A 72,089-nucleotide genomic window follows, 5' to 3' on the forward strand; every position below is an offset into this window, starting at 1 on the left:
ATTTGGCTCAGTTTATTCAGAAAATCGAAGAGCAGGAGCTGGATATTCAAAAGACAGCTATCATGACAAATCCAAATGCAAAGCAAGATGTCAGTCTGTACTATCGAGGGAACAAGTTTGAGGCCACTCCCAGTCAAAGTCCAAAGATTAGTACTGCATTCAGTGCTGATGGTTCTGCAAGTCCAAATGCAAGTACTACAACTCAAAGTGGTGGATCTACTTCATCATTCTCAAACCTTGATCCTAACAGCAACACACCTAGCCCTCAGAAGCAAAATTCTACAAATCTGCAGTGTAATGTGACCTTGAACATTCAGAATGGTCAACATCTTTCTCCTGAGGTGGCAAAACAACACATGGCATCTCTTGTCGCCATGTTAGAGTCGTATGAAAGTTTGATTGCTGGAAGATTTGGTAATCCAATGCTCACAAAGGAAGATTACGACCAAATCGATGCAGAAGAGCTTGAGCTGATGGATGTGAAGTGGTGCTTAGCTAGTGCGTGCAGGAGAGCTAAAAAGTTTCAACAGATTACTGGCAGAAACGAGTTTCGAGGAATGGCTACCTCTCCTCTTGGTTTTGACAAGTCAAAGGTTAGTTGTTTCCGATGTAAAGGAAAGGGTCACTTTAAACGGGAATGTAAGAACCAAGAGTCAACTGGAAGTCAAGAAAAGAGCAATTATTATCAGAAATCAATCTTTCATCAAATCGATCAACAACCTAAACAAAAGGAACCGCAAACTGCTCATGGAAAATTGATTGAAGAAGCCAATAGGAAAGCTTATTTTGGGATAATAGATCAAAGTGATGAGGTTGTTGCATAGGGGTTTAGCTGGGACAAGTATATACCTAGTGGAACTAGTCCTGATGTGGCACTTGTTACCAGAATTTTGGACCAAAATGAGGATTGTCAGAAAAGGATTTCGATATTTCCAGATCTTTGAAGTGATGTTGATACGGATGATGAGGAAGAGTATCTTAACAAATGTAGAAAAAGCATTGATCCTGACAGTTTTAATTTTTTCTATGCAGATAAAGTTGAGATGCTGAATCAGAAGAAGATTGCTCGATTGCAGAGAGAGCTAGAAGCAGCAAAGCTACTTGCTGATGAAAAGGCGAAGACTGAAGCTGTAGAAACAAAAAATGAAGCAACTGCTGAGATTGAAATAGAGAAGATTGTTGAAGTAGGGAAAGTAGTGGAGAAAATTGTTGAAGTCGAGAAACTCGTGGAAGTTGAGAAAATAGTCGAAGTAGAAAAGATTATCGAAAAGATTGTTGAGGTCGAGAAACTTGTAGAAGTTGAAAAGACTATCGAAGTCGAAAAGATAATTGAGAAGGTGGTTGAAGTCACAAAGCCTTGTGATAAATGTTCGGAATCTTGTAAAGATTGTGAAGGAAAAGACAAGAAGATTGCTGAGTTAGAGAAAATAAAGGAAGATCAACTGTCTGATGTTAAGTATGTGAAAGAGTCATACGATGTATTGAACAGGACAGTTGACAGTTTGAAAAGAACAAATGCAGAATTTGAAAAAGCAAATGACAAGATGAGTGCAACTTTGATGACAAAGCAAAGCGTCATAAATGATTACATTGAAGATTGTGCTAAACTGAAGAAGGAGCTGGAACTTGAGAAAATTGAGAATGAAAGGATTAACCGATTGTTGTTGAGTTATACTACTTGTGACTATCTGATTGATCGTGTTTATCCTACTGTTGCAGGTCTTGAAGCTTTCAAGAAGAAAGAAAAAGAAGAGGATACTGGTAAGAAACCAAGTGTCAAGTATAACAGATGTCCGCCTCCTATCATTGAGAGTTATTCCCCCAGGAAACCAAATGAGGAACGGGTAGATAAAGCTCTAAACATCAAATTAAAGTCTGAAGTCACTGATGAATTACCAGACAATATTGATGTCACATTCACAGCGTCTGACACTGATCATGAGTCCGAGTTAGTTAAGAGAGTTGTCGATCAGGTGTTGGATATGGATGAAGAGTCAAAGTCGGAGTCTAAGTCAGATAGTTCGAATCCGTCTGAGAAAAGTCCGAGTTCGCTGGTTAAGAGGGTTTACAATAAAGAATTTCTGTTATCAAAATCTAATTTGAATGACAAATCAGTCAAAGTAGCATATACGTTCAATGATTCAGACAAATTATATTCTGATGAGGAATTCCCAATAAGAAGTGTTAAAACTGAAATGATCAAAAAGGTTTTCAAATTAACTGAAAGAGTTAATTGCCAAAATCGCCCCTGAGGTTTGAGCACATTTGTCATTTTCGTCCAAAATGACACTTTTGTACCATTTTGCCCCCCACGTTTGTAACTTTTTGCCATTTTCATCCAAACAACTAACTTAGTTTATTTTTTCTGTTAAGTTGAAGGATATTTGAATGAAAATGGCAACTATAAACCACAGGACGAAAATGGCAAATGTGCTCAAACTCTTTTTAATTTCTTTATTTAGTTAATTTTGTCACATTTTTTTTGAAGGGTGACTTTCATTATGTACATGGACCATTAGTCACCAGGTCTCCGTCAAGGACGGTTACCTGTTATCCCAGCATTCTCAGACGTGATGCGATGTTCTATCGGGCCCCGACTGCCGCTCTAACTGACCTTCGCCTGGAAACCATACTGCCTCCACACGAGAGACTCGCTGGGGTAACAGCTGGGTAAAACCGGGTTGTCCTCCGGATCGAACCATGCCTCGGTAGGAAACGATCCATCATTGGGACGACCCCCCCCCCAATATGCCGCAGTCAGGAGTCGAACCAGTGACCTCCAAGGAGGAACCGGCCCAACCAACCACTTGGGAACCAACTGGGCTGGAAGGGGGTTTCAGTTAATTTTGTCACATATATAATAAAAAAGAATATACATGCAATTTTTATATGAAAAAATAATAGTTTTGTCACATATTTTTTTATAAATTTTCATCCAACCACTAACTAAGTTAATTTTTTTCTATTAAGGCGAAAGATGTTTTAAATTTTATAAATTAATACAAAAATATTCATAATTGTATTTAGATTTATTTTGAAATTTCATAAATAAAAGATCCTGTATTAATTTATAAAATTAATTTATAATATTTAAAACATCTTTCGCCTTAATAGAAAAAAATTAACTTAGTTAGTGGATGGATGAAAATTTATAAAAAAATATGTGACAAAACTATTATTTTTTCCATATAAAAATTGCATGTATATTCTTTTTTATTATATATGTGACAAAATTAACTAAATAAAAGAAATTAAAAAGAGTTTTAGCACATTTGCCATTTTCGTCCCTGTGGTTTATATTTGCCATTTTCATCCAAATATCCTTTAACTTAATAGAAAAAATAAACTAAGTTAGTGGTTTGGATGAAAATGGCAAAAAGTTACAAACGTGGGGGGCAAAATGGTACAAAAGTGTCATTTTGGACGAAAATGGCAAATGTGCCCAAACCTCAGGGGGCGATTTTGGTAATTAACTCTAACAGAAATTAATATTTCTGAAATAAAAGATTTAAATCTTCCTGCAAAACCTAAACCTTACACTTCAAGAATTCAACAAAGAGTAAACAAGAAAATGGGTTATGGTTGTGGTTATAGTTTCCAAAAGAAACCAAACCATAATGGTAATCTCAAAAAGAAAGGTCTTGGTTTTAATTCGTCAGAAAATTATAAAAATCAGAAAACTTATAAACCAAAAACAAAATTTGTTTCAGGTGGAAGTTCTGAAGATGAGCAGAAGAAACCTTTCTGGAAACAGTCGAATCAAGAGTTTCTTGCTGAAATGAAGAAGAATGTGAGAAAATCTACTCAAAGAGTTGACAGAAGAACCTGTTTCAAATGTCAAGAGGTTGGTCATATAGCTTGGAATTGTCCCAAGACTAACTACCAAAAACAGGGAGTTTCTTCTAACTCTGTTTTGAGAGAAACTTGTGTTGATAAGAAAGAACAATCTGTAAAAATTGTTAAAAAATTTGAAAATTCTACTTCTGAGAAGGAGAAAGTTCAAAAAGGTTTTACAAAAGAAGAGGTGATATAAGTAAACAAAAATGGGTTGTTAAATCTGAGGGTAATTCTGACAATGAATTTGATTCCATAAAATCAGAGGAGTCATTGGTTGATAAAAGGATTGTGAATTCCGTTCCAGTAGTGAACGATGAGAATTTTCCGTCATTGTCAAAGGAAAATTTGATGAAAAAAGTTGGAAAGGTTGAGATCTCAAATCAATTCTTCGCTGATAAAGGAGAATTTGATGTTGAGAAGGCTTTCAACGGGAAAGTCAAACATATTTTTGGGAAGATGGTTGATAAGAAGGTAAAAGGTGCTAAAGAATTTTATAAATCAAAGTGTTGGTGGGACATATGTGTTCCAAAATCACCCAAGGCTGGTCAGGCTTGGGTGGATGTTATGTTTGATTAAACACCTGACTTGCCGGAGATCCCAAGTTGGTAATCGTGGATCAGGAATCAGCATCTTTCTTGAGGATTTATTTGGTAACGTAAATCATTCAAACGGTAAAAGGTTTGTTTGTGTTTGATTGCTAGTGGTATTTGGTGGTCATAATTACAAGTGGTTAGGAAAGTTGGTTGTGCATTGATTGCATATGGTAAATCAAGGACATTAATTTGTACTTGTTTTTTTCCTACAAGTGATTGAGAGACAAGATGATGAACCACATCCCTGAACCTAGTTTGTTAAACCTACAAGTGGTAAAATCAATCAAACTTATTTTCCGGAAAAAAACATTTTGATTAAAACAAATTTTAGTGTTTTGAAATCTAAATGGGAAAATAGTTTGTTGATAGGGGGAGTTCTGATTGTTTATGCGCTAGTGAATGGCGAATTGATGCAATTCTATCGGTTGTCAAGTTTTGTACAGTTTGTTTTGTGTTCAAGTGTGTCTAGAGCTTAGATATTTTTCAAATTTCTTTAATGTGTTTGCATTTTAGGGGGAGTAAAAAATTTTTAGAAAATCCAAAAACATTAGAAAATTTGAAAAAGCCAAAAACATGATAAAAACTTAAAAATGAGTTCTTGTTGCATAAAAGAGGAAATGATAGTACATCAGTGGGCTATCACAACACGCTAAAGAAATGTAAAGTAAAAATGTGATAAACAATCTTACTGCGGATGTGTCAGTAGGTTTTCGCACACTTAGTAAATTGAAACGAGATATAAACCTAATTCAAACTTGCTTGATTCGTGGGTAACTATTCTTGGATATATGGGTAACCCCCGAAATCTTGTTTGAAATGTCTCATATTCTGAGATACTAGGTCTTTATACTCAGTGATATCTGGGGTATTATCCCGGGACTTCTGCTGTATGGAAGTACTGACCTAGTCCCCGGATAATGCTTTTCACAAAATGCTTGAAACATAGCATCGCCCTCAGCAAGCAGATGAAACAATAAAATTGATAGTCGCTGCTGTTGTAATCAAAAGATCCTCTAAAGGGGACCCACCTAAAGTCGAAGCCGTCATCTCTCTGTGTATACGGAAGTATCGACCTGAGCTCTGACGGCCCTCGCACATAACCCCTTTACAGATATCATTTGTGGTATATTCACCTGTAAGACTGAATATTGGGATTTGGATACAGGAGTATATTCAAGTGGAGTGATACACAATTAAGTTTAAGTGTCTAAAACATTAATATCGTATCTCGAATCGATTGAAATTTGTGTGAAAATTTAAAGTGGACCAATATACTGACAATCTAGGTAAATTGGTTAGAACTGAAAATGTTTAAAGCTTAACGGTGTTAGTGATTTGTCTCAAAACTGATATGATCCTCTGGCACGAACTCGCAAAAATATTGTCTGTAAATAGTTCATTTCGGCATTTACTTTCTTTCAGAAAATCCAAAAAGATTTTTGATGTGTTTTAGCATAAATTTTGAAAAAGTCAAAAAGATTTTTGACGACTGATATTGAAAAGAAGATTTTCAAAATTCTAAGTGCTAAACATGATGAACAGACGGCTTGGGAAAGTGTGTTGTTTTGATGAGAAAAATGTTACAATTCCAAGTGGTACATCATTATCTGATTGATTGATGTGTTTGTGATAGTTTATATGCTTAAACGTTTTTCATAAAACTTATGTTTGTGGTAGAATTTTTGTGCAGAAAAAATCAATATTTGAGGGGGAGTGCATGTTGGAGCTGAGGAACTTAAAAGATGTCAACATCCAAGAAAAGAAGTTTGTTCGTGATAAAAGAGAAGATAGAGAGAGAGAAGCCCAGAGACTGATCAAGACTGAAGGTGCGAAGACTCGACATTGTTGTGACTCGATGGACGACTCTGTCAACATCTGAGGGGGAGTCTGTTGGTGCACTACATCTGTTGACTTCGTCTTGGATCGAGTCTTAGTCTTAGATTGTTAGACCAGGGCACGTTTTACGAGAAAATATGAGATTGTATGAATGTTTGTGATAGGTTTCGCTTATAGGGACATATAGGCAGGTTTCGCTTATGTGTCACTATGTAGTTTCGCTTATACGGCAAGTATTAGTTCCGCTTGAATGTCAGCTGAAGGTTCCGCTTGAATGTCATGTACAAACAAGTGAAACCTTAGCACCTATATATAGTCTTACAAGCGAATCATTTGTAACGAAGTCTTGTAACTCGTACCGAAGTGCTGCCGGATCGAGATTTGATTGTAAATTGTCATTATTCAATACAGAAAGGTGTTTAAAGTGATTTGCTAGCTGTTTCTACGTTGATTACTTGTTTTCCGCACCTGTAAGTGACGAAAACTCCTCTGAACGACTCGTTCGGGTCGATACACGATCCTACAAATAGGACAACTTAATCATATAAAAAGGAGTTATATACTTCCTAGTCCATTCCAATCAGTGGCATTGAAGTGAGGCTAAGCATATTAAGGTTAACGATTTCGGGAAATCAAATAACCATGATGCTTTTAATGATTCATGGGAATCACCTATGTGAGAGACAAGTAGGGTCGCTTCGAATGGCTTTGTGGGGTGCGCAATCCTAGAGCTCTCGCAGAACCAGGCTAGTGTTCCAAGACCATAATAGGACACGACAATGAGGGGTTGGCCAAACTAGGGAGAGTATTGTGTGAAGTGTATTGTCGTTTACACAAATGGGGGTATGTTCAAGGACATCGCGTCTACAAACCGCTAGTAAGCTAAGTATGCTTCACAAAAGAAAGTTCAAAGGTAACAACCTACCTATCTTGCAATACTCAACTGTCGAAGTTTATCGTTGAAAAGTATAAGGAAAAATCGATTTCCATACACGTGGGGGATTGTTGGAAATTATGTGAAAATAGCATTTTTCATGTGGGGGATTGTTGGAAATTTGGTGAAAATAGCATTTTTCACAAATATAGGAAAATGTTTTTTTTTCCTATTTTGGACTAAAAATAAATAAAAGAAATAGAGGTTTCTTTATATATTTATTTGTGGGTTTGTGTTCTATGTTGGAAGAGCTTCGCAACGAACTAAACCACGTCCAAAAAGGAGCTAAGATGAATGAGATATCGATGCTCAAAGTTTGGTGTTTCAAACATTGAATGCTGAAAAAAAAGGGAAAGTGGCACCTTGTCCCACATAGGAGGAGAGATGGAACTTAAATGGGTATTTAAGTGAGAACTCTCCATCCTTATTGTTTCATGGAAGCACACACTAAGTGTACTCGCGAAGGGTGCGGAGCACCCTAACTCGCACTTGCACTCGCACATGCGCGCGCGCGTGGCGTGGGCGATGAGGCGCAATGTAGCGCTTTGATGGCGCACTTTGCACATCGCACACCCGCGCGTGGCGTGGGCGATGAAGCGCAATGTGGCGCCTTGAGAGTTGCCTTTGTATTTTTGACCACGTGCGCGTGGTGGATCACAGGGGCTGCAAGTACCAAGTGGTTGAAGTGGCGTGCGGGTTCAAGGCGCGTGACGTGGCAGTCCACGCGCGAGTACACATGGCATGAAGGTGCGCGGTTGCGCGCATGGAGCATCAGCCCTGATGTGACGTGCGCGGCGCACCAGAGTGAGCCAATACAGCGCGACTGTGTGGTGTGCTCGTATAGGCTCACAGGTGACGTAGCACACACGCGCAGACGCACATGGACCTGAGTCAGTATGGCGCACACGCGCATGAGCGTGCAGACCTGCGCGCGCACCAGTGTGTCTTGCGCGCACGCACGCAGAAGCTTCCAGCATTTAATGATAAAGCAGTTTCAGTTCAGCATTCGAAACTGACGATTCAACGGTTTTAAGTGCGAATTAAATGACGTATTAAATTGCATTGAAGACGTTTAATGCAATTTAAACCTCTCCTTTAATTCCTTTTGACTGTTTCGAATCAGAGGCTGTATAAATACAGCCTCATAGTCACTGCAGAAGGACACCAGCAACACAACAACACATGCAAACAATTCTCTGCTACTTTCTGATCATCTACTTCTTGCTCTCTTCAAGGTAGCCTTCGGGTTGTAGGTCAGCTCCGGCAGTACTGCTGCTCCGGATGTTGTACCCTGGGAAACAAAATGAGTACTCTTGGGAGACTCGGAATTTGTTTTAAGGGAAGCGTGTTGAACACGTGACTCAGCCTTTTTGCATTTATGTTCTTCTCCATTTCTTGTATTTATTTATTTCAGTTGTAAAAGTATTTTATTTCTTCAGCTTTCTTTATTTCTGTATTGTAATCATATAATAAAATTTGTTTATTTAATTTATTTACGCGAACGGTTCCTACATTTTTGCGGTATTATTGCTTCTGAACCATATGCCACGTTGAATGTCGTTTCGTCATTTGTTCTATGTGTATAGAGAACATGCGGTAGCTCATGGACCCAGTAACATTCTTGTTTGCCCATGCGAGCCTTGTTCCCATCAACAACTATATGATTAGCCCATGCCACCTGACCATATATACTTGTGGCGGATGAGTCGCGAACATGAATACATGTTATACCCCGGTTTCATTGCACCAACTTTTGAACGTTTCATTGACAAACTGTTTGCCATGAAACTTGCAATTTCTTGGGGATCCATAAAGGACATATCACATATTCTTGGATGAAGTTCTTCAATTGTTGGTCGGTTATTGTTGCTAACAGTTTAGCCTCAATCCTATTAGTGAAATAGTTTATTGTGACTTAGAAATTTGATTCTTCTTGGTCTTTTCTGCAAAGGTCCTAATATAATTCACTACTAGAAAATTTGGTATTTGCGACCGTATTTTTGGTCGCAAAACAACTGCAATTGTTCTATTGCGACTGTTTTTCGACCGGAAATGTGATCGAAAAACCCGTTCCATTTGCTCTAATGCGACTGGGTTGTGACTGCTACTTCCTTTTGCGACTATAAGAGCAGTCACAAATATTGCGACTGTTTCGGGTTTTGTGGGACTTTATTCGCGACGGTCATGTTGCGACTCTTTTGCGACCTCTAGCCTTTTACAAATTGCGACTGTTTTGCGACCGCTAGCCTCTTACAACCATTTTGCGATTGTTCGCTTTTTACAAACTTGCGACTGTTTTGCGGTCTTAAAATGAATTTTTATTTATTTTTTTAGATTTTTTATTTCATTCTATTTGTACCTGCTTATAATATCACATTTTTTTTTAAAATTTAAGCATTTATAGAATTTTCAAAATTATATAAAGCATTCCACTTAAAACATCAAATACACGAGTTATCCCAACGAAATACGTATCCAAAATAAAGTGCTTATAACCGACCCAATGATTAGATGTTTTGAAACCTAACTTTTAGCGTCGCTTCAACGTTTGTCATCCTTTCGTTCATATCCTCTTTCTCCGCCTTATCTTTTTCTTTTTCCATCACCAACTCCACAATTAATCCGTTCAACCTTCCTTTCTCTTCTTCTTTTTCTTTCACCATCTCTTGTATGATCACATTCAACCTTTCAATCTGAAAAACAAACAATGCAAAGTGTTAAGATTCAATAAGTACACACACAACCTTTAAACAAAAGTCAAATTGTTTTTTTAGATGGATGACCTATTCAATTAAAAATAAATAAATTATCATAAACCCACACACAACCTTTAAACAAAAGTGTTTTGAAATAAACAAGATTCACTAAACTAAATGCCTTTTATACATTGAATTGAAAAATAGATAACAAGTTGCTTAGGCAAAAATACGTGATGCAAAAATACGTGATGTACAACCACACTTAACATTGCATCATGACTCAAACCCGTTTTGACCCGAACACAAATTAATTTATCATATTCAGCATGAATTAAATTAAAATCCGAAACTCTAGTTGTAAGTTTTGTAGACAACAATCCATTCCTAATATCTCAAACTACTATCCCATTGAATTTTATACCGTTCATTTCCATCACTTGGGTCTGCCCTACATTCCGAATAGCCCACCAATGGCTAGATTTATTTTATTGGGCCTGCTTGTAACCTAATACCAACTATTCGCTAAACTACACAATTTATGTCCCTAGGCTTTTCTACACACCCAGATACATGTAGATGGCCGCTTTATATTATTTATGAGCTAAACAATAAAAGATTATTTAAATTTTGTAGTTAAACCTTGAAGTCGCCGCTATGAGTGCATCATTTTATGATCTAAAGTTGTCAAGTTGATCTTCTCAACATCCTCCATGCATAACCAAATATATAATTAACTAGGTTAGAACCCCGTGTATTACACGTATTGAACAATTGTAATTTTATATATTAAATAATAAAAATTTATATCTTTATGAACCTCGGATATTGTACGGGTTAAATAAATGTAATTTATATATCAAATAATATAAAAATTATATCTTTAGAAACTATGTGTATTATACAGATTAAATAAATGTAATTTTCTATACTAAATACTAAAAACTAAAAACGTCGTATCTTAAAAAACCCGTTTATAATCGGGTTGAATAAATCTACCAAATAATAAAAAAAAATTACATTCTCAAAAACCTCGTATGTTACACATGTTGAATAAATCTAAAAGAAGAGTTATATCTTTAAAAACCATGTATATTACACAGATTAAATAAATGTAATTTTGTGTATTAAATACTTAAAACGTCGTATCTTTAAAAAACCTATGTATAGTAAGGTTGAAAAATCTACCAAATAATAAAAAAATTATAACCTTAAAAAACCCCGTGTATTACATGTGTTGAATAAATCTAATTTTGCATAGCAAATGATACAAAGTTATATTTTTAAAAACTTCATGTATTACACGGGTTATATAAATGTATCTTTGAATAGTAAATAATAAAAAAAATATCTAAGGAATGGAAAATCCTTCTCCTGTTCCATGAATCCAATTTGCATTTCATTTAGAAAAGTCATCTTTTTCTCAACAATGCCTTTGTCATTTAATCCAATGAGTTGAATAAATATAATTTTGTATACCAAATAATAAAAAAGTTATATTTTTAATAAATTAGGATAACATTTAATATTAATTTATTATTTATATATTTAATATAAGATAAGTAGGAAAGATGGGTATTTGTTTTAAAAATATATTAAATTAACAATTTAGATTTGAGGCTAATATTTTATTAAAGAATGATAAGATTTAATATTTATTTAGTTAATATAAGATGAGTATAGATTTGAGGATACCTTCAATTAATGACACGTGTACAAAAATTGATTTCTTTTATTATAGTAGATAGATAGATGTCAAATAAGATTAAAAACTAAATATTAATCAAATAATTATGCATGTATGTTGAACAGAATGTTTTAAAAGATTTAATCCATTAGAAATACACTTTGAGCAACATTTGTTCCGTGAACAGTTCGACCCATATCCATTGTAACTAACCTTTTTGTTTGACCAGTTGATGAACAAAAGTGTTACCCATATTAACACATTCACAACATTATCCGGTTAAAATATTATATTATGAAAAATAAAAATATTTTCAACTAATAAAAATTTAAAAATTCTTCCAATAGCAGATCAGTCATATTAATGGTTATGCTACCTGCACATTTCATCATGGAAGAAGCAATGAAGATATAAGGGGATACGGTGTGGGTGAGAGATCCAGGCGGCAAACCCGTTTGCCGCGCGGCAAACACCGCCGCCGACCAAGTTTGGTCGCGGCAAAAGTTGTAAAGCGGCGAGCCATTACCGAAGCGAGAAGAAGAAAGGAAAGAGAGAGGGGGGTATGGGGTGGGGTCCATTCCAATCTCAACCAATCACACCTTTTTCCTTTTTTTTAAAAAAATAGTTTACCACTTCACCAAGTGTTTAAACCATTGCCAACATTTTTCACCAAAGTTTAAACACTTTTGCCTAATTGACATGGCGCGCTCTCATTGGTCGGTTTTTTGGTTTGTCACTTTAAAGTGTTTAACCACTCCTTATACCCTAAATGCACGTCATCTACTTGGTCGATGTTGGCAGGGATGTTGTGACGTGTGCTGAAACTAGCGATTACATTTGAAGTCACAATATCAATTTAGAGTGTTTGATTTATAGTTACGATCTTCTAATTATTTAGCCGAGCCGGCCCTGAGAATTTAGGTGCCTTGTTCAAGCTCATAAAAACATACCCCTTAGGCCTTAACGAAATAGATAATGTAAAGTATTTTCTTGAAACAATGATTAAAGTTATACCAATAAGCATTACCAAAGTGATATAATCATAGTATTCAAATGAGTGAATAATATGCCATAATAGGCTAAATGGCTAATAGCTAACCGATAATTCGTAAAGCTCACTTTAAAGAAGTTAATTTACCGACCACACTGATATGGAACTATAAGCAGTACTCATTTTTTAGTTGCACAATAAAGTGATAAACTGCTAAAAGTTTTTTTTTTTTTTTTAAATTTACCCAGCAAACACATGCTTCATATTTAGTATTTTGATCTTTTGCTTTGTTTGTCATACATATATATTGGAGGGCCTTGCAAACACTTGCTTAATATTTAGTATTTTGATCTTTTGCTTTGTTTGTAATACATATATACTGGAGGGCCTTTTTGTGCTAAAGTCTTGCCATGGGATTTTGGTTTATCTTTTAAAGTTCAAGAAGTATGGCTCTCAATTTTCAATGTAGATCAAATTAGCAAAGATACATTTATTTTATATATCCAAAACAAGCATAAAGGGTAAATGGGTATAATGGAAAGAAAAAAGCCGGACTAATGGTGTCGAACCTGTGCTCTAAACATACACACTAAGTGTTGAAACCAACTGAGCCTCTTAGTGAAACCAACTGAGCCACATCAATATTTTAATATACTTTGGGTTTGATTTTTTTTATATACATCTATATGTAGGAATTCTTTTTAAATGTGCCCCGAGGTAAAAGTGACATGGCTGGTGGTTCTCCCTGCCCACCTCCAGGGCCGGCCGGTCAAATACTCTGGTGCACGCAGGGGCGAAGTATAGAAGGGGCGGGAGGGTGTCACACTCCAATTTTCGGTTTCTACGGAAGCGTGTCGCGAGGTGTGACCAGAGCGGCAATCGTTACATTCAATCAAGTAAACAACATATTTGAACCATGAGAAGATGTTCATCCATACATTCGTTTAAAGTAAATTTACAAGCATACGTTTGTTCGAAAAGTACCATACTTGACATTATTGTACCAAAACACAAGTTTCCAAATACATTATTTCAAACATAAGGACTAAACACAAGGTAACATTTCACAGCTTGACTTGACATTCCCACGGACACACTTTCCCGAGGCCATCCACTAATTTCCTGTAATACATGTTAGTTTTGAAAACGTCAACAAAAGTTGGTAAGTTCATGTTATTAGTTTTCGTATCAAATGAATCTTTAAAACATTTGAAATAGTAACTTCATTTTGTATATGATAATTCGTATCAAATGAATCTTTAAAACATTTGAAATAGTAAATTCGTTTTGTATAGTATAATTCGTGTCAAATGAATTTTTAAAACATTTGAAATAGTAATTTCGTTTTGTATAGTATAATGAAACTTGCACGATCATTAGTGTTTTGCAAGGACACTAATCTGTATGCCAGAATAGGAGGCAACCAAACCTTGACGACTTATTTCGTGTGTGTCAATAACACTAGTTTTAGACACAAAGGCACTCTTAACGATCGCTGTTATCGTTGCCGTTAAGAGTGGGGCTCGCCAAAACCCAATAGATCTATCCGTTTGTTCATCGGTACTTGTTTATTCATTAATGGCCCCTTCATTTAAAACATATATCCGCATGTGATCTAAATAATTTCATTTTTTTTATCGTCATACCAATTGTAACATGTATTCATCCACGAAATTTTAAAACTATAAACATTTAAAATAAAAGGGGAAAACATGAACTCACTAATTTGCGTTCCAAGCAAATCTCGTTTCGATTTCATATTCTTCGTTTGTTTCCCGACCTACAAGTGTCCTAATCTCATTAGACACTTAGGTTTATGTTTTTTTCGTACAAGTATCTCATCTTGAATTTCGTTTTTGGTTCTTGTATTCGTTTGCTTTCTTTATTTGTGTATGCATATATATATATATATATATATATATATATATATATATATATATATATATATCATATATATGTTTTATATCATTTAAGTTTGAATGTGCCTAGCCCATGAGTTATTTATGAATGTCCAATTCAAATGTTTAGTGTATATAGGCCTACCCCAATTAACTTTGTATGTGTGGGCCTAGCCTATTTCATTTAACTATTGTGGGCCTACCCAATTTGTTTTGATTAGTGTGGGTCTAGCCCAAGTAAATTTGTTTAAAGTGAATCAAACCCAATTAGTTTGTAAGAGTGGGCCTAGCCCAAAATAGTTTACAAAAGTGGGCTTAGTCCAATGTGCTCTTATAAAAGTGGGCTTAGCCCAAGAATAGTTTTACAAAAGTGGGCTTAGTCCAATGTGTTCTTATGAAAGTGGGCTCAGCCCAAGAACAGTTTTATAAAAGTGGGCTTAGTCCAGTGTGTTCTTATAAAAGTGGGCTTAGCCCAAGAATAGTTTTACAAAAGTGGGCTTAGCCCAAGAATAGTTTTACAAAAGTGGGCTTAGCCCAAAACAACTTGTAAAAATTGGGCTTGTTCATATTGGTTTACAAAAGTGGGTTTTAGTCCAATTTAACTAAAAGATAAGTTAGCCCAATTTTAGTTATATAAGATGGATTAGCCCATATGGTTATTAAATTTGGGTTGATCCACATATTATTACTTACTAGTAAAAATAATAACTTATAACAATTTAGTTTAATAAAACTAATAAATATATTGTATAAGTTACTAGTAAAAATAAAGTGAGTGTCGGTTTGTTTATTTTCGATTGTTTCCTTCGTGTCGTTTTGGTTCATTCGCGTCGCCCGATTCATTCGTATCGTTCGTCTCGTTTATATTGTATATTTCGTCTGTGCCCCATATTTTATTTTGCCCGATTTGTCCAAAGTGTCTGAATTGTCCGACTGTTTGTTTATGTCCAAGGATGGACATTCCATTTTTATAGTTTTCGTTTTTCAAGTGTTTATATATATTTTTGTAATTTTTGTGGAAGTGTATAGTTTTGTATTTATTCCGACTTGGTCTAAACACATAATATAAGCTTGACACTTGATGAACTTTTAAAGTATATATATTTTTATCTAAAATATATACTTTCCATTAGTAAATCTTTATAGTATGTGAACTTATAAATTCTTGTCCAAAAATTTGTTTAATCGAGTTTAAAGATCCCAAGTTGTTTTCTAGTCAACAAATCTTTCGTTTAACACCTTTTGATTATAATCAACTTTATAAAAATTTTGTCATAGTTTCCTTTAAACTAGGGACTTTTACCAAGTTCAAACAAAATTGTTTTTAAATCATTTTCAACTCAAAACATCATCAAGTATCAAGAATCATCCTATCTTGACAACAAAAGTGTTATGAATATGTTATAGTCTCCATCTTTTCCAAAAAAGGAAACTTTATTTATGATTTTTGCTAATAATTTGTAGATGATAATTATATTTAAAAACCCATATTTTAGATGACATATGAAGTCATTTTAAATATAATCATGTGTTCCAAACTCTTTTATTAACAAGTTTCATGTCCATGATCTTTCCAGAAATGGAAACTTTAATTACCCATTTCAACAAAATTTCTAGTTTATGAGTTTTAAATAATAATCCATATTTTGTATGATACATGTGACCATTTTAAATTAAAAAATTTATGTACATAACATTTTGTTGGTGAATCTTGCTAGATCTAAACATGCATGTGTTTAGATTATACTTTTAAACATGAAGATACAAGATCAACTTTTCTACATAAATACAACTTTAAGATTATCAAGAATCATCAAAAATAACATATGATCATATTAGTTTGTTTAATTTTTGTTAGTGATTCTTGTGTTCTTTAAATAATATTCAAGATGAATACTTGTACATTTGTGTTTAAACATAAATCACAAAAATGTAAGTACAAGATTTGAAGCTTACTACTAGCACTTGGCTAGGGATGAACAAGTAGAAAAGATGATGAAAAGATGAAGATATGAAGATGGTGATGATCCAAGAACTCCAAGACTTGTTAAAATGCTTCAAATGTATTCCCAACCTTCACCAAAGTCTTGAATCATTCATGCTAGCTTGATAATAATGTGTGTTCAATTTGAAAAAGATGAAGATGTTGGGTGGTGTTCTTGACCGATTTTTAGAGAGAGAAGGAAAGGAAAAGTATGTTGATTTTGTTGGAAGAAAATGATAAAGAGGTGGAGTGTTTGAGAATTATTTTGATTAGGATCCTCCACTAATAATTCATGCAAGCTAGCCAACACATTGATCAAGATTTGGTGGGGTCCCCCACATCTTCCAAAACCGTGTGCAAGGGGTGGAGGTGTATGGTTTTGTATTCTTTTTATTTTTTTAACTGATAATATATATAAACTTCATAAACTTTGATAATTCATATAAATTTTTCTGTAAAGTTTCAAGGTCCAACATTTTAAAGTAATGTGACACTAGATAAAACTAACCCATAAAAATTGTTGGTTCGTTGTTCGGTTGAAAAAGTAGGTTCAGATCCTGTACCGAGTTGAATACTAGTATGGTACAAAACTTATACAATATCATAAGAAAATTTGGTTTTGCACATGTTTTACTATTCGATTTATTAATTCAGCATTCCGGACTAAAAATTTTATTATTTCTGACACAGTTCCGGTACCGGCTTGGTTGTCGGGCAGTTTACTGAATTGGTTGTGTAGCTTTATACAGTAGGATTTAAATACGGATTTTGTGTCGTTTAAATACCCATTATATTTTTATGATAAATAATATTTATTTATGGGTTTTTAGACAGTACTGTTTCGTTCTGGGAAATGTTGTACACTTCCGTAGGATTACTGTACTTTTCTGCGGATTTGAACAATTTGGTTTTTAAAAGGATACTTCCAAATAATATAAGGCACATGTTATTTTTAGACGAAGTTTTTATAGAATTTTTGTGTAGACATATCTTTATGTTTCATTTTTGTCGTGTCAGACTGTACCGCGACTAGTACTGACAGGTATTGTCTGCTCGCGTTTCTACTGCCAATCTAGGATATAGTTTCTAACCGTAACGGATTTGTTATCATGATAAGCTATGATTTTATACGATCCTAGACATTTTACGACTTAATTAAATAAATTCAAGTCAGAAAACGCGTAAACATATATTATAATAGTTGTTCAGGTTGTACGGAATTACTCGTATTTTGTCGTGTGTTACATTCTCCCCCTGTTAAAGAAAATTTCGTCCCGAAATTTAAATTGCGATACTCTTTGCTGGGACTTTCTTAAACAGATGAAGGTACTTTCTTTTCAGTTCGTCTTCTTGTTCCCAAGTGAACTCGGGTCCGTGCTTCGAGTTTCATCGGACTTTTATTAATTTGATACGACTCCTCCTTGTTTTCTGAACCTTCGAATCCAAATTTTCTATAGGTTCTTCGATGAACTGGAGTTTGTCGCCTATACGAATTTTGTCCGGGGGAATGATAAGTGTTTCGTCTAAAAGACACTTTTAAGATTTGACACATGGAAAGTGTCATGGACGCTACTAAGGGTTTCTATCAATTTCAACTTATATGCTACAGTTCCAATCTTCTCCAAGATTTCATATGGTCCTGTATATCTCGGGCTAAGCTTTCCTTGTTTTCCTGAATCTAGCTATGTCTTTCCAAGGCGAGACTTTTAACAACACATTGTCTCCAACCTCGAAGGATAATGTTTTGTAGCGTTTATCCGCGTAGCTTTTCTGTCTGTCCCGAGCCGCCTTAATACGGTCTCAAATCTTAAATATCTTATCGGTAGCCTCTTGGACTAATTCGGGTTCTATTAATTGTTAGTCGCCTATTTCCGCCCAACATAGCGGAGATGGACATTTTCGCCCGTATAACGCTTCAAATGGAGAAGCTTAATACTCGTGTGATAACAATTGTTGTGTGAGAACTCTACTAAAGGCAAGTGAGTATCCCAATTTCTGCCAAAATCCATCACACAAGTACGAAACATGTCCTCTAAGGTTTGAATCGTGTGTTCACTTTGGCCATCGGTCTGGGGATGAAAGGCTATACTTAGATCTAAATTCTTGATACGAGTTAACCATCTCGGTCGGGGATTAATGAAATAGGCACTCCGTGCCTTGCCCCACGATTTTCTTTAGATAAAGTTCAGCTAATTTCTCAATCTTGTCTTTCTCGCATATCGATAAGAAGTGGGCTGACTTGGTTAATCGGTCGACAATTACCCAAAAAAATGTCATGACCGCGAGAAGTCCTGGTTAATTTTGTTATGAAATCCACAGAAATTTGTTTCCATTTCCAAGTGGGAATCCCAGGTTGTTGTAACAATCCTAAAGGTTTTTGGTATTCGGCCTTAATTTTTGCACATGTTAGACACTATAAGTTGCAATCTCTCCTTTGATATTAGGTGTCACACCCTAACCGATGGCGGAATCATCGGGGCGCGGCACTGAGCGAAACAGATTGTCCAGAAGTTTTCCACAACAACTATTATATAAATTCAGTTTAAATGACACGTCCCATACCGTGTCCCAAATAAATAACAAGTTATCACAGAAAGCAACAAGACAAGTAATTCCGTTCCGACAACTCAGATTTAATTATTACAGACAAATGTTTATCGTTTCTAGACTCCCTAGCCTTGAATTCATCACCATACACCTAGGCATCCTAGCAGCTTAAACACCTGTCACATACGTTAAAATAAAGTCAATACATAAAATGTAAAGGTGAGCATACAAGTTTGATAATAGCATATAGAGTTTGAATAGTTTACGCATAACCAGCACGTACACAGAGGGCAATGATGCATGTAAATTATCGACATGGACCTATCAATACCAGTGACTGCGGGTTGACTGTCCGAGACAGTTCGCAATACATGATCACCACCGTAAATCATGCAAGTAGATTGTCCTTAACAACCCCCGTGTGAACGGGTGCTGAGTCCAAACTATAGTACTACGTTGCTAAGGCAGGTAGACAGCTTTCCACGTGAAAACATAATAACAAGCATGCATTTAATCACGTAATACATGCAATCGGTTAGCGTTCAAATAGTCTGTATAGTGTGTTCGATTGTGATTTTGATAGGTAACGTATGTAACACCCAAAAGTGCTAAAGTAAAAAGGGTTCGAGTATACTCACAGTGATTGATTGTGGATTGAAGGGAGCGCTAAGAGTAAGATTAGCCTGAATAGTTCGATAGCATAACGATAAGTACGCGGAAAAGTAAACAAGTATGAATGGATCGAATAGGCTGGTCGATCGAATGGCAGGTTCGATCGGACGGCCTGTTTGATCGGCTGGTATATCCGATTGGACAGTCCTGTTCGATCGGCCGGTTGGCTCGATCGGCTGGACCATTCGAGTGGATTGTTTCTTCCTCTGGTGTATTTGCGTTAGAGGATTTGAACTTTTGAAGTTTTTGTTGCAGTATTTGAGAACACTGAAGTGTTCCTACCTTTCAAGTCGTTCGATCGGCTAGCTCACTCGATCGGCTAGCTCACTCGATCGGCTAGGATCTTCAAGTTAGTCCCCAACTGAATGTCACTCGATCGAATAGTCTGTTCGATCGACTGGCATTCTCTACTACGAACAAGTTGTGAAAACAATTAGGAAGCATAGTATCTCATGATCAGAACAGTAATGTTTACCCATCGAGTGACCCATTCGATTGAACATTACTTCGTCAATACTATACTTCAAAAGTTTGGAAGTGTAGGACCATGTGCTAGCCGATCGGCTGGCCCGGTCGATCGGCTGGCATGTCCGATCGGCTGGGCTGTTCGAATAGCCTAGCCGTTCGGCCAGCGTTTCTGACCTGGTCGGCTTTCCGTCTAACACTTGGTTGTTTGTTTATTTGTCATTCTTTCAAGGTAGCTTGACAACGTGTTGAACTACGATAACCTTCGTTCCTATTTGTTCCCTGGCTCGAACAGGAATCACCCAAGTCCAGCCGGTGAATGGTTCGGAATGTCGGTTTAGAGTTTAACCCGAAATCTGTGAACCTTGTTCATAGAACCCGAATCTTGAGCCTTTTAACTATTTGAATGATTAGTTAGCCGGTTCAAGCTCCGTTTCTATCGGTTTGAAAGCATTGAGCGTAAAAGAGTTGAAAGAAAGTTGGAAATCCTCCCTTCAATCTTTCACCTCATGAAAATGTTTAGATCTATGATGGATCTTAACTTGTTTATGTGGAAATCGGTTAGATCTAAGCTAATTATAGTGGAATGAGGCCAAAACATGATATTCTTCAAGAAAGCCATGATGACGTCACCCAATAACACTTAGATCTTGGTGATTTCACGGTTAAAATCCAAGTTTTAAAAGATAGAAAGGTGTAGAATCAAGTGATGATTAAGAACGTACAAGAATTAGAGTGAAAACTTACCGGGATTGAGAGAAATCTGAGAAAAGGTGAGGAATAGGAGCTGGCCGGTCAGAACTTTCCAAAAGTGGAAATGAAGACAAGGACAGCCCTATTTATAGGCTTCCAAAAGAGGAAAGTGTCCGCCGATCGGATGGGAGCTCCGATCGAGTGGGCTGCTCGATCGGCTGGCAAGATGCTAGCCGATCGACTGGCCTGTTCGATCAGGATGCTTCCTGTTCGATCCGCCACACACTTTGAGCATTTTTGCGACGATTTTTGACGTTTCGATTTCGATGGACGATGATACGAATACGATAGAGTTCCTAGTCAAATTTTACTTGTAATCCCAACTACGATATCTAACATACAATCTCTTATAAGTCACGTTTCGATGTCGATTTCGATTGAGTTCGATTGCTTTCCGAGTTTCGATTCGATTTTCGATTGATTCGCTTGAATACCACACCAAACATAAAGTAAACATGCACAAGTAACACATAAGGCACACACACACGTATAACAATACCACAATTTGCATAATTCGAGTCTCGAGTTCGATTGATTGTTAGATCAGTTTGATTACTGATTAGGTTAACTTTATCGCATTGTTACTTCCTACTATTCACAATCGTAGTTCGGTTCGCATTAAAACACGTTCAATTACTTTGATTCTTGATGATTACAAAACTTACTCCACATAATACAACTAAAACACAAAATCGACTATCTACAGTCAAAGAAAGTCAAAGTTGACTTGGACTTTGACTTTGACTTTGACATTCGAAAACACGGGGTGTTACAGCCTCCCCTTGTTTAGGGAATTTCGTCCCGAAATTAGGCTCGAAGGCTACACGACACCGTGATTTACCAATTTGATGCTTCAGATCTATTTATTTAAACAACTGCGGGTACTTGGCCTTCATGTTGCTTTCGAGTTCCCAAGTGAACTCCGCGCCTCGTTTGCCTTCCCACCGGACCTTCACGATCGGGATGCGAGAGCGCCTGAGCTGCTTGGTTTGGCGATCCATGATTTAGACAGGCTTTTCCACGAAGTGTAACGTTTCATTGACCTGAAGATCGTCGAGTGGTACGATTAGATCATGATCAGCAAGGCATTTTCGGAGGTTAGAGACGTGAAAGTCGGGTGGACGTTACTGAGTTCCTCCGGTAATTCGAGTCTGTAGGCGACTTTTCCGATTCTTTCCAGAATCCTAAAAGGCCCAACATATCGAGGCGCGAGTTTCCCTTTCTTGCCGAATCGGACTACACCCTTCCAAGGTGATACCTTTAGGAGTACGTAGTCACCAACTTCAAATTCAAGGGGCTTGCGTCTTTTATCGGCGTAACTTTTCTGTCTGTTCCGAGCTTTTACCAAATTGTCTCTTATCTGGTGGATTTTGTCAGTCGTTTCTTGTAGAATCTCGGGACCGGTTAGTTGCGAGTGACCGATCTCGTGCCACACAATAGGCGATCGACATCTTCTACCATACAAAGCCTCAAAAGGTGCCATTTGAATGCTGGCATGATAGCTGTTATTGTACGAGAATTCCACCAATGCCAGGTGTTTGTTCCAACTACCACTAAAATCTATAACACACGCTCGGAGCATGCCTTCAAGAGTACGGATCGTTCTTTCAGTCTGTCCGTCGGTTTAAGGGTGGAATGCAGTACTCAGATTAAGCGACGTACCAAGGGCCGCTTGAAACGTTTCCACAATCGCGAAGTAAACCGAGCGTCGCGGTCCGAAATGATGTTACGAGGCGTACCATGATTACGAATGATCTCGTCGGTGTAGATTTGGGCTAGTCGTTCCACCTTGTAGTCCTCTCGTATAGGCAAAAAGTGGGCTGACTTCGTTAGACGATCAACTATGACCCAAATACTGTCGTGACCTGATGGCGTGGGCGGGAGCTTCGTTATGAAATCCATAGCTACACTCTCCCACTTCCATATAGGTATCGGCGGTTGTTCGAGTAAGCCAGAAGGTCTTTGATGTTCAGCCTTGACTCTTGCACATGTTAAACAGCTTCCAACGTACAGAGCGATATCCCTTTTCATACTCGGCCACCAGTACTTATAACGCAGGTCCTGGTACATCTTGTCTGCACCGGGATGAATAGAATATCGGGATTTGTGGGCTTCGTTCATGATAATCTTTCGCAAATCGGTCCGCTTAGGGATCCAAATTCAGTCCAGATAATAGAATATCCCATCTGGTTTGCTTACTAACTGAGCTCCATCGTGATAGATCCTTTCTCTCTTCAATGTATGCTCGTTAAAGCAAGCATGTTGAGCTTCTCGGATGAGGGTTTCGAGGTTGTGCTGTGCTTTGATGTTTCGAGTACTGAGCACGTAACTCTTTCTGCTGAGAGCGTCAGCAACCACATTCGCCTTGCCTGGGTGATAACGAATCTCACAGTCGTAATCATTGAGAAGTTCTACCCATCGGCGTTGACGCATATTAAGCTCTCTCTGATTAAAGATGTGTTGTAAACTCCTGTGATCAGTGTAGATTGTACACTTAGTGCCATACAGGTAGTGTCGCCAAATCTTCAATGCAAAGACAACTGCGCCTAGCTCGAGGTCATGGGTTGTATAGTTCTTCTCGTAGATCTTGAGCTGACGAGATGCGTAGGCTATAACCTTGTCTCGCTGCATGAGAACACAGCCGAGACCAAGGTTAGAAGCATCACAGTAGACAATGAAGTTTTCGCTTCCGTCGGGCAGTGTAAGAATCGGTGCGTTGCACAACATATGTTTGAGGGTTTGAAAGGCAGTCTCTTGTGCGTTTCCCCACACAAAAGGCTTGTCCTTATGGGTAATTGCGGTAAGCGGCACAGCGATCTTGGAGAATCCTTCGATGAATCGTCGATAATAGCCCGCTAGTCCGAGAAAAGAACGAACTTCAGACGGGTTCTTAGGCGTAATCCAGCTTTTGACGGCTTCAATCTTCGCAGGATCGACATGGATACCCCGACTATTCACTATGTGACCCAGAAATTGAACTTCCTCCAACCAGAATTCGCACTTGGAGAATTTGGCATAGAGTTGGTTCCCCTGGAGTAACTCGAGAACCAAACGTAGACACTGCGCGTGTTCGGCTTTCAATTTGGAATAAATCAAGACATCGTCGATGAACACGATGACGAAACGGTCAAGGTATGGCTTACACACGCGATTCATCAGATCCATGAAAACCGCGGGTGCGTTGGTTAAACCAAAGGGCATAACAACAAATTCGTAATGGCCATAACGGGTTCGAAAAGCGGTTTTAGGAATGTCTTCCTCCTGAATCCGTAGCTGATGATATCCTGAACGCAGATCGATCTTAGAGAAACATGCTGCACCTTGTAGCTGATCAAACAAATCGTCAATTCGGGGCAAAGGGTATCGGTTCTTGATGGTTAGTTTATTCAATTCCTGATAGTCGATGCACATCCGGAACGACCCGTCCTTCTTTTTGACGAAAAGGACTGGCGCGCCCCAAGGAGAGGTGCTCGGGCGAATAAAGCCTTTTTCGAGTAATTCCTGGAGTTGATTCGAGAGTTCCCGCATTTCGGATGGTGCGAGTCGATAAGGGGCTTTGGCGACAGGGTTAGCTCCCGGAATGAGGTCGATACGAAAGTCGATATCACGACTTGGTGGTAGTCCGGGAAGATCATCAGGGAACACCTGAGGAAATTCACGAACCACTGGAACATCTTTGACTTCAACTTTCTTTTTCTTTCCCTTCTCCGCTACTACGATGTTGGCCAAGAAGGCTCGGTATTCCTTGCAGAGATACTTGCTGGCTTGAATACATGACATAAGCTTGAGACCTTTCGACGTTGTTTCACCGTACACGCACAGAAGATCACCATTTGCGAGCGAGAATCTAATCATCTTTTCAAAGCACACAACTTCAGCATGGTTTTCACGAAGAAAGTCCATGCCTATTATGATGTCAAAACTTCCAAGTTGCATCGGAATAAGGTCGATTGGGAAGATGTGATTGTTGAGTTCGAGAGTACAATCACGGAGTACTGAATTGACGGCAATGGTTCTCCCTGTAGCAACTTCGACTTCGAATGACGAGGATAGATAAGAGCGCTTACGACTAAGGAGCTTCTCGAATTCAAATGACACAAAGCAGTTATCGGCTACAGTATCAAACAAACATGATGCATAAATACCATTCACAAGGAACGTACCATTAACCACGTTGTTATCCGCCTGAGCCTGGCGGGCATTGATGTTGAAGGTTCGGGCATGGGCTGCTTGCTGCTGCTGCTGAGGCTGCTGTTGTTGTTGTTGCTGCTGGGGCTCTTCCTTGACTACCCTGTTCGGGCATCGGTTGGCAAAGTGGTTAGGGTCACCACATGCAAAGCAGACTCGAGCATTGACTGCTGGTGCTGGAGCTGCTGGTTGGCCTTGAGGAGCAGGGAGTAGAGCTTGGTTGACAGTAGCTTGAGCTGGGGTTTGACGGGGACCATAACGGCAGTTCGCAGTGAAATGACCGTAGAGGTTGCAGTGAGCACAAAATCGACAAGCTAGACCCAATGGATGATGGTACGAACATGTCGGGCAGAGTGGGTGAGGGCCTGTGTATGCACGCTTTGCTGGCGGTGCATTGATCACTGGAGCTGAACGCTGGTGCTGCTGCTGTTGAGCTGGTACGGATTGTAAGGGAGCAGCGGTGGTTGCGGCAGCACAGCTCTTGTTGCTGAAGCTGTTGTTGTTGTTCTTCTTCTTCCTTCTTGAAGACTTGGAGGATTGAGCAGATGAGTCGGTGGGTGTTGCAGTGGCTTGATGCAGAGACTTGGTTTGCTTATCCCAAAAACCTGACTTGACTCGCTTATCGTTGATCTTAGCGGCGAGTAGGTAGGTTTCCTCGATTGTTGCTGGCTTGGCGGCGTGAACGAAGTCGGCTACACAGTCGGGTAGCGCTCGGATGTACTTCTTGATGGCTTGATCTGAGGTCTTGACTTGATCAGGACAGATAATGCTAAGCTGCTTAAAGCGAGCAGTGAGAGCAGCGTTGTCTCCATCCTTCTGCTTGATTCCCCAAAACTCGTCCTCCAGCTTTTGGCGCTCATGAGGAGGGCAAAATTCTTCAATCATAATTGCTTTCAACTCCTTCCATGATAGCCCGTAAGCTGCATCATTTCCGCGCTTGTTTCGTTCGGCCGTCCACTAGTCTTGAGCACGGGACTGGAAGACGCCTGTTGCATTGAGTGTACGGAGATGCTTAGGACATCCGCTCTGGCGCAGAGTGACTTCGACCGAGTCGAACCAGTGAAACATGGCTGTCGGACCATCTTCGCCAGTAAACTCCTTTGGCCCGCATGCTTTGAACTGCTTGAAGCTGAAAGCAGCCTTGCTTGAGTCCTTAGGGATTTCAGCTCGTGATTCTTCAGATGACTTACTGGCGTTCTCATACACCTCACTCACAGCTTTCGCCACAGTTTTGGAGATGATAGCAGCGAGACGTCTGTCCCTCTTTTCCTGACGGGTAAGTAGGGCTCGGGGTCGGGATCCAGACGACGACATGGTCTACATTAGACATCGTCACGAGTCTCAACACAACGAAATCGAATCTCACCTCACACGTCTACTACTATCTAAAGCTTAGAATCACGTCGAAACACATATCACGTAAACACATATGCACAAACCACAAATGCATGTAAGCACAGAAGCACATAAACACAGAGGCACATAGACACGAAAACACGTAATCATTTATTCACAGAGCAGTCAGAAAACAGAAACCTATCCTTCAAAGTTCGAGTGTCGTTCGAATATTGTATCGAATTACCTAACTTAGTCGTATAGCACAGTATGATATCGTCTAGATTCGCGATAGCTGGGTGTCGATTAGGGATAGTATAATAGTACGAGTCGCGTGTGTCGATTGGAATTTAGTAGCAGAATCGAATAACATCCCGAAATATAAACACAAATAGAGAAGGCAAATATAAAACACATACAAAACACAAAACAGAGAAACACATAAAAATCAACGAGTCATCAGAGTACGCGGTTACGGTTCTCAGAATCGAATCACATAAATTCGAGAGGTAGATTGTCTGCGGCTACTAGACATCGACTACCCAAGGCAATTCGACTATTCGCAGTAGACTTGTTGTCACTTTCGACTGTAAAGGTCGTGTTTCTGCCTCGATTCTCGGGCATTCCACACGCGTTCCCTAGGTCATACTTGTGAGTTCAGGTCGTTGGAGTCCGTCGAATGCCTTGGTGAGATAAATAAGTACAAAACAAACTGCCAAGGTCAGGGTTTCACCCCTTGGCTTAGCAATTTCTTCCTTGTTTCTAATAAAAATAGAGGAAATTATGCATCAAAATATGGATTTCACTCCTGATTTGGTATAATCTCCCTTGTTTGTTGGTAAAAATAATGAGATGAGCATAAATAAACGAACAGAATCGGCATAAGTCAAGCAGCTTGGTCAGGAGTTTTGCGGCTTTCACACCTATTCCCAACCAAATCTACTGACTTTATTTGAAAATCCGAGTGCAGTGATAGGGAAGAATTACAGAACAAGGCACATAAACTGGGTCTAATGGTTCCTAACTATAGTCTAGGTCTCTAAGACAGCGACCCGGACTAGGTCGTGTCTGCCTAATTCCCTATAGTTATGGCTCTGATACCAATCTGTCACACCTCAACCGATGGCGGAATCATCGGGGCGCGGCACTGAGCGAAACAGATTGTCCAGAAGTTTTCCACAACAACTATTATATAAATTCAGTTTAAATGACATGCCCATACCGTGTCCCAAATAAATAACAAGTTATCACAGAAAGCAACAAGACAAGTAATTCCGTTCCGACAACTCAGATTTAATTATTACAGATAAATGTTTATTGTTTCTAGACACCCTAGCCTTGAATTCATCACCATACACCTAGGCATCCTAGCAGCTTAACACCTGTCACATACGTTAAAATAAAGTCAATACATAAAATGTAAAGGTGAGCATACAAGTTTGATAATAGCATATAGAGTTTGAGTAGTTTACGCATAACCAGCACGTACACAGAGGGAAATGATGCATATAAATTATCGACATGGACCTATCAATACCAGTGACTGCGGGTTGACTGTCCGAGACAGTTCACAATACATGATCACCACCGTAAATCATGCAAGTAGATTGTCCTTAACAACCCCCGTATGAACGGGTGCTGAGTCCAAACTATAGTACTACGTTGCTAAGGCAGGTAGACAGCTTTCCACGTGAAAACATAATAACAAGCATACATTTAATCATGTAATACATGCAATCGGTTAGCGTTCAAATAGTCTGTATAGTGTGTTCGATTGTGATTTTGATAGGTAACGTATGTAACACCCAAAAGTGCTAAAGTAAAAAGGGTTCGAGTATACTCACAGTGATTGATTGTGGATTGAAGGGAGCGCTGAGAGTAAGATTAGCCTGAATAGTTCGATAACATAATGATAAGTACGCGGAAAAGTAAACAAGTATGAATGGATCAAATAGGCTGGTCGATCGAACGGCAGGTTCGATCGGACGGCCTGTTCGATCAGCTGGTATATCCGATTGGACAGTCCTGTTCGATCGGCCGGTTGGCTCGATCGGCTGGACCATTCGAGTGGATTGTTTCTTCCTCTGGTGTGTTTGCGTTAGAGGATTTGAACTTTTGAAGTTTTTGTTGCAGTATTTGAGAACACTGAAGTGTTCCTACCTTTCAAGTCGTTCGATCGAACGGTTCGTTCGATCGGCTAGCTCACTCGATCGGCTAGCTCACTCGATCGGCTAGGATCTTCAAGTTAGTCCCCAACTGAATGTCACTCGATCGAATAGTCTGTTCGATCGGCTGGCATTCTCTACTACGAACAAGTTGTGAAAACAATTAGGAAGCATAGTATCTCATGATCCGAACAGTATTGTTTACCCATTGAGTGACCCATTCGATTGAACATTACTTCGTCAATACTATACTTCAAAAGTTTGGAAGTGTAGGACCATGTGCTAGCCGATCGGCTGGCTCGGTCGATCGGCTAGCATGTCCGATCGGCTGGGCTGTTCGAACAGCCTAGCCGTTCGGCCAGCGTTTCTGACCTGGTCGGCTTTCCGTCTAACACTTGGTTGTTTGTTTATTTGTCATTCTTTCAAGGTAGCTTGACAACGTGTTGAACTACGATAACCTTCGTTCCCTGGCTCGAACAGGAATCACCCAAGTCCGGCCGGTGAACGGTTCAGAATGTCGGTTTAGAGTTTAACCCGAAATCTGTGAACCTTGTTCATAGAACTCGAATCTTGAGCCTTTTAACTATTTGAATGATTAGTTAGCCGGTTCAAGCTCTGTTTCTATCGGTTTGAAAGCATTGAGCGTAAAAGAGTTGAAAGAAAGTTGGAAATCCTCCCTTCAATCTTTCACCTCATGAAAATGTTTAGATCTATGATGGATCTTAACTTGTTTATGTGGAAATCGGTTAGATCTAAGCTAATCATAGTAGAATGAGGCCAAAACATGATATTCTTCAAGAACACCATGATGACGTCACCCAAGAACACTTAGATCTTGGTGATTTCACGGTTAAAATCCAAGTTTTAAAAGATAGAAAGGTGTAGAATCAAGTGATGATTAAGAACGTACAAGAATTAGAGTGAAAACTTACCGGGATTGAGAGAAATCTGAGAAAAGGTGAAGAATAGGAGCTGGCCGATCAGAACTTTCCAAAAGTGGAAATGAAGACAAGGACAACCCTATTTATAGGCTTCCAAAAGAGGAAAGTGGCCGCCGATCGGCTGGGAGCTCCGATCGAGTGGGCTGCTCGATCGGCTGGCAAGATGCTAGCCGATCGGCAGGCCTGTTCGATCAGGATGCTTCCTGTTCGATCCGCCACACACTTTGAGCATTTTTGCGACGATTTTCAACGTTTCGATTTCGATGGACGATGATACGAATACGATAGAGTTCCTAGTCAAATTACTTTTAATCCCAACTACTATATCTAACATACAATCTCTTATAAGTCACGTTTCGATGTCGATTTCGATTGAGTTCGATTGCTTTCCGAGTTTCGATTCGATTTTTGATTGATTCGCTTGAATACCACACCAAACATAAAGTAAACATGCACAAGTAACACATAAGGCAGACACACACGTATAACAATACCACAATTCGCATAATTCGAGTCTCGAGTTCGATTGATTGTTAGATCGGTTTGATTACTGATTAGGTTAACTTTATCGCATTGTTACTTCCTACTATTCACAATCGTAGTTCGGTTCGCATTAAAACACGTTCGATTACTTTGATTCTTGATGATTACAACACTTACTCTACATAATACAACTAAAACACAAAATCGACTATCTACAGTCAAAGAAAGTCAAAGTTGACTTGGACTTTGACTTTGACTTTGACATTCGAAAACACGGGGTGTTACATTAGGCCACCCATAGAATTCTTTAAGATCATGATACATCTTATCTGCTCTGGAATGTATCGAGTATTTGGGTTTATAAGCCTCATTTGGAATTAGCTCTCGAAGACTACCAAAATGAGGAACCCAAATTCTACTAATGAAATACAAGGTTCCATTATCCTTTGGCTCTAATGTTTCTCCATGCCTCTAAGCATTTTTGCTTTAAGGTTTCCTTCCTTTAACGCTTCTCGTTGAGCGTCAAGAATTTTAGAAGTGAGGTTTTTGTGAATAGTGAGTCCTAATGAACGTACACTAAAAGATTTCACTCATTCCTTTCGACTCAAAGCATCCGCGACAACGTTCGCCTTGCCCAGATGGTATTTGATTTCACAATAATAGTCATTCAACAACTAAAGCCAACGTCTTTGGCGCATATTTAACTCTTTCTAGTTAAATATATGTTGAAGACTTTTATGATCGGTAAAGATTGTGCATTTAGTGCCCTACAGTTAATGATGCCAAATTTTTGACGCGATTACCAGTGCACCTAGCTCTAGGTCACGTGTGGTTTAATTTCTCATGAACTTTCAACTGGCGGGATGCGTATGAGATAACCTTCTCTCGTTGCATCAATACACAACCTAAACCTTGATGTGATGCATCGCAATAGATTACAGAATCGTCATTGCCGTCCGGAAGGGATAAGATCGGTGCATTACAAAGAATCGTCTCTTGCTTTTCTCCCCAATCGAACTTCTTATCTTTCTGAGTGAGGGGGTTTAATGATTGAGCATTTTGAAAACTTTTCAATGAATCTCTGATAGTAACCTGCCAATCCTAGAAATTGGCGTACTTCGGTGGGGTCCTTTGGTGCGTTCCAATTCTTAAATGGCTTCTATTTTAGATGGATCGACATGTATGACTTTCTTGTTGACTACATATCCGAGAAATTGGACTTGGCGAAGCCAGAATTCGCATTTGGAGAACTTTGCGTATAGTTTCTCCTTCTTTAACAGCTCAAGAGTGGTTCGAAGGTGGTGTTCGTGATCCTTCTTATGTCGTGAATATATTAGTATGTCATCGATGAATACTATCACGAATTTATCGAGGTACGGATTGCACACATGGTTCACAAAGTCCGTGAACACCGTCGGTGCATTTGTTAATCCAAACGGCATATCAAGGAACTCGTAATGACCGAAATGAGTTTGGAATGCTGTTTTTGGGATACTTACTTCGTGGACTCTAAAATGATGGTATCCTGACCTTAAATTGATCTTTGAATAAAAACTTGATTCTTGAAGTTGATCAAACAGGTCATCGATCCTTGGTATGGATACCGATTTTTGATCGTGAGTTTGTTTAGTTCTCGGTAGTCTATACATATTCTGAAGCTTGCACCCTTCTTCTTAACAAATAGAACTAGAGTTTCCCCAAGGTGAGAAGCTTGGTCTAATGAAACCTTTGTCCAACAACTCTTGAAGTTGTGTGGACAACTCTTGCATTTCCGAAGGAACTAATCGGTAAGGAGATTTTTGCTATGGGTGCAGCTCCCGGAATCAGGTCTATGTGGAATTCGACTTGTCCTTGTAGTGGTATTCCAGGCAAGTCTTCTGGAAAGACTTCAGGGAATTACCTTACAATAGGGATCTCCTCAAGCTTCAGCTCCTTGGATTTCTTGTCAACGACGTGTGCTAAGAACGCCACGCATTCTTTCCGCAAACACTTTTGGGCTTTCATACAAGAAATAATTCGTAAGGGCATTTCGTTTTTCTCACCGTGAACAAGAAGCGTTTCTTTATTAAGAAGGGGAATTCGAATGATTTTGTCGTAACACACAACTTCGGCTTGGTTGTTGGATAGGTAATCCATTTAAATTCCAGTATCAAAACTGCCTAATTGAACGGGCATCAGGTCGATTTTCAACTTTCGTTTGCCAAGCTCCAAAGAGCATCCTCTAATAATCTCACCAGACTCGATTACTTTTCCATTCACTAGTTCAATAGTGAATGGAATGTCTAATTTATTTGAATTTAGTCTAAGCACATCTTTTAAGCTCTAAAGATATAGAACTATAGTCTGTGCCAGTATCAAATAAAATAGGCGCAAAGTGATCGTTGATAGGGAACGTACTCGTGATCACATTAGAATCTTGTCGTGTCTCTTGGGCTCTTATTACAAAGGCTTGTCCATGGCCTTTGTTCTCCTTGGGACAGTCCTTCCTAAAGTGTCCCATTTCACTACAGCTATAACAACCTTGGTTCCTTCCTCGTCCGTTTCCATTACCATTGCCTCCATTTTTCTTGCCTTTGTTTTTATTCCCTTTGTTATTACCCCAACATATTTTCGTGCGGTGACTCATCTTCCCGCATTTATCACACTTGGTGGTTCGGCATCCACCATAGTGGTGATATCCACACTTATTACACTTAGGTGCATTTCCATTATATTACTTACCACTCATTTCAGTTGTGGCAACGAATGCCTTGGTTTCTTAGTCGCGGGGCTTTTCTTATGTTTGTTGTTCGATATAGAACCTTTCTTGAAATACGAATACTTTCTCTTATTGTTAATCGAAGAAAACTCCACATGTGTCTCCTTTTTCACCGCACCTTTATTCAGTTTTCCCATCCTTACTACGTCCTCAGTAAGACTTAAGGCAAGAGTTATAGCTTGAGCAATTCTCAATATGGTTCCTCTAGTTCTGCCATTGTTTGCTTCGTGTTGTACGATTGCTTCTGTGACTTGCTGGTTCAGTAGAGCATCAAGCTTAGCTCGTGTTATAGGTAAGGGTTCCGTTTGGGCTTAAAAAGTGTTACTTCATTCTGGTGCCATGATCTTCATATATATATAAAATATATCGAAGAGATTAGACATGAACGAAAATGAAAACACATCGTTATGCACTACGAGCATAAGGGCAAGATAGATCATAATGATTCTTATGCAAATCTTTCACACCATATTCATCACATCCTTACAGGGATGTAAAATAAATTACAACAATGTGTCAATAAGAAAATACCAACTTATATATATACCATGTCACCTTGTTACAATTATTTTTGTGAAGAAAACAAAATAATCTCGGAGTTACATCACTCCGGTCGATACAAGACATATAGTAATATATAAAATAAGGTGAGGTCTTTTCTTGACATTGTTCCTTGCTTGCTATTCAAGTCTCCAGGTCTTCAAGAGTCTTTGTCTTTCACAAAATCGGGTATACTTCCCAAAAGATAGTAATTGAACATAACTACCGTGGTGTGGGATGTGAAAGTGAAGACATATAAATTAGACCGTGAAGGCACGTAATCTCCTCCTCAAGACCAAAAATGTGCCTAATGGCGGCAGTAGAGTGGTTCTCAAGGGTATGAATGCGTTCCTCAAATGATGAAGGTGCATTGGGAATGGAGAGTGTGGAGGTATGGATGGGGGAAAATGATGGTAATGGGGTGTTAGGAAACTTTATTTGTAAGTATTGAAGAAAATCAGATTCAACTGGATCTATGAAGAAGACAACAGTCCTGAAGATCACAACAAGAAGAAGAAGACCGGATAGGACAACTGAAATGAACAACATCTACTTCAAAGAATCACAAGTTGATCAAGAGCTAAAGAAGATTATCAGATAAGGTCATTTCTGATGGATCTGATGATATTTCTGATGAAATATCATCAGTTTCTGACGATTCTGATCATCAGATTTTTTGATGATTTGTTCACCAGAATTTCTGATGAAGTGGTTTATTAGAAACTCTGATGAATACCCCACTTGTCTAAAAATAAGCTCTATCCTGCCACAATAACCGAAGCAACTTGACATTATTGGATATCATGATTACAAAGGCAACTTGACTGTTGGATTCAATGAATATGTCAGATGGCTACTTTATGCAGGACTTATTGCATGAATAAACAAATGTTTATTCATGTACCCAGCCTTCTATAAATAGAAGGCTCACCAAGCAGAAGACAATTGAGTTAAGCTTAGCATTCAATACATACTACAAAACTCCATTGCCCTCTCACCCACATAATTTAAGATTCATTTGTATTAGATAATAATCTTACAATCACCTTGTAAACTATTTTGTTTCAAAGTGATATAAACTTGATAATTCTGTAGGTCTTGTTTCTTGAAAGTCTGATTTCCATTTTCGCACAACTTTTTCACATTTACTGAAATCACTTGCCATATTACGTGAAAAGAAGTTTTTAAGCCCAAACTGGGTCTAACAATTTGTATCAGAGCAGATTGAATAAATTATTTTCAAACGAAATCGCTCATCTTCTTTTCTCTAAATATGGCCAGCTTTCAATTATGGAATAATGCCTTTAACATTGGTTCTATGTCTAAACCTCCGACTCTGGTCAGAGAGGAATACCCCCAATAGAAAATCAGGATGGTCAATTTCCTCAACGGTCATGGCCGAGCTCTGTTTCAATCCATTGAAAGGGGTCCACATATACCAATAACTGAAATACCAGCTATTCCAGCAACTGACCAATCACCTGCTATCCTTGCCTCCCGAGCTCCCAAAAGTGAAATACTTTGGAGTGAGGAGGACAAGGAAAAGGTGGTTGAGGATGAAAGGGAAAAGTCACTTTTAATAATGGCCATCCCCAATGACATATTTTCACAAGTTGATGCATGTGCATCAGCTAAGGAAATATGGGATCAGTTGGAAAATCTTTGTGAAGGAGGATAAAGGATTAGAAGAAACAAGAGAACAAACAATGTTTCCTCATATGAAAGGTTCAAAAGTTTACCAAATGAAAGATTAAATGATACATATCAAAGATTTACAAAACTTTTGAACGAGCTAAAGAAATTTGGTATTACAAAATCAAATGATGAAAGAAACATAAAATTTCTAGATGCTTTACCTAGAGAATGGAGAAGTCTAACCATGACTTTGTCCTCAACCTTAGAACTAGGAAATATGAGCCTTCACGACTTATACAGCATCTTGATCCCCAGAGAGGAAGAAATATTTGAAGAAACCATTCAAAGAGGGGGATCTTTAGCTCTTATCTCAAACTCACAATGAACACCACCTACCAATGACCCACAACCTTCAAACAGTCAAAATCTTGAAATTTCTGATACATCATCAGATTTTTCAGCTTTTGCTAAAGCAAAAGCACTGCTCACCAAAACATTTAAGCAGAGGTTGAGGGGAGGAGGCCAGAGATACCAGAGAAGTGACAGAGGGAGGATGGATGGAAGAGCTAAGGAAGAAGGTAGATTTAAGGATAAGGGGAAGGTTGAAGTTGTGTGTTACAAGTGCAAGCAGAGAGGTCACTATGCATCAGAATGCAAGACCAAGAAACTGAAAGATGTTGCTTACTATGAGAAAAAGCTGAAAGAAGCTAAGAAGCAGCACCAAGTCAGTTTAATTGCAGGGACAGATACATGGCTATCTGATGATTTTTCTGATGAAGAAGAAGAAATGGCTAATCTCTGCCTCATGGCACTTTCTGATGACATACCAGAAACATCAGGACAAAAGGTAAATTTAGACAATCTTGATCTTGAACACAAGCTAAACAAGCTCATGTTAGATTTTCTAAATCCACAAGGTAAGCAGAAATCAGATAGTAAAAAGTCTGATGAGTTGCAAAAGACCATGAATAAAATCATACTTGAAAACCAATTACTAATAGAAGAAAATTTAGACCACAGAGCTAAAATTGAGTTCTATGAAAATGAAAGAAAAGATCTTTACAAGAAAATTAATGATAAAGAAATTAATGTAAGACGTTTTCAACAAGCCAAAGATTTCATAAATTTCATTGAGTCCACACCAAAGAACAAAGGAGAGGGTTTAGGATATGTAAAAACAAGAGAAAGTAAACCCACTGTCTTTGTAAAAGCAACCCATCAGATTTCTAATAAATTTTCATCAGAATCTGATTCTGAATCTTGCAAGTCAACCTGTTCTGAATACTCTTTTGAAAAACCCAACTTCAAACCAAAAAGAAGTGAATGCAAACAAGAATCTTTAAAGACTCCAGAAGCAGTTCACTCATCTTTTCAAAATTATCCACTCATTCCATCATAAGAAAGAATATCAGAAAATTTTGATAAATCTTGTATGTGTGTTGACATACTGAAGCTTGTTCAACACCATCTCCAAAAGAAAAATGAAAAATCTGTTTATGGCTCAGCATATAATAGATATTCTGATGAAAGGCCATCGAGAGAAAATAATCTGATTAAAATCTCATCAGAAAGAGTACCCAAGCAGGCCTGGGTACCAAAAACCCTCTAATTTTTCCATTTCAGGACCATCATGTGCAGCAGATCTGGTACTGCGATTTAGGAAGCTCCAAGCACATGACAGGGGACAGGAGCTTACTTAGCAACTTTGTTTCAAAGCTGGGTAAATTGGTAAATTTTGGAAATGGAGTAATAGGGAGGATCATGGGATATAGATGCATAAGGTATGGATGTTTGACCATAGAGAAAGTAGCCTATGTTGAAGGCTTAAAGTATAATCTGCTAAGTTGTGGTCAATTCTGTGACAAAGGTTTTCAAGTAACCTTTTTACCAGAAAAATGCTTGCTAATAGGTATGGATGAAAATAAAATTTATCTAAGTGGAAAAAGAATAAGACAATCAATATACTATTTTGATTTCAAAGAAGAAAATGAACATCCAAAATTATGTTTATTTTCAAAAATCAACAAGGGTAGTAGTTGGTTGTGGCATAAGAGGTTAGCCCACTTAAATTTCAAAAACCTAAGCAAATTAGCAAGCAAGGGTCTGTTAAAAGGATTACCTTTTATATCCTCAAAGAAGGATAAAATTTGTGAAACTTGTGAGATGGGAAAATCCAAAAGAAGCTCACACAAATCAATTTCTGAGTCTTCTATTACACAAAATTAGGAACTTTTACATATGGATTTGTGTGGACCCATAAGTACAAAAAGCTTTTCTGGAAAGAAATACATACTAGTAATAGTAGATGATTTTTCCAGATACACATGGGTCGAATTTTTTAGGAAGAAAAGTGAAACTCCTGATCTGATCATTAATTTTATCGGAAAAATTGAAAATCTGTTAAAACTAATAGTCAGAAGGATATCAGACAATGGGACAGAGTTTAAGAATTCAAAAATTGAGAGCTTTCTTGTAAGTAAAGGAATCTCTCATGATTTTTCTGCTCCCAGAACACCTCAACAGAATGGGGTAGTTGAAAGAAAAAATAGAACCTTAGTAGAAGCTGCCAAAACAATGCTTGCTTATGCTAAAATGTCCACTCATTTTTGGGCAGAAGCAATAGTAAATGCATGTTTCACCTAAAACAGAACCCTAATCAACAAAAGGCTAAACAAAACACCATACAACATTATCAATGGAAGAATTCCAAGTGTAAAATTCTTACATACATTTGGTTGTAGATGTTTTGTTTTCAGTGACTTTAAAAGCCTTGAAAAATTTGACAGAAAAGCAGAAAAAGGTATTTTTCTTGGTTATTCTTTGTCCTCAAAAGCTTATAGAATCTTTATTCTAAACACAAGGACAATCAGAGAAAGTCTGTATGTTTCTTTTGACGACTCATCAGAAACAGAGGTTTCTGATGAATACATGAAAGAAATAAATTTTTCTGATAAACAGGAAAATTGTGAACATCTCTTTGAAATGATAACAGAAGATTTCTTAGAACATGATAAATCTCTCATAAACAAATCAGTAGATATTTCATGTGCTAACCCTGCAGAACAAATAAATAGTGCATCAGAAATCTTGAATCAGAACAATGAAAATGTGTCTGATAATCAAAATTCTGGTACATTACATGCAATTGAGGCAAATGTTCAGGGGGAAACTTCAAATCCATCAGAACCAACAACTTTTCACAACAGGTTGAGATGGATCAAAGGACATGTTCATTCTGACATCATTGGCAATCCAGCAGATGGTGTGAGAACAAGATCTGCAACAGCACATGAGTGTGCATTTGCTGGGTTCTTAAGCAAGATAGAACCCAAGTCTGTCAAAGAAGCTCTAAATGACTCAGACTGGATTCAAGCTATGCAAGAAGAGCTGGACCAGTTCGAAAAGAGCAAGGTATGGGATCTGGTGCCAAAGCCAAATGACAAATCTGTCATAGGCTCAAAATGGGTATTCAGAAATAAATCTGATGAAAATGGCATAATCACCAGGAATAAAGCAAGGTTAGTGGTAAAAGGTTACTGTCAACAAGAAGGTATTGATTATGATGAAACTTTTGCACCAGTAGCTAGATTAGAAGCTGTAAGAATTTGTCTTGCTTATGCTGCATCCAGAGATTTCAAAGTTTATCAAATGGATGTAAAATCAGCTTTCCTGAATGGTAAAATTGAGGAAGAAGTTTATGTGCAGCAACCAGAAGGCTTTGTTGATCCAAAATTTCAAAATCATGTTTACAGATTAAACAAAGCCTTGTATGGTTTGAAGCAAGCTCCTAGAGCCTGGTATGAAACACTATCAAACTTCTTACTCAATTATGGGTTTACTAAAGGTACTATTGACACAACACTCTTCCTCAAAACACATAAAGGTCATACTTTGTTGGTCCAGATATATGTTGATGACATTATATTTGGATCAACAAATGAAAAATTTTGTAAAAAGTTTCAAAAGTTAATGACCAGCCACTTTGAAATGAGTATGATGGGTGAGTTAACCTTTTTCTTGGGGTTACAAGTAAAACAAAGAATTGATGGAATATTTTTGAGTCAATCAAAATATGTGAAAACAATTCTACAAAAATACTCACTTGAAGACTGCTTTGTTTCAAAAACTCCCATGGCAACAGGGAACAAATTAGATTATGATAAAGATGGAATAAGTGTAGATATTAAAATCTATAGGGGGATGATAGGATCATTGCTATATTTAACTGCAAGCAGACCAGATATTATGTTTGCAACATGCTTTCTGGCCAGATATCAATGTGATCCTAAAGAATCCCACCTAAAAGTTGTAAAAAGGGTTTTCAAATATCTAAAAGGCATATCAGAACTTAGTCTCTGGTATCCTAAGGATACAAAGCTTGAGCTAATTGCATATACAGATGCAAACTATGTAGGGTGCAAGATTGACAGAAAAAGCACATCTGGTGCATGTCAAATCTTGGGAGAAAAATTGGTATGTTGGGCAAGCAAGAAACAAAACTGTGTTGCCACATCAACAGCAGAATCAGAATATTTAGCAGCAGCAAGTTGCTGTTCACAAGTGATGTGGATGCAAACTCAGCTGAGAGATTATGGAGTAAATCTGACAAAAATACCAATCCTATGTGATTCAAAGAGAGCAATTGCAATAACAGAAAATCCAGTTCATCACTCAACAACCAAACACATAGATGTCAGATATCACTTCATAAAGGATCATGTGGAGAAAGGTAACATAGAAATGTATTTTGTTCCAACTTAAAACCAAATTGCTGATATCTTTACAAAGCCTCTTGATGAAAAGAGACACAATTTTTTAATCAGCAAACTTGGCATGGTTAATATAAAAGATGAAGATTTTTCAGAAAACAAAATGACACAAATTGAAAACCAAATTGATGAACATCAAAATTCTGATAAGCAAACAGTAATTAAACATGTTTCTAACAAAGAAATCCATTGATCTGATGGAACATCAGAAGATCTGATAAATCATCAATGAATGTGATGATTTATCAGAAAATCTGAAGAAGTACCAGAAAATATGATAAAATCATCAGAAATTCTGGTACAACGTCAGAAACTTTGTTTAAACATCAGAATGATCACTGATCATCAAAAATTTCCATCTTCATGCATATCCCACATATGGATAAATTCATAACTGTGTAGTGTCTGTTTTTGTATTTTTTTCTCTGCCTCTTATTTAAATTAAAAAAAAAACAAAAAGGGGGAAAGTAACATGCATTAAGATAAAATTCAATACAGCAGAGAAAATCAACCGTCACAAGAAAATTTTTGCAGAAAATTGAATTATTCTTACACTACCAATGCATGCAACGTCATTTTTTCATAAGAAGTTTAAGAGACACGTAGGCACTAAAATGATTAGGAGCTATGAAAGTAGCCACCTAGCTATTCAATGCTTACTCACACATGGGGCTTAGTAGACTGTCATATTCTCATTGCAACAGATATATCGTCTTAAATGAAGAGATTGAAATAAAAAGGAAAATCTTTGGCTGTTAATAAAATTTATGGTATAACTATCGCTTTCATCTATAAATATTAACAACCTAAAAAAGACTTTTTTCACATCAAACAAATCTTCTCTTCAAAAGCTCTTCATTGGAAAATTCTTATTTTAGAATGGGTCACCCAAAAATGATGAGAGAAACACAATTCCCTCTCCCTCTTCACAAACATCATAATCTTAGACTTAGGTCTAACTTGGAAGGACCTGCATGGGAGGACTGCAGGTATGTGTATAACATCATCATGCGAAGTCCCTTGGGCTTTGCTGTATCTACACATGTCACTATCCATCCAAAATTTCTTCAAGAATTCTGGTGGAATGCTGAAATCATCTTCAGTGGCACTTCCATGTGGATAGAGAGTAAGGTTATGGGGGTCAAAATCACCCTAAAGGAGGAAGCTCTTAGAGATGTCCTCCAGCTGGGTGATGATCAAGAAAACACCTTTCTGGATAAGGCAGATGTGCAACAGACCTTGACGGAAATGGGCTATCATACATACAACGTGTCAAGGCAGGTTAGCAAATCTGGTTTTATACCACCTTTCCAGTATTTGGTGACACAGCTCAGTGTCTGTTTCTCTAAGAATATTGGACACTTCAACGAGCTGTCCCATAGGATGATGGAGGTGATTCATGCAGTTGTACAGGAAAAACCTTACAACTTTTCTAAGTTTCTCATGAGAGACCTAGAAGCAAACATTCACGACCGTCAACCTTTTCTGATCTACCCTCGATTCGTAACCAAGGTGATTACCAGTCAGCTGGACTTCGGAGGAGTAAGAAGCTGGTATCCAAGGGTCGAGTTGGCACTTCAAGAGAACATAAGCGATCCTACCCTGGTCCCATCAACGAATCACACGGGTCGATTAACCAGTCTCTGGTTGTATGTGAAGTGCATGTTCAACGTGCTGGAGGAGGAGTAGTTGTTGTTTGCTTGTTTTATTTGTTTTTTTTGTGTTTAATGATATTTTCTTATCTTTATATATTTAGTTTGCTTTACTTTTTCTTTTAACTTAAAAAACACAACAAAAACATAACAATAGATCTAGGGGGAACTAAAACAACATGTCTGATAAAAACAAGGAAGATCTGGTGAAACTCAAATGAAATCTGATAGATTTAGTGAAACTCAGAAAATCTGATGATCAATCAGAAAATCTGATAATTTTTCTGAAAACCCAATCAATCATCAGAATCTGTTCATACATCAGAAAATTCTCTAAATAACTAGAAAATCTGATAAAACATCAGAAAATAAGTTTATTTCAAAATCATTTGACAACCAGGAAACATTGCCAGATTCAAAGAAACTTATATCCAACTAACTTTTTTTAAATAAGTTTCTTTCAAAATATTTTTTTTTCTGAGGATTGGAACAAGCTGTATAACAAAAACCTTCCTGAAAATCAGAGCAATGATGTGGAGTTCAGAATTGCAATGTAAGTGAAAATCTCAAAACTCTTCTTATTCCCTTTCATCTTAAAAAAATGTTGATTCAATCTCAATATATGAATCAAATACATTCTGATGAAATATGAATAAAATCCAAATCACAAAGTTTTATTCAAAGATTTTCTGATATATATCATCAAAATGAAAACTTGGGAAGATACACAATCTCAGAAAAGGTTTTTATTGGATCTTTTTGAAACAAAAAGGGTCCCACATGGAGAAAAGGTACAAGTTGGACATTAGTGTTTATATGCTAAAATCCTTGGAATCTCTGATTTTCATTAAAAAGATTTACATTAAATTAGAGATAATCTAAAGGATTTTCAAAAATGGTTATTTCCTAAACGGATTTAAACATCATTAAGGTGTCATTAACCACCTTGAATACAAACAACCCACAAAAAACACTCAAAGATCTCTGTCTCGATACACTATAAATATCTCATTCAAAAACAGAGACTTCCATCTTTAACCTTCAAACTCAAAACCCTAAAAACCCTTTTCCGAAACAAAAACCCCAATTCTCAATGGCTGCTATCAACATCAATATGCCACCAGTTGAACACTCTGTTCCTTTCATCACCGAAGCTGAATTTCTTCCATTAAAGAGCAACAATGAAGCGATGAATGACAATATTGAAGAATATGATATAAAGTGTCAAATCCTAAATGAATTTCTGATCAGATGCCCGATAGCTCAAGCTTTCACAAAGACCAGAGAGGTACCAGAAAAAACTCATACAACAAGCTGTAAAAACTCTCAAAGTCTCAAATCAAATCGAGCTAACAGCACATGTGTGGGGAGATATCTTCATTACAATCTCACCGGAGAAGATAAGGGAATGTTTGTAACTACCCTTAAGCCAAAGCTATGAAGAAGCACCAGAAAAAGAAGATATGTTTTCACTACTTGATGCTGTAATAGGTTACAAGACAAAGATTCCAAAAATCAGTGAATTCAAGAGGAATAAGCTACCTGCCTTCTGGCAAGTGTTAATGGAGATTCTGAACAAGTGTTTATCATCAAAAATTGGAGGTACAGATCAGATAAATATGAATGTTCTGACAATCATGTTCAGTCTCATTAGTGGGTTGAATATTGATTTTGGAACAGAAATATTTAATCTGATCAGAAGATCAATTCTGACTAATGCTGGAAGGATAGATTCACATATACCTTTTCCCGGATTTCTATCAATCATAATTTCTGATGCATTTTCTAAAAGGAACCTAGAAATTCCAGCATCAGAAAATATGTGGAAAACAGAAATCATGAGACCTTGGACTGTTGTAGGGTCTTGGAAGTCAGATTATGATGTGCCTGTTCTGTAAGAAAGAATGATGAATCTGCTACCAGAAGATTCATCATACAGAGCAGAATATCTAAGGATGCTAAGCAAGAAGCCAGTGAACAAAGAAGTTTTTGAGAGTGTGTCCCCTATGGAGAATGATGCACAAGAGTCAAGAACACCAAGAATGGAGCAGCAGGGTGAATCAGATCTTCATCCAGCTGATGAACATGAGTCCTGTGGCAGAAGAACATCATGCTGAAATCTAACATATGGGAGAAACAGGTGCACAACACTCTAAACTTAATGTAGTTCATAATTCTGAGAGTGATTCTGATGATTCAATTCAAGGAAATTATGAAATTTCACAAAAAGGCACTGTTTCTGTAAGACAAGATGTGAGTGGAACCAAAGACCCATTTTCTGAATCAGATTCTGAGGAGGAATATGAGGTGACAACAGGTGGAGATCTGTCTACTGATCAAGGAAACCTGGATGAGAAAACTAAGAGTTTCTCAACAACTCATGGAGAACCTGAAAAGATTCAAGGATATGAGGAAAACCAGAACTTGAATGTGTTTCAATTTTCTGGTGAGGGTATAGAGAATATGGAATATTTCTGTAACACCTCGAAAATTCGTGTTAAATAAAATAACGACACGTGTCGTGTAAGACGAAAAGCGTTATAAACTCGGATTTATTAAAAATGGGTAAGTGTCATCATGTTAACTTTTGCACCTCTGAACGACCTCGTTATAAATCACAGGACTCGAAACATATTAAAAACATCTAGTGTATGTCCAAATTCAGCGAATTATAGCAATGAATGATTCATGAATCAATTGGTGGACTCCCACGAAGAAATTTCTACGGTAACCCTTAGTTTTCGGTACTTTTACAAAGGATCCAAGCAAGCATACAAATGGTAGGATATGTTACTGTATTAAGCACTTTTGGAGGTCCCTAATTGATAAAAAGAAGTCCCAAATTCGAAACGAGTGGTTGCCCGTTTGAAACACCAAGGAACAACAGATTTTTGTGCCTGATGACAGGCTTACGGACCGCAAGGTAGGGCTTACGGTCCGTAAGCTAGTGCCCAGCGACCAGAAACCGGCTGTTGGCTGTTTTGAGCGTGAATTTCGACCTTTAACCGGTTTTCCATATGTCCCTTGGCCCCTAAACAACCCCTAAACATGTAGGACACCTGTGGAAATGTTGTGGTTAGTCCTAGACTTAATTGTCAACATGTTGTGGTGTCTTGGATCACTATATAAGGCTCTCAAAGTGCAACACTTTGATCAATCCATTCCTCAACATCTTCTGATCAATTGTGGAGCACAAGAGCACTCTCCAGGCCTTCCTAATCAACAATTAGACCCTTGTAAGTTGTCTTAACCTTTCTAAAGTGATTTTAGCTTAGTTATTTAGCTAAAAGTCAAACCGTCGTAATTACGGTTTGACTTCGAGATTAGTCAACAATGGCTCAGTCATATCTCGAATTAAAAGTAGTTATAAGTTGGTATTTATGTGGGTAATAAACCCTTAAGAGGGTTCCCCCTGATCACCACTCTAACTAGGTCAAAAGTCGGGTCAAACGTATATTAAAAAGTCAACAGAAAGTTTAAAATGCGATTTATGCATGATTAACAATGCAGAACACTTATAACCTGTTTTATCATTAATATAACTTGTTAATTAGTGTAAGGACATGTCTAAACATGTTCAACCCGACAATTTCCTATTTAGACCCGGTTCGGAACCGAAAGTCGCACAGTTTGACTTATACTTTGACTTTCAGTTCTGACCCGTTATGGAATGTTTTGGAAATGCCTTAGAGCTTTATTTGGACCAGGTTACATGCTAGTATAACCCTCTGTGATTATACACCTCGGATCATTAGTTATCCAATTAATATGCATGATTCCGTTAATTGCTCATATGTTGACCATTATGCCCTTTCCGCTTTAAAACGTGAAATTTGGAAATGTAAAAGAGTAGAAACTTCACTTACTAATATATAAACTTGTATGAAAAATTTGACATCAGTTTGATTTGTAGATTAAGAGTTATGCTCATTATCGAAAAATGAAAGCTTTATGTTAATTATAAATGGCGTGATTAGCGTATAGCCTAGTTAAGCCTACTTTTTGACATCCAAATCTTTACCCACTGATGTAATATATTATTTTGGGAATTTTAAAGATTTTTAATTAATTTTAGGCTGAGCATAACTCATAGTCGTAGGCTTAATTCGGTAAATGTCGGTTTTGCCCTTACAGGCCATAAAATGAGTTTTACATATCAAAACGACCCCAAACCTTTTGATACTGATTAGTTATGATAAATAAATTAGTTTAGACCTTTTGGAATAATAAAAATATCAGCTTTAAGTATTGAAACCGTAAACGGCTCCTAATCGCCTTATTTAGCGTTTTTAGCGCATAGTATGTATAATACTATTTTTGAACATACAAGGGTGATACCTACTGATGTTTTAGTCAAATTATAACATTCTAACAGTAAGCAAAAGTTGGTTATCTCCAGACTTCAGTTTTAAGCTTTTCGGCTTATGTGAAATTACCAAAATACCCCTATGGGGCATAGTTTGGTTATAATGTATAAATTTCACATATCTAAAATACCTTACTGTTATAAATCAGTAAACTAAGTATTTTTGCTGATTACATCATACCTGTAACTCAGTTAATTATTTAAACTCTCTTATAAACTTTAAAATGACCAAACTACCCCTACGGGGCCTAGTTTGTGTCTAAACACGTTCGGGCGTAATGAAAGACATCTTACTGATGTCGCAACATATTTGAGGCATAAATAACTTAGGAAACCTGTATATAGCTCTCACGAATACCCGTCACGCTTATTACGCGTACGGTTCGGTTTATGTAACAAGTTTACATAAATTAGCCGAAACGGGTCAAAACTTAATGGTTTTATCTCAAAATTCAGAATGTGAATAATAAACCCATATTAAGCAAGTCTCTGAACTTGTCGGGTCTAAATCACATTCTATCCGGTCTTCGCTTAATCGTGCGTACGAACCGTATCCTTGAAACTAGTCGGTCTAAGCGTAAGCTTAATTAAAGACCTGTTAGGATTCTAATAGGTTATTATAAACCTTCGTTCCAGATTAGGAGGACCAGTAAAAGCTACTTGCGTTTGCTTATTGTGATTTATACATTGCTCAGGTAAATACTTTTAACTTATTTTCCCTATACGGGCTTGGGTTACGGTATATAGCATACCGCTTGATCGAGCATCAAATCTCCACAGTTAAGTGGGTAGTTGAATAATTTGATCGGCTCATTTAAACAGTCTTGATTACTTAAAGTCTTTGGGGGGTTAATGACCATGTCCCGGATATCCTTGGCATCATCTTACGAGATGGCCACGACCTGAGCACGGGGTGTAGGCGTACACCTGTCAGCGTATAACTCTATGATGTGGTGTGTCTATTAATCTTTAACCCGGACAAGATCCGGGCTACTGAACGCACAAGTAACATGTAATTCGTTCACAAGATTATAATTTTAAATAATTCTCCCAAGTTAAATAAAATGTTTATGCCACGTGCATCCAAACAAATTTTCAATCATTTTCCAAAATGAGTCAGTTGAATGTATTTACCAGTGTAAACTGACGTATTTTCCCAAAAAGATTAAATACAGGTACTAAGCGAAATTGGCTGGGATTTCTCCTTAGCATCATTAGAAGTCTCGCAAGCTTAAGATGCCTGAAGTCTGTTGAACTATTGTCTCATATTTTATTTCGATCCGTCTGTGGATAAACAATCGAACGTTGTGATACTTGATATTACAATAATTAAATTCGGTTGTATTACATCTTTTAAACTGCTTCCGCTGTGCATATTAAATATTGTGTTGTTTGACTATTATGTTGCCAACCACGTCACGATATTCCCCCACCGGGCCCACCAGTGACACGTGGAAATCGGGGTGTGACAGGTTGGTATCAGAGCCAACACTGAGTGAATTAAACACTAGCCTTTTGTGTTTAATCTCAGTTACACAATTGCACTTTAATTGTATTGACCTTTTATTTTTGCCTATATTCTGTTTTGTTATCTCATGCCGTATTGACAGGAATTAACAAAATGCCGCCAAGATTCTTCAGGAGAAGAGGAAGAGGCAAGGGGCCAATCACCGCCCCCAATGATAATGAAGCTGGACCTTCAAATGCGCGAGCTCCATCTACCACGGAGAGTGACGATCCCCAGCAGAACCGGAGGAACCTCTTTGAACCGGCTAGATGGTCGGTCTCACACAGTTCAACACCTCCTAACCTTTATGGGCCACAACCGGATTATGAGCCCAACAACCCTCAACCTTCATACATACCATTACAGCGATCCCTATCGCATAACTCTTTTGGTGACCCTACACCAGTTTTTAGGGGCCAGTTTAACCCGGCAAACTTCCTACAAGAACCAGTGGGTTTTAACCCATTGGGTCCAGAAGATCATTTCTCGGGAGAGCATGCGGATGACATGGACGAGGATACGGACCCCGTCGAGCCTGCCAGTGGTACACCAAACCACCCGATAGAGATCTCTGATGGATCTTCCTTCCACGGATCACCCTATGTTGGTCCAGATAGCTTTCAAGCTATGTTTACCAGGCACGAATGGTACTTTACACCTCCTCACCACTCATCGCCTCAGCAGCAGCAACAGCAGCAACAAGATCCCTCTGGGGATCCAAGGTTTGTGGCAGTCACACCACCACCTCCGCTGCCACCAGTTCAACCGGCACCCCCGCAACCGCCAAGACATAGGAGAACCGGAGCACGTATGTCTACGCGAACAGGAGACTTTCATTTTAGTTCTCCACGCCAATCAAGTGGCAGCCACTACCCGCCACATCAAGAAGATCCACAAATGGGTGGGCCTTCGCACCCAGTTGCACCACAACCACCGCCTATGGGTTTTGATAACCCAATTCCGGCATACACGGGTTTCACGGCGTATAACCCGTTTGAGCAGCCAGTGCACACCAACTACAACTACGCCGAAGCCGATCCGTACGTGGTAGCGGCTAACTATAACACCCAAGGACCCTATGGAGATCCATGGGGAGTAGGGTACCCAACTCATGGGTACCAGATACCTGCAAGACCTATTATACGGATGCAATCGCAACCACCAAGGTTCTCTCCACCAGAGCTGAAGAAATTGTGCAAAGGTTGGACTATGTAGAGCGAGAATTTCACAGGGAACGAAGAGAGCGACAAACGTTTTTCCAAGGATTGACAAGCTTGATCAAGGGGAAGGGCAAGAAGGACCACTGAATCCTTCCTAGTAATAATTGAGCCCTGCGTGGGCATGTATGTTTATTTTGAACCCTGCACGGGTCTATCTTTCTGTCAACCCCTACGAGGGTATTTTATTTGTGTAAGTCCCTGCGCGGACTATTATGTTATTAGGCCCTTGCGTGGGCATGTTTTGCTATTAAGCCCCTGTGTGGGTATGTGTGTTATTAAGCCCCTGCGAGGGTAAGTACTTGTTTAAACCCCTGCGTGGGTAGGTTTGCTATTTGAAAAGACCCGTTTAGGGCAGCATGTAACGTTGTAATAAACTAATGGAATATTTGTTTTATAAATTTCATGTTGCTATTATATGCATAACTATTACATATGAAATAAATGAATCAAAAATCATCCCTTTTAAGTAAATGTCTGCCTATGTAAAATTTTTCTTAAAGTGTGAAACCTAGCCTTCGGGTCATTATAAGGCCAGGCCAAGATGGTAAGACCTGTTAGAAAGATTCAAATCCCTGTTAAACATCTGAAAACGGGTTAACACTCCTGGCAGATGTGATTCATTTGAATCACACGCGTTATTTTATTATAAGGGGATCTTTCAAAGATTCCAAACTCAATTAAATGATCTCTGAATCATGGGGTAAATCATCAATTAAGATGACTATACTTTTACCCTACGTGGTAATACGTGCCTGTGGGCCCTGCTCATTACCACATGAGCCAAATGGTAACAATGACTCCCTGTCAAATAAGGGTAATGAACTAGGTACAAACCTCAGATGCTTTGATCCTCTGAAATCCTAGCATACGATTTATAAATGTCCTTGTGACTAGGCCTATTGTGCTGGTATACCTTCATGATTGATTCTCTGAAATCATAACCCATAAAATAAATTGTCCATGTGACTAGGCCTTTTGTGCAACAAATAAAACTGTTATTGTTTTATAACTAGGATAAATTATTATAGAAATACTAAATAGATATGATTAATAAATTAACCAAATATGGTCTCTGTGACCATGGTTAATGAATTACCCAAAGGGGAAATTCCATAATAAACTCCCACATAAACTATTGTCCTTGTTTTCTGTAACAGTTCAATTGAAATGGCTAACTCAGTCGAGATAAATAGCCATCCAACAGAGAATATTGACAACGCCCGGGTTACCTTAACGGGTGCTGAATTAAAAGCGTTGGTCGACGATGCGGTTACAAAGGCTTTGGAAAGACAGTACGAAGAGTATAGTGGGACTCGTAGTAGGACCCTATCTACACAGCCTTCAAAGCCACCGTCCAAGAAGGATGACCCGAAGAAAGACGATGATCGACACCCCTCAAACCACAGTGCTCCATCACAGCAGGTTATACTGAACAGAGGACCCCGTGAGAAAGGTTGTTCTTATAAATATTTTGTTTCATGTAAGCCCCGGGACTTCACTGGGGAGAAAGGAGCTATTAACTGTATGACATGGCTGGATGAGATGGATACAGTTGTTGATATCAGCGGATGCGCTGAGAGAGACGTGGTCAAGTTTGTGTCGCAGTCTTTTAAGGGCGAAGCTTTAGCATGGTGGAGATCTCTGATTCAAGCCACCGGGAAAATCCCATTGTACAGCATGTCATGGGATCAATTTGTTGCCCTTATCAGGGAAAATTACTGCCCTCAGCATGAGGTGGAGAAGATAGAGTCTGATTTTCTATCATTGGTGATGACAAACCTTGCTGTCAAGCTTACCTAACGAGCTTCAACACTATGTCCCGGTTGGTTCCCTATCTGGTAACCCCGAAACCAAAAAGAATCGCTCGTTTTATCAGTGGTTTAGCCCCCGAGATCAAGGCAAGCGTGAAGGCTTCTCGGCCAACTACTTTTAGATCAGTAGCGGACATTTCCTTATCCCTCACTCTGGATGCGGTCAGGCAGAGATCGCTGAGGAATAAGGAGGCCGAGAAAAGAAAGCGTGAAGATGATAGTTCACGTAGGTCGAACAAGAAACACCATGGGAACGGTGACACCAAGAAAGGATATGAGTCAAAGAAAGATGGGCATCATTCGGGTGAGAAGCCCAAATGCAAGATTTGCAAGAAGCAGCACTTCAGAAAGTGCAGACTTGAGTCGAACTCACAGACCCAACCAAAAACCTATGCTTGTGGTATATGCAAGTCCACGGATCACAAAACCTTAGATTGCAAGAAAATGAAAGACGCAACGTGCTACCGTTGCAATGAGAAGGGGCACATTAAGACCAACTGCCCTAAATACAACAAGAAGCCTGAAGAGGCCAAGAAGACCAATGCGAGAGTCTTCAGAATGGACGCGAAAGAGGCCGTGCAAGACGAAAATGTCATAACAGGTACTTTCCTTGTAAATGATGTCTTTGCAAGAGTACTTTTTGATTCAGGCGTAGATAAGTCTTTCGTAGATAACAAGTTTTGTAAATTGTTGAATTTACCTGTCAAAACCCTAAGCGTAAACTATGAGGTAAAGTTAGCAGATGGTACCATAGAAACCGTCTCAACTGTGTTAGATGGATGTTTTATATCCATTAAGAACCATTCATTTCCTCTGACTCTACTTCCCTTTAAGTTGGCCGGTTTTGACATAGTTCAGGGTATGGACTGGTTATCTCACAACCAAGCCCAAATCGTCTGCTATAAGAAACAAGTGGTGATACGGACCCCGTCTGGTGAATCACTTACCATTCGGGGAGACACCCAGTATGGACTGCCTAAGCAAGTGACTATGCTCAAGGCTTCAAAATGTCTAAACAATGGTTGTGTCATCTACATGGCACAAGTGATTATTGATGAGCCTAAACCAAAGATAGAAGACATCCCCGTTATTTCTGAATTCCCAGAAGTTTTTCCAGAAGAACTACCTAGTTGCCACCAGATAGGCAAGTGGAATTCAGGATTGATATCATCCCCGGAGCAGCACCAATTGCCAGGGCACCCTATAGGTTGGCTCCAACGGAGATGAAAGAATTGAGGATGCAGCTAGACGAATTGCTAGCCAAGGGCTTCATCAAACCTAGTTCGTCTCCTTGGGGAGCACCAGTTCTATTCGTAAAGAAGAAGGATAGGTCGATGCGTCTGTGCATCGACTATCGTGAGCTTAATAAGGTCACGATCAAGAATAGATATCCTTTACCCAGGATCGATGATTTGTTCGATCAATTGCAAGGGGCAAGTTATTTTTCGAAGATTGATTTGAGGTCAGGCTACCATCAACTGAAGGTTAGAAATGAAGACGTGCATAAAACTGCATTTAGAACCCGTTATGGCCATTACGAGTTCCTAGTGATGCCTTTTGGACTCACTAATGCACCTGCCGCGTTCATGGATCTCATGAATCGCGTTTGCAAGCCATACTTGGATAAATTCGTCATCGTCTTCATCGATGATATCCTTATTTACTCAAAGAACCAAACTGATCATGAGAAACATCTTCGATGTATTCTCAAACTTTTACATCACGAGAGGCTCTATGCCAAATTCTCTAAGTGTGAATTTTGGCTTCGAGAAGTCCAATTCCTTGGACATGTGGTTAGTGAGCGTGGTATCCAAGTGGATCCCGCTAAAGTAGAAGCTGTTATGAATTGGCAGGAGCCAAAGACGCCTTCGGAGATTCGTAGCTTCCTAGGGTTGGCAGGATATTACCGGCGTTTCATTGAAAATTTTTCAAGGATTGCTGCACCCCTAACCTCCTTAACTAAGAAGAAGGTAAAGTTCGTTTGGGGCCCTAAGCAGCAAGAATCCTTCGATATCTTAAAAAAAAAGTTGAGCAACGCACCTGTGCTGGCATTACCTGAAGGCACTGAAGAATTCATAGTTTACTGCGATGCTTCACACACCGGCATGGGGTGTGTGCTTATGCAGAAAGGCAAGGTTATTGCCTATGAATCACGACAGTTAAAGGTGCATGAAAAGAATTACACCACCCATGATTTGGAATTGGGTGCCGTTGTGTTCGCACTGAAATTGTGGAGGCATTATCTTTATGGAATCAAGTTTGTGATCTATTCTGATCACAAGAGCCTCCAGCATCTGTTTAATCAGAAAGAATTAAACATGAGGCAACGCCGTTGGATGGAGACCTTGAATGATTATGATTGTGAAATCAGATACCATCCCGGCAAGGCGAATGTAGTCGCCGATGCCTTGAGTCGTAAGGAAAGGGTGAAACCCATCCGAATCAATGCCAAGAGCATTGAAGTAAGGAACAATTTGATGGAAAGGTTGTTAGCTGCACAGAAAGAAGCTGTGTTGGAAGCTAACTATCCAAATGAAAAGTTAGGAGTAACTGAGGAGCAGTTAACTCTTAGCAAAGACGGAATTTTAAGATTAAACGGATGAATATGGGTTCCAGTTCATGGAGGACTACGAGATGTTATCCTCCAGGAAGCCCATAGTTCCAAATATTCCGTTCACCCTGGAGCTGATAAGATGTACCAAGATCTAAAGGCAAATTATTGGTGGATAGGCTTGAAAAAGTCAGTAGCCGCCCATGTAGCCAAATGCTTGACTTGTGCGCAAGTCAAAGCTGAGCATCAAAAGCCGTCAGGCTTGCTACAACAGCCTGAACTTCCCGAGTGGAAGTGGGAATGTGTAACTATGGATTTTATTACCAACTTACCCAAGACGAGGAAAGGAAATGATACAATATGGGTAATAGTGGACAGACTGACTAAGTCAGCACATTTCTTACCCATCAAAGAGACTTATAGCTCCGATATGTTAGCCCAGCTGTACGTTGATAAGATTGTAGCCTTGCATGGCATACCTGTATCTATTATCTCTGACAGAGATACTAGATACACATCGCATTTTTGGAAAAGTTTCCAACAATCTTTGGGCACACGTTTAAATTTTAGTACGGCTTATCATCCTCAGACTGACGGTCAGAGTGAGCGTACTATTCAAACATTGGAAGACATGCTACGTGCATGTGCGATCGATTTGGGTGATAGTTGGGATAAGAACCTACCATTAATCGAATTCTCCTACAACAATAGCTACCATACCAGCATTAAGGCTGCACCCTTCGAGGCATTATACGGTAGAAAGTGTAGATCACCCATCTGTTGGGCGGAAGTTGGAGATGTCCAATTATCGGGACCAGAGATAGTCTTTGAAACGACGGACAAAATTGTCCAGATTCGTGGCCGTCTCAAAGCTGCCCGAGATAGGCAGAAGAGCTACGCAGATCCGAAGCGTAAGGCTTTTCACTTCGAAGTAGGTGATAAAGTGTTGCTCAAAGTATCACCCTGGAAAGGAGTGATGCGATTTGGTAAGAAAGGCAAACTAAGCCCAAGATACATAGGACCTTTCGAGGTTATCGAACGTGTCGGGTCAGTTGCCTATAAGTTAAACTTACCTGAAGAGCTCAGTGGAATTCACAATGTGTTCCACATCTACAACCTGAAGAAGTGCGTCGCTGATGAATCACTGGTTATACCACACGCAGATGTGCATATAGACGAGAGCTTGAAATTTGTTGAAAAACCTTTGTCGATTGAAGATCGACAGGTAAAGAAGCTTCGTAGGAAGCAAGTACCTATTGTAAAGGTCAAATGGGATGCCCGAAGAGGTCCCGAGTATACGTGGGAAGTTGAATCCACCATGAAAGAAAAGTACCCTTATTTATTTCAGTAAATCTCGGGTCGAGATTTATTTTAAGAGGGTGAGGATGTAACACCTCGAAAGTTCGTGTTAAATAAAATAACGACACGTGTCGTGTAAGACGAAAAGCGTTATAAACTCGGATTTATTAAAAATGGGTAAGTGTCGTCATGTTAACTTTTGCACCTCTGAACGACCTCGTTATAAATCCCAGGACTCAAAACATATTAAAAACATCTAGTGTATGTCCAAATTCAGCGAATTATAGCAATGAATGATTCATGAATCAATTGGTGGACTCCCACGAAGAAATTTCTACGGTAACCCTTAGTTTTCGGTACTTTTACAAAGGATCCAAGCAAGCATACCAAAATGGTAGGGTATGTTACTGTATTAAGCACTTTTGGAGGTCCCTAATTGATAAAAAGAAGTCCCAAATTCGAAACAAGTGGTTGCCCCTTTGAAACACCAAGGAACAACAGATTTTTGTGCCTGATGACAGGCTTACGGACCGCAAGGTAGGGCTTACGGTCCGTAAGCTAGTGCCCAGCGACCAGAAACCGGCTGTTGGCTGTTTTGAGCGCGAATTTCGACCTTTAACCGGTTTTCCATATGTCCCTTGGCCCCTAAACAACCCCTAAACATGTAGGACACCTGTGGAAATGTTGTGGTTAGTCCTAGACTTAATTGTCAACATGTTGTGGTGTCTTGGATCACTATATAAGGCTCTCAAAGTGCAACACTTTGATCAATCCATTCCTCAACATCTTCTGATCAATTGTGGAGCACAAGAGCACTCTCCAGGCCTTCCTAATCAACAATTAGACCCTTGTAAGTTGTCTTAACCTTTCTAAAGTGATTTTAGCTTAGTTATTTAGCTAAAAGTCAAACCGTCGTAATTACGGTTTGACTTCGAGATTAGTCAACAATGGCTCAGTCATATCTCGAATTAAAAGTAGTTATAAGTTGGTATTTATGTGGGTAATAAACCCTTAAGAGGGTTCCCCCTGATCACCACTCTAACTAGGTCAAAAGTCGGGTCAAACGTATATTAAAAAGTCAACAGAAAGTTTAAAATGCGATTTATGCATGATTAACAATGCAGAACACTTATAACCTGTTTTATCATTAATATAACTTGGTAATTAGTGTAAGGACATGTCTAAACATGTTCAACCCGACAATTTCCTGTTTAGACCCGGTTCGGAACCGAAACTCGCACAGTTTGACTTATACTTTGACTTTCAGTTCTGACCCGTTATGGAATGTTTTGGAAATGCCTTAGAGCTTTATTTGGACCAGGTTACATGCTAGTATAACCCTCTGTGATTATACACCTCGGATCATTAGTTATCCAATTAATATGCATGATTCCGTTAATTGCTCATATGTTGACCATTATGCCCTTTCCGCTTTAAAACGTGAAATTTGGAAATGTAAAAGAGTAGAAACTTCACTTACTAATATATAAACTTATATGCAAAATTTGACATCAGTTTGATTTGTAGATTAAGAGTTATGCTCATTATCGAAAAATGAAAGCTTTATGTTAATTAAATGGCGTGATTAGCGTATAGCCTAGTTAAGCCTACTTTTTGACATCCAAATCTTTACCCACTGATGTAATATATTATTTTGGGAATTTTAAAGATTTTTAATTAATTTTAGGCTGAGCATAACTCATAGTCGTAGGCTTAATTCGGCAAATGTCGGTTTTGCCCTTACAGGCCATAAAATGAGTTTTACATATCAAAACGACCCCAAACCTTTTGATACTGATTAGTTATGATAAATAAATTAGTTTAGACCTTTTGGAATAATAAAAATATCAGCTTTAAGTATTGAAACCGTAAACGGCTCCTAATCGCCTTATTTAGCGTTTTTAGCGCATAGTATGTATTAATAGTATTTTTGAACATACAAGGGTGATACCTACTGATGTTTTAGTCAAATTATAACATTCTAACAGTAAGCAAAAGTTGGTTATCTCAGACTTCAGTTTTAAGCTTTTCAGCTTATGTGAAATTACCAAAATACCCCTATGGGGCATAGTTTGGTTATAATTGATAAATTTCACATATCTAAAATACCTTACTGTTATAAATCAGTAAACTAAGTATTTTTGCTGATTACATCATACCTTTAACTCAGTTAAACATTTAAACTCTCTTATAAACTTTAAAATGACCAAACTACCCCTACGGGGCCTAGTTTGTGTCTAAACACGTTCGGGCGTAATGAAAGACATCTTACTGATGTCGCAACATATTTGAGGCATAATTAACTTAGGAAACCTGTATATAGCTCTCACGAATACCCGTCACGCTTATTACGCGTACGGTTCGGTTTATGTAACAAGTTTACATAAATTAGCCGAAACGGGTCCAAACTTAATGGTTTTATCTCAAAATTCAGAATGTGAATAATAAACCCATATTAAGCAAGTCTCTGAACTTGTCGGGTCTAAATCACATTCTATCCGGTCTTCGCTTAATCGTGCGTACGAACCGTATCCTTGAAACTAGCCGGTCTAAGCGTAAGCTTAATTAAAGACCTGTTAGGATTCTAATAGGTTATTATAAACCTTCATTCCAGATTAGGAGGACCAGTAAAAGCTACTTGCGTTTGCTTATTGTGATCTATACATTGCTCAGGTAAATACTTTTAACTTATTTTCCCTATACGGGCTTGGGTTACGGTATATAGCATACCGCTTGATCGAGCATCAAATCTCCACAGTTAAGTGGGTAGTTGAATAAGTTGATCGGCTCGTTTAAACGGTCTTGATTACTTAAAGTCTTTGGGGGGTTAATGACCATGTCCCGGATATCCTTGGCATCATCTTACGAGATGGCCACGATCTGAGCACGGGGTGTAGGCGTACACCTGTCAGTGTATAACTCTATGATGTGGTGTGTCTATTAATCTTTAACCCGGACAAGATCCGGGCTACTGAACGCACAACAAGATTATAATATTAAATAATTCTCCCAAGTTAAATAAAATGTTTATGCCACGTGCATCTAAACAAATTTTCAATCATTTTCCAAAATGAGTCAGTTGAATGTATTTACTAGTGTAAACTGACGTATTTTCCCAAAAAGATTAAATGCAGGTACTAAGCGAAATTGGCTGGGATTTCTCCTTAGCATCATTAGAAGTCTCGCAAGCTTAAGATGCCTGAAGTCTGTTGAACTATTGTCTCATATTTTATTTCGATCCGTCTGTGGATAAACAATCGAACGTTGTGATACTTGATATTACAATAATTAAATTCGATTGTATTACATCTTTTAAACTGCTTCCGCTGTGCATATTAAATATTGTGTTGTTTGACTATTATGTTGCCAACCACGTCACGATATTCCCCTACCGGGCCCACCGGTGACACGTGGAAATCGGGGTGTGACAATTTCAATCCTCTTACCCTCAGAATAGCAGAGAATGTGTTTTCTGCTGGTGTTAGAGGTGGAACATCTGTTGTTCCTCCTATTTACCAAGGACATCAATCTATGTTAGCTGAACAACTAAACAAGGAACTTGATGACACAACTGCTATTTGTACTGAGAAAACAACCATAGAAGAAAAACTTGATCTGATACTACAAGAGATCAGAAATCAAAAGTCAGATATCAAAGTTTTATCAGAAACTGTCAAAGCTGTGAAGAAGCAAACAGAAGACAACACTGCAGCCCTCAACAAACTGCAAGAGTCATCAGAAAACAGAGAGAGCTCATCAGAATTCAAGAAAGCTCTCAAAGAACTGCAAGATATCAAGAAACAGATGGCTGAGGTTGCAACTGCAGGGGAAAGCTCAAGTTCAGGAATAATTCTTGAAGAAATACAGTTCCTCAGAGCCAACAACAGCAGCATGGCTGAGGCTTTTGAGAAGCTGATGGTGGAATTGACTGCACAGAAAAATCAAGAAAATCTGGAGTTTTAGAGAATGATGAAACAAGAAGAAACAAATACTCAAACTCTTGCTAATGTTCATTTGTTAGTAAAGAGATTGCAGTATAATGTTGCCAGATTGTCAAAAATTGATCTTCATGAACTGAAAGCCCCAATTTCACAAGAAAAACAAGCAGGAGAGTCAGAAACTCCTCAATAACAACCAGAAACCATTCAACAAGATCAAACCAAACAAACAAACAAAAACTCCAACAACTCAAAAATAGCAGCAGCCCATGGGTTCTCCTCCTAATAAACCAAAGTTACTCATGGGTCCTCCACCAAACATCCCAAAGCCAGATACTTAAAGGGTCCAACAGAAAGAACCTGTTCCAGTTCAGTCATCTTCCACAACTCTCACAGGAGAAAAAGAATTCAGCATAAAGATGGATACAAAAGAGAAGAGAAGAATGGAACATGAAGTAACCTCCTCGAAAAGGCCAAGAAAAGTGATTAGAGAAGATTCAGATGGAAACTTCAAAGAAATAGAAGTGCTGAAAGGTGATTTACACACAATCATGTACCCTGAAGAACACCTAAAGCATTATTACTGGAAAGGTAAAGAAGACAACCCAGAAAGGCAACTCTCTCCAATAAGCAAAAATATTGTTCAAGTCAGGAATAATGGGAGCTGGGAAATTCTGCACAAACCAATGATCAATCCAATAGTATCTATTGAAAGAATCAACATTTTAACCACTGGAGGAGGTATCTTAGGTAATGAAGGACAAAACAAGTACACCTTGATCAGAAAAGATAACAGTGAACAAAAGGTTACTGATGGAAATCTGGCTGATGATATTCACCCAATGGGCATAGTCAAAATGAAGAATATCGTTGACAAAGAGAAAAGTGGTTCAGTTGTAATCAGAAGAGCCCTTGACAGCATCAAAAATGCAGGAGCAAAGTTATATAAAAGGGTTGCATTGGCAGACTTTGATCTGTGTATCAATTTTGAGTATAGCAACAAGGTGCTAATACCTCCTCCTAACAATACAATTCCAGCTGAAATTCCTTCGAAACTAGTGAGAACTGGAGCAATCTTTGACAAACCAGAAATGTGTGTAGTCTTCAAAGATGCTCATGATGAGAAAGCTCTGTTCAGAATCAGTGAAATATGCAGGTATTCAAATCAAACTCTGAAATATATAAAGAACTGCATGAATGAGAAACAAGAGCAGCTCAAAAAGAATGGAAAGAATAATGAACAACTGAGAAAAACAATTGAAGATTGCATTGAAAAATGGATGGAATCCTGAGGATGGTACAAAGAACTTTACAAGGAAACTCAAAAGGCAATTGATCACAAGAAAAAGCTGAAACCAGTAGACAAATACAGAAGTGGAGTGAAGATCAATTAATGAATTGATAAGATTAAATTTCTATTTTTGAGAACAATATTTTAGTTTTGTCTGTTTTGAACAATGGTTGGTTGGATTATGTTTTATGTTTCTGAACTTAGTTGTTTGAACTTTTCTTTCAAGGACTAGTTGAAAGTTGTTTATGTTGATAGAGATAGTTCATTTTCTTACAATACTTAGGGGGAAACTGTTAGGAAACTTTATTTGTAAGCATTGAAGAAAATCAGATTCAACTGGATCTATGAAGAAGACAACAGTCCTGAAGATCATAAAAAGAAGAAGAAGATCGGATAGGACAACTGAAAGGAACAACATCTACTTCAAAGAATCACAAGTTGATCAAGAGCTGAAGAAGATTATCAGATAAGGTCATTTCTGATGGATCTGATGATATTTCTGATGAAATATCATCAGTTTCTGATGATTCTGATCATCAGATTTTCTGATGATTTGTTCACCAGAATTTCTGATGAAGTGGTTTATCAGAAATTTCGATGAATACCCCACTTATCTAAAAATCATCTCTATCCTGCTACAATAACCGAAGCAACTTGACATTATTGGATATCATGATTACAAAGGCAACTTGACTGTTGGATTCAATGAATATGTCAAATGGCTACTTTATGCAAGACTTATTGCATGAATAAACAAATGTTTCTTCATGTACCCAGCCATCTATAAATAGAAGGCTCACCAAGCAGAAGACAATTGAATTAAGCTTAGCATTCAATACATACTACAAAACTCCATTGCCCTCTCACCCACAAAATTCAAGATTCATTTGTGTTGGTGCATCCGTCTGTCGTCTTCGTCTTGTATCGAGTCTTGTATAGAGTTAGTTAGATCAGGGCACGAAAAACAAGATAATAGAATTAGTGAAGATTCCGCTTGAAATGACATCTAGACATTTCAAGCGAAATCACAAGTTTCTGATTTCGCTCCAGATGATTAGTTCAGATTTCTCTTGAAACAAGTGTATTGATTTCGCTTGAGATGTGTTCAAGCGAAATCACATTTCCTATATATAGGGGCAGTTGGAGCGAAATCACATATCAATCATTCCGGTTTTGCCACGAAGTGCTGCCGAAGTGTCGTCACGCTGTAAAAGTCATTTTATCAATCAAATCGACAGTTTAAAGTGATTTGTGTGCTGAATTGACCTCAGTTTGTCTGTTTCCGCCGTTCAAACTGAGATAAACTCTTCTGATCGACTCATTTGGGTCTAAAAACGATCCTACAAGTGGTATCAGAGCTTAGGAAGAAGAGTTCTTACCAATTCAGCTGCGAATTCTGTTTTTCTACACCTTCTTCTTCAAATTTTCTAACTTTTCACGGTCAAAATGTTCTGATTTTCACACATTATGCTCGGAATTGTCATTTAACAAAACCTTGAAAGTTTCAGGCTAAAATTCGATCTAAAACTGGTTATTTTTGTTATTCCGCTTGAAATTCAGCGAAATGATGATGACATCAGCAACATTTCAGGCTTGATTCCGCTTGGAATCGGTATTTCGCTTGAGATTTTAAGTTGATTCCGCTTGGACTTGATATTCCGCTTGAAATACTTTGTTGATTTCGCTCGAAACTTGGTTCTGCTTGAAAATTCAGTGTGATTCCGCTTCAAACCGTATTTCGTTTCAACAAGTGTTGTCTGATTCCTCTTGAATAAGAGGTTTCGCTTGAATCAGAGGTTTCGTTTGAAAAAGGGGTTTCGCTTGAAGTGTGTTACTTTGCTTGAACGGACTATTTAAGAATTAAAAAAAAAAAAAAACAAATCATGGACGAGGATTTTTATAATGCCTTTGCTACCCCGATCACATTTGCTCAGCAGACGATGTTGGAAAACGAAACAGGGACTATGCAAAAATCGCCCAAACTTATGAACATCGAGGAGTATAAGAGTTGGGAAGAACGTTTTGAGAACTGGGTGCAAGCAAACTATCTAGATGCTTGGGAATGTATTGAAACGAAATACGTTGGACCAATAAATGATGATGATGATGAGTTGGTTGCTATCAAAGATCTTAGTCCCGATGAGAAAAAGAAATACAAAAACGAAAAGATGATGATTAGCTTACTGCAACAGGCAGTCAAAGAGGATATCATGGTTTTACTGCAACACACTGGGAGTGCATGTTCGATTTGGAAAGCATTGCGGTCTAAGTTTGTTGGAAGCCAAGAAATGATCAAAAACAAGAAATCACTTCTGAAAAAAGAGTTTGATTTATTTCGTGGTTTGAAAAGCGAAAGCACAAAGCAGATAATTGAATGATACTGCAATTTATTGGTGAACATGAAGAGGGCTAGCATCACCAAAGAGAATGAAGAGTTAATTGAAAAACTGGTTGATGCATTACCACATGAGACTTGGGGTACATACTTGATGATGCTAAGAAACCAAAAAGGTTTCAACAATCTAACACTGAGCAAGTTTATTGAGAAGCTTGAAGCACAAGAAATGGAACAGATAAAAATTTCAAGAATGAAAGTGTTTGATAGTGAACAAGACATTAGTTTGTATTACAAAGCAGGGTTGAATGATAAAACAACCAACATGTCACCAAAAGTTGAAACTGCATTCAATGCAAAGGGTTCATCAAGTGGTTCATCTAAAGGATCAAACAGCAACACAAGTTTCTCAGCATTTTCATCATTTGATCCGAACATTTCAGCAACAAAGAATGGAAGAAAACTACAGTGCAATATTGTATTAAATCTTGAGAATGATCAGGATTATTCAGAGGAAGTTGCTAAAAATCACATGTCATTGTTAGGAATTGTGTTAGAATCTTATAGCAGTTTTGTTGCAGGTTGAATCGGAAATCCAATGCTGACTAAGGAGGATTACGACCAGATCGATGCTGAAGAGATGGAGCTAATGGATATAAAAAGGTGTTTGGCTAGTGTGTTGAGGAGAGCTGAGAAATTCAAGCAGATCACAGGAAGAGATGATCTTCGTGAGGCTAATGTTTCTACTTTAGGATTTGACAAATCTAAAGTCACTTGTTTTCGGTGCAGGGAAAAAGGACACTTCAAGAGGGAGTGCACTAATCGTGAAGCAAGTGGAGCTCAAAATCTGTTCAACAACAATGATTATTACCGGAAGGCCATCTACCATCAAGTTGCTCAACAACCAAATCAACATCAGGCACAAACAGCACATGGAAGAAATGTGATTGAAGATTCTTCAAAGAGAGCTTGTGTAGTGAATCAAGATGAAAAGAAGCCATCAACAGGATTCAACTGGGATAAATATATTCCATTTGAAGCTAAAGCATGTGTGATTGATCAAGATGACGAAAAGTTACCTGAAGGTTTTAGCTGGGAGAACTTTAATTGGGATGATTATGATCCTAACAAAGCTCCAGTTCACATAGCTTTTGTTGCCCGAATTGAAGTAGATAGTGATGATGATACTGAATACTATGCTAAAAAGATGAGAGATCATTTGAAAATGATGGCCGAAAGCGACAGTGAAGATGAAAAATCTAAGCAGAAAAAGAAAAAGATCAAAACAGCAGTGAGCAGTGATGATGAAGCTCCGGTGGTCAGAAGAAAAGTGAAAGAAGTTCCGAAGTTCAAAATTAGTGAAGAGGTTATTGCCAAAGAGATTCCTGTGAATTGTGAAACCTGTGAGATCATGAAGAAGAAAACCAGTGAGTTGATCAACAACATGAACAGGTTGAAGGAATCTTACGATGTGTTGAACAAAGCAATGAACATGTACAATGATACAAGTGAAGAACAGGCAACAGCAATGAAGACTCTTCAAGGAGCATTGATGACGAAGCAAAAAGTTGTGAATAATTACATTGAGAAGTGTGCTGTTCTTGAACAAAAATTAGAACTTCAAAGAAACAAAACTGAAAGAGTAAATCGTTTATTGAAAAGTTACTCATGTACTTCTTATGTCATTGACAGGATTTATCCAACTGTTGAAGGCATGAAGGCATTTGAAGATGATGAAGTAACTGAAGAACAAAAAATTTCTGAAGAAAAGACTCCTGAGAAAAAGACTGACAAGAAGAATGACACAAAGAAAAAGACTGACAAGAAGAATTCTGGTAAGAAACAAGGTGTCAGTTACAACAAGTGTCCACCCCCGCTAGATAATGGATATTTGCCCAGAAATCCAAATGCTGAAAGAGTCAAAAAGGCAACAAATTTGCAGTGGGAGTCAGAGTCGTCAGTAAATTTGCCAGAAAGTATTGATGTCACGTTTACATCGCCTGACACTGAGCAACAATCTCAATTGATGAAGAAAGTGGTGGATCATGTGTTAGATAACGATGAAACTGAGGAGTCACAGTCGGAGTCTTTGTCAGAGTCAGCGTCTGAGTCAAGTAGTCCGGGTCAAAATGAAAAACAGGGCAAAAGAGTTTATGATAAAGAATTCCTGTTATCAAAATCTAATTTGAATGATGAAACATTTAAGGTGGCATATACTTTGAATGATTCAGACAAATTATATTCTGATGAGGAATTTCCAATAAGAGGTGTCAAAACTGAGATGATAAAAAAGGTTTTCAAACTAACAGAAATCAATATTTCTGAAATAAAAGATTTAAATCTTAATGAAAAACCTAATCCTTACACCTCAAGAGTTAGACAAAGATTAAACAAGAAAAAGGGTTACAATTCTGGTTCTGGTTTTCAAAAGAAACCAAACATAAGGGTAATTTCAAAAAGAAAGGTCTTGGTTTTACTCCTACAGAAAAACAGAAAAATGAAAAATATGTTCGAGATTTTAAATCAAAGATGACATTTGTTTCAGGTACGTCAGCTGACGAAGAAGAAAAGAAGCAAGAAGAAATGCAGACTGTGGATCAGAAGAAGAAAACTCGAACCTGTTTCAAATGTGGTAGAATTGGACATCTTGCGGTGAACTGTTCTCAAGCAATTCAAACCAAACAGGGAGTTTCTAAACTCAAAAAGAAAGTGTTTGAGTTTGAACCACCAATTGACAGAACTAAATTGTTCAAAAATTCAAAATTTGAAATTGGTGAATGTTCAAACAGGTTTTACAAGAAGAGAGCTAAATCTGACAACCAGAAATGGGTGGTTAAGAAGGTGTTGATAGTTCTAGCGATGATTCTAATAGGTCGAAATCAGAGGAGCTATCTTCTGGCGATGAATCTGATTCCACAAAATCAGAGGAGCGACATATTGAGGAAAATGGTGAAAAATCAGTTCCGACTGTGGATAATGATAATTTTCCACCACTTCGGGCTGAAAATTTTAAAAAGAAAATTGGTAAAGTTGAGATTTCAAACCAATTTTATTCTGATAAAAAGGATTTTGATGTTGAAAAGGCCATTAACCCCAAAGCGAAACACATCTTTGGAAAAATGATTGACCGAAAAGTCAAAGGGGTTAAAGAGTTCTATGAGAAGAAAATGGGAGGTAAGAAACCGAGTGTTGGTAGCTCGGTAACACCCAAGGCTGGTCAGGCATGGGTGGATATTTTCTTTGAATAGAAAAACCTGACTTGCCGGAGTTCCTAGGTTGGTAAGAGTGGAACATGAATCAGCATCATTCTTTGTATTTAATTGTTTTTACGTACAAGTGGTAAGAGGTTGGTTCTTACAAAGTGATTAATCAAGGTCATTAATTTGAACTTGATGTAATCCTCATTACAAGTGGTTGAAAAACAATGTGATGATCCCCTAACCTACAAGTGGTAAAATCAACAAAACTTATTTTCCGGAAAAACCATTTTGATTAAAACAAACTTAAGTGTTTTGAAATCTAAATGGGAAAATAGTTTGTTGAAAGGGGGAGTTCTGATTGTTTATGCCAAGTAAATGGCGATTTAGGGTGATTCAATATCAGTTGTCAGTTTATTGTACAGTTTGTTTTCAATTTTTGTTAAATGTGTTTGCATTTTAGGGGGAGTAAAAATTTCAGAAAATCCAAAAACATTAGAAAATTTGAAAAAGCCAAAAACATGATAAATTTCAAAAACGAGTTTTGTTGTGAAAAAGAGGAAATGATAGTACATCAGTGGACTATCACAACATGCTAAAGAATTGGAAAGTTAAAAATGTGATAAACAATCTCACTACGGATATGCCAGTAGGTTTTCGCACATTTAGTAGATTGTGACGAGATATAAACCTAAAATTTCAAACTTGCTTATCTCGTGGGTAACATTTCTTGGATATATGGGTAACCCCCAAAATCTTGTTTGAAAGGTCCCTCTTTCTGAGATATTAGGTCTTTATACTCAGTGATATCTGGGGTATTATCCCGGGACTTCTGCTGAATGGAAATTCTGACCTAGTCCCCGTATAATACTTTGTAAATTGCTTGAAATATAGCCTACCCTCAGCAAAAATGACGAAACAATAAAATTGATAATCATTGATGTTGAAGAAAAGATCCTCTAAAGGGGACACACCTAAAGTCGAGCCGTCATCTCTCTGCTGAACGGAAGTTCTGACCTGAGCTCTCACGGTTTCGCAATTTAACCCCTTTACAAATATCATCTGTGGTATACTCACCTGTAAGACTGAATATTGGGATCTGGATACAGGAGTATATTCAAGTGATGGGACACGCAATCAAGTTTAAGTGCTTAAGACATTAATACCGTATCTCGAAGCAGTTGAACTTTGTGTGAAAATTTAAAAGGACCAGTATATTGACAATCTAGGTGAATTGTTTAGAACTTAAAATGAAATGAAGCTTAACGGTGTTGGTGATTTGTCTCAGAAACTGATATGATCCTCTTGCACAAACTCACAAAAAGATTGTCTGTAAATATTTCTTTACTGTATTTACTTATCAAAAATTCCAAAAAGATTTTAAGTGTGTTTTAGCATAAAATTTTGAAAAATCAAAAAAAAAAAAAAAGATTTTCGACAACTGGTGTTGAAGAGCTGATTTTCAAAATCTCAAGTGCTAAACATGACGAACAGGTTTGGGAAGTTTGTGTTTATAAAGTTTTAACAATCTATCTTACAAGTGGTCATCAGAAGTTTTGAAAAAGATATTCCTGCAAGTGATTTATCAGAATGTGAAGTTGTTTTTACAAGTGGTCATCAAAAAAATTATTTATGGGTAGAGTTTTTGTGCAGGATAAGAGCTAGGTGATCTTGGGATAAAAGATTGAGAGCTGGGTTAATCGATCCTGAAAAGCTCGTGATTGTAAAGAGCCAGGTTTCGATTCTGAGAAAAGTATGGGCCAGGCATCAATCTTGAACCTGTGAAAGCCAGACTACGATTCCAGCTTACTGAGAGGGGGAGTCTAAAGAACAAAGAGTTAGGTTCTGATCCTGAGATTGCTGTTGCTGATAAACTTAAAGATTCAACATTCGAGGAGAAATATTTGTTTGAATAGAGTTTGTTGGTGATGATAGAGAAAAGAAGATAGAGATTGAGGATACTTACTACGTCTGATACTTCAAAGAGAAGCCCAAAGGCTGATAAAGATTGAAGATGTGAAGACTCGACACTGAAGACTCCGTTAATATCCGAGGGGGAGTTTGTTGGTGCATCCGTCTGTCGTCTTCGTCTTGTATCGAGTCTTGTATAGAGTTAGTTAGACCAGGGCACGAAAAACGAGATAATAGAATTAGTGAAGATTCCGCTTGAAATGACATCTGGACATTTCAAGCGAAATCACAAGTTTCTGATTTCGCTCCAGGTGATTAGTTCAGATTTCGCTTGAAACAAGTGTATTGATTTCGCTTGAGATGTGTTCAAGCGAAATCACATTGCCTATATATAGGGGCAGTTGGAGCGAAATCACATATCAATCATTCCGGTTTTGCCATGAAGTGCTGCCGAAGTGTCGTCACGCTGTAAAAGTCATTTTATCAATCAAATCGACAGTTAAAGTGATTTGTGTGCTGAATTGACCTCAGTTTCCTGTTTCCACCGTTCAAACTGAGATAAACTCTTCTGATCGGCTCATTTGGGTCCAAAAACGATCCTACAATTTGTATTAGATAATAATCTTACAATCACCTTGTAAACTGTTAGGATCTGAGGCTCTCATAATAGTGCTTGTTTACATAATTTAAATTAAGTGCAGCAGAAATGAACACAAACTTTGTAAGCACAATTCAGAAAGAAGATAGTTTTGATAAACACATGCTTTTCATAGAGTCGAATGATTACAATACAAATCGAAAGATTTACAGAGCATGCTTACAAACTAAACTCCCCCTCAACCTGATGCTCCAAGGTTGATTGCACAAGATGAAAGGATTGGACTAGAGGAGAAGAACCCACTCAGTCAATCAAATGTAACAGTACAGGGTACTGTTACATTTATAGGCAAACCAAACCACTGAGGCATCTCAGCTGACGTCACCATGAAAGCGACATCAAACCAACTAACAAACTCTATCTACTGTTCAATAACTACTGACCATACAGACACTGATTACATTCTAATCACTGATGTATAAACACTGATTCTTCATTCCACTGATGTAGTCAACCACTGTTGTTTGAGCATTAGTGCTTTCTTCAAAGGGTGATCAGACCTTGAATGGGCAGTGCTTTAATTCTTCAGCAGTGCTTGGATTCCGATAGTAGATTGAGCTTCAGCCTTTAAACTTCATCAGTTCTTCAGTAGCAGTTGTTCTATTGAGCAGTACTTTGAAGTCTATCAGATGCTAGATGACCACTGTCAAGGGGAAAGCTTAATGTAAACAGCTGCTTATGACTAATCCACTGTAGTGATCCGGTTTTGGCTTTCATTATTTGTTCCTCTGGTAGGGTTCAATCCCAACATAAACTATTTTGTTTCAAAGTGATATAAACTTGATAATTCTGTAGGTCTTGTTTCTTGAAAGTCTGATTTCCATTTCCACGCTACTTTTTCACATCTACTGAAATCACTTGCCATATTACATGAAAAGAAGTTTTTAAGCCCAAACTGGGTCCAACATGCGGCATTCCGGGGGAGGTCGAGTAGCAGAAATCAAAGTCTCAAGATCATGGACTCGTCGGAAGGGAATACTAAGCTGAATCTTGGAAGATAAAACTCTATAATTAATAGTAGTAAGTGGAATATGACATAGACGATATGGATTAGATGGACTCATGTCCGGTAGTGGAGGTTGAGGATGTGTATCGGAATAGTAAGGTGGAGAGTAGTGGGTGATAGGATGTATGTGTTGTCCATGTGCCTAAGTGGAATAACCATCTGTTCAGGAGGGGAAAACCAAGCGGTCAACTCTATCCTTTCAGTATGTATTCAATACTCCATGGACCTTGGTCGTCCAAAGTAAGGACAATCCTTCGTCGCATTAACTTATGTGACGAATACATTGGTATTGTTTGAGCTCAACGAGTTCCACGAAGATTGTTATGATTTCCATAGATGTCGAATGGAATACGGTAAAAGAATTGCGCCATGGCTCGTGCCATATTACCCTTTGAGACAAAACGAATGTCAAATGATGGATTTTATCGCAACAACTCCAATGAATAAGATAAGGTGTTATAGGCACCGTGAGATTAACCCAAATGTTGGAATTCTAGAATGTTTAAGGAAAATCCTTCCTGGATGGTTATCCTAATTTGTTTGCTTAGATGACTAGTCTCAACTAACTTATGATATAGATCGGATGCTAGGAACCAAATCAATATGTGTAGTTTTTAATGTATTGTGGGGAGTTATAGTAATCACCTTAGTTAGCGTTCTAAGAAATGGAAAAACAATTGAATCTCAAGTAACAACTCAAGAATTTTGAACAGGTAGTGATCATTAGTCTGACCCGCAGAGCCCACTAGGATTCCCATCCACTGCAAGTTATTATTACGTGGGCCCCCGTAATAATAAATTGCCTTGTATGGTCACCCTAGCGTTCCCTCGTTCAAAACAGACGATCAGTCGGAGAGGGGGACATGACTGTCTATTTACCTTTAATATAGAATGGACCTTCGTGATGGTCCACGCGTTAATTCTTGTAGCCATCGCTCGCGGAATGGCACGATGTTAAGAAATAGAAGTAAAGAGGATTCATAACAATAATAGTTGGATGGGCACCTTCCAGATGATTGTTTCATCTACCTTGTCTTGACAAGAATGTCACCAATCATGATTAATATGAACCATAGGGACCTCGTTCCTACTAATAGAGTGTTCGTCCAAGGCTACCACCTCCGCCTCATTGTCATCATCGAAGTCAGGCATTTTCCGCATACGAGGGAAAACAACCATCTTTTATGGAATGTCAAACTTAGGGTTTCACTTAGGGACTACGCCCTACCATAAGCTCATCAACAGATCTGAGGCAAATACGCTTGTTATTAAAATCCAGAATAATAGTAGAGTTTGAATACTAAGATATTATGTTCGTGGCAAAATAATCCGTACAACGTATATATGTGAACAACTTATAAATAATAATTTTTGGGCAATTGTACTTTGTTTTTATTGTAGGTTATATCATATATCGTTTCAAGTTCAACCTATTGTTATCATGTCTAACCCTCAATGACTAATTCACATAGCATCCTTGCATTATCGTTTGGTACTAGTGGAGGATCTTTATATCCGTGCCGTGGGAATAACTCTTGTTACAATTTAATAAACGACTCACAATTGACTTTTTATAAAAAGACCATTTTGAAATTGTAGACTAGACGCCAAAAGAATCTTAGTTCACTACAATTGAAGCTCTGATACTAGGTCTGTCACACCCTGATTTTCGGTTTCCACAGAAGCGTGTCACGAGGTGTGGCCAGAGCAGCAATCGTTACATTCAATCAAGTAAACAACATATTTGGAACCATGAGAATATGTTCATCCATACATTCATTTAAAGCAAATTTACAACCATATGTTTGTTCGAAAAGTACCATACTTGGCATTATTGTACCAAAACACAAGTTTCCAAATACATTGTTTTAAACATAAGGATTAAACACAAGGTAACATTTCACAGCTTGACTTGACATTCTCACAGACACACTTTCCCAAGGCCATCCACTAATTTCCTGTAATACATGTTAGTTTTGAAAACGTTAACAAAAGTTGGTAAGTTCATGTTATTAGTTTTCGTATCAAATGAATCTTTAAAACATTTGAAATAGTAAATTCATTTTGTATAGTATGATTCGTATCAAATGAATCTTTAAAACAATTGAAATAGTAAATTCATTTTGTATAGTATAATTCGTATCAAATGAATTTTTACAACATTTGAAATAGGAATTTCGTTTTGTATAGTATAATGAAACTTGCGCTATCATTAGTGTTTTACAAGGACACTAATCTGTATGGCAGAATAGGAGGCAACCAAACCTTGACAATTTATTTCGTGTGTGTCACTGACACTAGTTTTAGACACAAAGGCACTCTTAACGATCGTTGTTATCGTTGTCGTTAAGAGTGGGGCTCGCCAAAACCCAATAGATCTATCCGTTTGTTCCTCGGTACTTGTTTATTCATTAATGGCCCCTTCATTTAAAACACCTATCCGCATGTGATCTAAATAATTTCATTTTTTTTATCGTCATACCAATTATAACATGTATTCATCCCCGAAAGTTTAAAACTATAAACATTTAAAATAAAAGGGGAAAACATGAACTCACTAATTTGCGTTCCAAGCAAATCTCGTTTCGATTTCAGATTCTTCGTTTGTTTCCCGACCTACAAGTGTTCTAATCTCATTAGACACTTAGGTTTATGTTTGTTTTTCGTACAAGTATCTCATCTTGAATTTCGTTTTTGGTTCTTGTATTCGTTTGCTTTCTTTATTTGTGTAAGCATATATATCTATCATATATATGTTTTATATCATTTAAGTTTGAATGTGCCTAGCCCATGAGTTAGTTATGAATGTCCAATTCAAATGTTTAGTGTATATGGGCCTAGCCCAATTGACTTTGTATGTGTGGGCCTGGCCTATTTCAGTTAACTATTGTGTGGCCTAGCCCAATTTGTTTTGATTAGTGTGGGTCTAGCCTAAGTAAATTTGTTTAAAGTGGATCAAACCCAATTAGTTTGTAAGAGTGGGCCTAGCCCAAATTAGTTTACAAAAGTGGGCTTAGTCCAATGTGTTCTTATAAAAGTGGGCTTAGCCCAAGATTAGTTTTACAAAAGTGGGCTTAGTCCAATGTGTTCTTACAAAAGTGGGCTTAGCCCAAGAATAGTTTTAAAAAAGTGGGCTTAGCCCAAAACAACTTATAAAAAGTGGGCTTGTTCATATTCGTTTACAAAAGTGGGTTTTAGTCCAATTTAACTAAAAGATAAGTTAGCCCAATTTTAGTTTTAAAATATGGATTAGCCCATATGGTTATTAAATTTGGGTTGATCTATATATTATTACTTACTAGTAAAAATAATAACTTATAATAATTTAGTTTAATAAAACTAATGAATATTTTGTATAAGTTACTAGTAAAAATAAAGTGAGTGTCGGTTTGTTTTTTCGATCGTTTCCTTCGTGTCGTTTTGGTTCATTCGTGTCGCCCGATTCATTCGTGTCGTCCGTCTCGTTTATGTTGTCTAGGATCGTGCGACTGATCCGAATGAGTCGTTCAGAGGAGTTTTACTCTGTTTCAGGTGCGGAAAACAAGAAACAAAGGTAGAAACAACTAATACTTCACTTTAATCACTGATTGTATTGATCTGACACAGATTACAATCAAATCTCACACCGGCAGCACTTCGG

At 38.0% G+C, this 72,089-nt stretch overlaps 1 long non-coding RNA gene across 1 annotated transcript; it reads right to left on the reverse strand.

Moving 5' to 3' along the window:
• Nucleotides 1-13,482: 13,482 nt before the first annotated feature.
• On the reverse strand, nt 13,483-16,739 carry LOC110938632. The gene is made up of 3 exons (XR_002591543.2): nt 16,429-16,739; nt 14,297-14,354; nt 13,483-13,696 (listed from the first exon to the last, which is right to left on the reverse strand). It is a non-coding gene; the product is annotated as an uncharacterized LOC110938632 (long non-coding RNA).
• Between the last annotated feature and the right edge of the window lie 55,350 nt (nt 16,740-72,089).

The sequence above is a fragment of the Helianthus annuus genome, chromosome 5 (genome assembly GCF_002127325.2).
Source record: "Helianthus annuus cultivar XRQ/B chromosome 5, HanXRQr2.0-SUNRISE, whole genome shotgun sequence".
NCBI classification, from domain to species: Eukaryota; Viridiplantae; Streptophyta; class Magnoliopsida; order Asterales; family Asteraceae; genus Helianthus; species Helianthus annuus.